The sequence below is a fragment of the Erigeron canadensis genome, chromosome 2 (assembly GCF_010389155.1).
Source record: "Erigeron canadensis isolate Cc75 chromosome 2, C_canadensis_v1, whole genome shotgun sequence".
NCBI classification, from domain to species: domain Eukaryota; kingdom Viridiplantae; phylum Streptophyta; class Magnoliopsida; order Asterales; family Asteraceae; genus Erigeron; species Erigeron canadensis.
Genome location: NC_057762.1, coordinates 41693717 through 41745203, shown reverse-complemented (window position 1 = coordinate 41745203; position 51487 = coordinate 41693717). Strand labels below are relative to the sequence as shown.

At 34.0% G+C, this 51487-nt stretch overlaps 8 protein-coding genes across 9 annotated transcripts; 1 reads left to right on the top strand and 7 right to left on the bottom strand.

The window, feature by feature from the left end:
* Positions 1-310: 310 nt before the first annotated feature.
* Positions 311-3079, bottom strand: LOC122589892. Its single transcript, XM_043762221.1, has 2 exons — positions 2262-3079; positions 311-972 (listed from the first exon to the last, which is right to left on the bottom strand). The coding sequence occupies exons 1-2, from the start codon at positions 2982-2984 to the stop codon at positions 817-819; spliced, it is 879 nt and encodes a 292-aa protein (XP_043618156.1). The 5' UTR covers positions 2985-3079; the 3' UTR covers positions 311-816.
* A 5779-nt stretch (positions 3080-8858) lies between these two features.
* LOC122589703 (hydroxyproline O-galactosyltransferase GALT6-like) lies at positions 8859-12763 on the top strand. Its single transcript, XM_043762025.1, has 6 exons — positions 8859-10128; positions 10527-10759; positions 10854-11144; positions 11239-11367; positions 11463-11636; positions 12175-12763. Exons 1-6 carry the CDS (start codon positions 9243-9245, stop codon positions 12490-12492), a joined length of 2031 nt encoding a protein of 676 aa, XP_043617960.1. The 5' UTR covers positions 8859-9242; the 3' UTR covers positions 12493-12763.
* A 63-nt stretch (positions 12764-12826) lies between these two features.
* Positions 12827-17932, bottom strand: LOC122589702 (HIPL1 protein-like). The gene is made up of 7 exons (XM_043762023.1): positions 17728-17932; positions 17484-17641; positions 16004-16780; positions 15415-15628; positions 15161-15339; positions 14838-15079; positions 12827-13401 (listed from the first exon to the last, which is right to left on the bottom strand). The coding sequence occupies exons 1-7, from the start codon at positions 17840-17842 to the stop codon at positions 13008-13010; spliced, it is 2079 nt and encodes a 692-aa protein (XP_043617958.1). The 5' UTR covers positions 17843-17932; the 3' UTR covers positions 12827-13007.
* Positions 17933-21056: 3124 nt separating this feature from the next.
* LOC122588638 (40S ribosomal protein S7-like) lies at positions 21057-22886 on the bottom strand. The gene is made up of 6 exons (XM_043760793.1): positions 22784-22886; positions 22079-22162; positions 21912-21985; positions 21691-21814; positions 21388-21570; positions 21057-21297 (listed from the first exon to the last, which is right to left on the bottom strand). The coding sequence occupies exons 2-6, from the start codon at positions 22151-22153 to the stop codon at positions 21178-21180; spliced, it is 576 nt and encodes a 191-aa protein (XP_043616728.1). The 5' UTR covers positions 22154-22162; positions 22784-22886; the 3' UTR covers positions 21057-21177.
* An 813-nt stretch (positions 22887-23699) lies between these two features.
* Positions 23700-28051, bottom strand: LOC122586906 (protein EARLY FLOWERING 5). The gene is made up of 8 exons (XM_043758929.1): positions 28001-28051; positions 27793-27894; positions 27246-27339; positions 25871-25956; positions 25628-25677; positions 25451-25520; positions 24434-25360; positions 23700-24320 (listed from the first exon to the last, which is right to left on the bottom strand). The coding sequence occupies exons 2-8, from the start codon at positions 27886-27888 to the stop codon at positions 24093-24095; spliced, it is 1551 nt and encodes a 516-aa protein (XP_043614864.1). The 5' UTR covers positions 27889-27894; positions 28001-28051; the 3' UTR covers positions 23700-24092.
* Positions 28052-29534: 1483 nt separating this feature from the next.
* Positions 29535-31743, bottom strand: LOC122589024 (uncharacterized membrane protein YMR155W-like). The gene is made up of 2 exons (XM_043761258.1): positions 31137-31743; positions 29535-30714 (listed from the first exon to the last, which is right to left on the bottom strand). The coding sequence occupies exons 1-2, from the start codon at positions 31596-31598 to the stop codon at positions 29617-29619; spliced, it is 1560 nt and encodes a 519-aa protein (XP_043617193.1). The 5' UTR covers positions 31599-31743; the 3' UTR covers positions 29535-29616.
* Positions 31744-32514: 771 nt separating this feature from the next.
* Positions 32515-34930, bottom strand: LOC122589183 (protein NUCLEAR FUSION DEFECTIVE 4-like). Its single transcript, XM_043761433.1, has 2 exons — positions 34372-34930; positions 32515-33732 (listed from the first exon to the last, which is right to left on the bottom strand). The coding sequence occupies exons 1-2, from the start codon at positions 34840-34842 to the stop codon at positions 32641-32643; spliced, it is 1563 nt and encodes a 520-aa protein (XP_043617368.1). The 5' UTR covers positions 34843-34930; the 3' UTR covers positions 32515-32640.
* A 7841-nt stretch (positions 34931-42771) lies between these two features.
* Positions 42772-44989, bottom strand: LOC122587361 (protein NUCLEAR FUSION DEFECTIVE 4-like). Of its 2 annotated transcripts, XM_043759509.1 has the most exons (3): positions 44375-44989; positions 43112-44089; positions 42772-43036 (listed from the first exon to the last, which is right to left on the bottom strand). In XM_043759509.1, the coding sequence occupies exons 1-3, from the start codon at positions 44831-44833 to the stop codon at positions 43010-43012; spliced, it is 1464 nt and encodes a 487-aa protein (XP_043615444.1). In that variant the 5' UTR covers positions 44834-44989; the 3' UTR covers positions 42772-43009. The 2 variants fall into 2 exon arrangements, with proteins under 2 accessions (XP_043615444.1, XP_043615443.1); XM_043759508.1 differs by having other exon boundaries at positions 42772-44089; positions 44375-44987.
* Positions 44990-51487: the final 6498 nt, after the last annotated feature.

Sequence of the window (51487 nt, the reverse complement as noted above, 5' to 3'; positions counted from 1 at the left end):
ATCATATTGTGTTGGAGTTCGATTGCAAACATATTTCATATATGCTTTATATTCAACGTTAACCGTTTTGTGATAACTAATGACTCGTTATAATCAAATTTTTTGTTCAAATATATTCAACTTATCTTTTTTCCCTTATTAAAACTAGTCTCTTTCTGTTGAAAAGTTACTCATTTCAAATGAAAGATTTGTAGAATTACCACAATGTATATTATTTATCCCCTAATTCCTAAAAATATATGCACAAACCTCTTTACATTAATTACTTACACTACTCGCCAAACCGTCGCCTACCGTCGCCACTGCATTGCACGGGTATTGTACAATTACTATATAAACAAAAAAGATACACTCTGATTCTTTTACCTAAGTTAACAAGTTGTACTGTTATGGCATAAAAAATCATTTCCCAACCCTAAAATTTTAAAATTCAACTCATGAAGTACAACTTTTTAAACTATTTTATGAACAGATTCTGCATTTGAATGGGCCTTGGATATGAGACCATCATACAGAAATCTTGAGGCCCACTACTCTTCAATAACAAAGTAACAAACTAAAAGTTTTGGATCTTGATCTACAAGGTACAATACAACTCTTTGTAAACAAAGCTAGCAGCCTAGCAGCATATCTTTGTCTTTGAGTTGAGTCGAATGTTTGCAAGGAGAATGATTGTACAGGGAAGGGGCTCTTTTCCTACTTTGATCTAATTGTGAGGTGGCCGCTAAAATATGGATTAGGTGAAAAGGGTGTGAGCCAACATTCTAACGGGTTAGGCTTATATTATTATCATTACGTACTGGGCGGGTCTTGTGGTCAATGTGCCTTGCGGACGCTAGTCTTGAACAAGAGAACAAATAGCTTCTGGTCCATAGAGAAATACAAGAATCCACCCACAGAATGTGTCACAAATGACCCGAAACTCAACCCCACAATGCAATGCCATGATGGTCCATAAGTTCCATCAAATTCCTGCAAAAAAGATATTAAAAATTAAGCCAATTCAATACCGCAAAATCATTACAACATAATTGGGATTACAAAAATGGACGCTCTTCCAACACCCTTGAATACCACTTACAGGTTAGAATGTAGAAGTGTAATTACTAATTAGGCTATTATGTTAAGTGATTAAAAGACCAAAATAAGCTTATTAGAAGAACTATTGTTAAGGTACCTATATGAAGTTGAACACATAAATTAACCATCTATAAAAAGTGTGAACCATCCAGTTTCAAACAGAAGCATTTTCAAGTTTCAACCAACATGTGCTTGACCCCAACCATTATGATTTGATTTTCGTTATTAAACCTGTCTATTGGAGAAAAAAATTATTTATATACTCTATTTTGGTTCTAAATATATGCCACCAACGAAAAATTCAACACCATGAAGATAAACATCAAAAGAGACTTAAAATAACAGTGTTACTAAAACACATGTGATGCCTTTCCAAGGAAGATCACCCATGTGCTAATGTGCTTTACATTTTAAAACTGCTGGTTTAAACATATGGTACCTACCATAATCTCTCAGATGTCCTTATATACTGCCTTTGTCACAAGTTTAAACCCGTAAAAATTTTGTTTAAAGACCACGATATCCGATACCAACTAATATATATTGTGTTCCAGTCCATCACTATAATATGCATCAATTGAACAAAATTTCATATCAAAAGAATCCGTGTAACCCACAACAGAGATGTTAGTATCCAACTGACTAACCAGGCCAAACTAAGATTCTTCCGATGATTGCTGATATGTGGCTCAACCAATGTGTTCCCAAAACAACCCTTAGGATTAACCTATATAATGTTGTTTACGGTAATTGGTATTGTACATTTGATTACCTTAATAAGGTCACTATCATAACTAGGCAATAATTATTTACCTCAAAAATCAAACAGTAAGCATATCCAAGCATTTACTTGTCATTGCACTAACTTCTCTATCCATGTCAGTAACCAATGTTAAGTCCTTTTCAAACTGGGTTGGTACAATTTTTATTGCAAGGTGTAATCATCAAAATAATGACTCTATTGTTTCTATCCATTAATGATGATTGCTAGCAATCTTATTTACGAGTATTAATTACCCTTACTTAATTTCATAAAGATTACATGTACATCTTGATTTCATTATATATTCTTTATATGCAACAAAAGAAACACCAAATCATGGTCAAGAACAACAATATTTATGCATAATCAATCAAAGACAAACTAAAGGTCAACAAAACTTTAAGAAAAAAGCTTATACCTTTTTGAGAGTCAAAGCAAGGGTTTTAGCAGTAAACTTTTCAAGACTATCATAAGTCTTTCTAGTCACATCCACAGCATGAATTTGCATGAATGAAGGCATATCAGTAGACACTACTTTCACACCATTATAAGCCAAGAAATCAGCCATTTCTACATACCCACATGACCTTCTTATCCCCTTATTTATCCCACTTGATACCAAAGTTTGCATTTTTACCTCAAGCCCATGCTGTAATTTCCTCATTTCTTGGTTTTCTGGAATAAACTTACCACACCCATTAACATTCATGGCTGGTTTTTTACTGTTATTAATTACAATGGTTTCCTTGATACTTTCTTCTTGTTCTTTAGGCTCATTGTTAAGATAACCAGCTGTGTAATGGTATCCTCTGTTTCTAGCTCCTCCACTAGTTCTTTGACTTTGTGATTTAGTCAAGATTATAGAAGTGGGTCCACTAGTTCTTTGACTTTGTGATTTGGTCAAGACCATTGAAGTGGGTGTTTCATTAAAAGGGCGTGTGGTGGTGGGTTGTAAAATGGACAATTTATCCATTATTGAAGATGGTTGTAACAAGGTACAAGCTTTATGGTTTTGATACAATCTTGAAAAATGGGTTGAGATTTCTTGGATAGTGGTGCCTGAGGGGTGTGGGTTGTGGTGGTTGTTTACGGGTGTGTTTGGGGCTGAGAGGTTTCTCCGGTGGGTGGGGTTGTATGGCATTGTAGCGGTGTGGTTGTGATTTGGAGTGTGTTTTTAGGTGGTTTAGTGAGAATCTAGTGTGTGTGTGTGTTTGAGAGCATTGGAAGTTGGATAACTATATCATACCGTTGAACGGTCAATTCGTGGAAGTATGTGTTTGATGTTCATTAGTTTTAGTGAACAACGCCTAAGCCGCTAGGTGATTCATTACTAAATTTGTATTGTGCTAGGTGAATATAATTACTCGTATTATTCTATCAATACCAATTTAAATGTTCAAATTTTACTTATTCAAGTTTTTTTCTTTAATTTTAATCGTAAGTATTTTTGTTTATATAATATAATATCAAATTAAAGTTATATTAATGAAAAATACATTTAAAGTTCAATCTATCAATATATTTTACATCAACTATTTTATAACATGCACAAACAATTTAAGGTGAAAGTTGTGGAAAAAAAAAACTTTCAAAGTCAAAATAAGACATTTAAAATGGAACGCAGGAGAAAATCAAACCCAAATTAAACACTAAAGCTGGTTAGAGCCACTTTCAAGTTTTACCCAATATTTCCAGTTCGACTCTTAGGGAAGACAAGTTTTGGGGTTTTCCTCTGAATACTTGTAACGGCCTATAGTCAACATCTCACTATGTAAGGTATGTAAAAGGTTTCACCATTATAGTCATATCCTAAATCAAAGAAAAAATATACTCAGTAATAATAATGAACACTAAAGTCTAAAATCAATATATTTTCAAAATCGGAACGATTTATTGGTTTGTTTAAGGTTCAACCGGTGGGGAAAAAAAATGAGGCCCTTTTATAATTTTTCTAAAGAGTAAAAATGGCTAAAACAGAATAACATTAGGGCAGGGATGGTTTTCTCAAAATCTATGAGGTCCAGCCCGTATAAAAGTGGAATCCAATTATTTCTAGAGCCCAAATGAAATGTGGTTTTGACTTTTGAGTTTTAACTTCTAGGTTCTAGGTAACTCTTCCATCTTTTAATATTTTCTCATGAACTTCTTTAGTATTTTCTTATGAAGCCCAACCCAATAAGTGATAATCGTACCACAATATTTGATATACTTATCATATTGTACATGTTTCGTAACACATTGTACAAATATGCAATACACAAAGGTGGTAGATATATTAAATTATGTGCTACTAATATCACTTCCCATACATAAGCTTCTTAGGTCTTCTTGTAGATCTCATTTTTATTAGGGCTAGTGATATATTCACAAAGCATTTTCTTTATCCATAGCAATTTTTTCTACCAAATTATATGGCTACCTTGTGTCTTGATAAATAAGCTAACCGTTTCCTTTTGATATGAAAGTCTCTTTTCTAGTTTCATATTAATACTTCGGTGGTTTCTTGTTTAAGATAATAAAATAAATAATAGCTGTGAATATATTTTTCAAAAAATGATTAATCTTTTTAAACATTAGCCCAATTTTTTTTTAAAAAAAAACTCTATAAATATGACACTAGCTAATCAACCCGGGTTTAACCCGAGACGCTTAATTAAAATTTTAAAACTTTGATACGGAGATAGCAACATACTTGTAAAGATTAACATTAATACATAAAACCGATTAGGGTGATGAAAAATTAAAAAGTAACTATCATAAATCAATAGTAGATATGAAACTAAAGTTAAGGAGTTGGGATATTATCTTTCAATATTAATTAAAAATAATTAAGGTTAAAAAAATAATATGAAAAAAAAAATTGGCATATTGCCTAATATAAAAAATAGTTTTTAAAATAAAAGAAAATCTATTATGATATCATATATTTTTAAAAATAGTTTAGGAAAAAATAGTGGCATGCCACATAAGTAAAAAGTTTCCAGAAACAATCTTCTTTTATTTATATAAGAGATATGGATTTCGCTAAAACCATTCCTTAATCTTATCTCTTAAGTTTCTCTAATATCACCATATTATTATTATGAGAATTTTTAGCCTAATGAGTTAAAAGATATATCATCTCCCAGTTTAAAACTTTATGGGTTATGTAAATATCTTGGGATTTGTCACGAAATTTGTCAGAAATGATTCTACGAGTAATATTTAGGTTTGTAACTAAAAATAGTTATAATCTCTAGACAATTTAAACAAAAAAGACATCATTCGTTTATCTCATGCTAGTTATCTTAAATAAATATAATATTGTTGAAAACCACAAATAGTATATTAGTATAGTAATTGCAAATTATAAGTACTTTATAACTCTATTTATAAATTATACGAGTAATATATAACTATAAATGAAGATATAACTACGAATATGAAGATATATGTGACATTACATTTCAACTTCCATTTCAGATATCATTAAAATATTATTTAACTATAAATAATTGTTAAGAGATCATTCTATAGGTAATGGCATGGTATAAGATATAGATTACAGATTTATCTATATCAACTTGTATGAATGTTTTTATGTATTTTAATACACTAGATGACTAAGTGATGCCAAATTGGTTGACTGGTTTCCATGTGAGATGATCTTTACAATTAGTATATGTACATGAATATGTAAAACATTATTATGTCCCAATCAACTTACCATCCAACTCCTCTAACGCCAAATGCCGGTAGATATGATAGGGATAGACATAATATAATAATAACCACTGGCTTAAACTCCATTGGACAGAGATATCTTCTAAATCGACTATGTGGGTCTCGGGGGTAAGTTTATCTAAGGTCTCAAGTTCGATTCTTGGGGTTCTCATCTCAAAAGAATTTTCCATGAGGAGGGGGTTGGAAATCCAGAAAATTTCTGGTTAAAATTGTCTCTAACATGTCTGAATCGAATCTCACTTTAAAAAAAAGACATATCTTTATATATAATAAAAAAGGATTGTTTTTTAAACTATTTTTAGAAATAATTATGATGTGGCATGTCTACAAAATTTTTTAAAATGTTTTTATTTTATTTATGATGTCATATTTAATAAAATTTTAAAGTTAAATAGCCAATTAAATATTTTTAAAATGTTTTATTTTATTCATGATGTCTACAGATTTATTTTTTAATTAGAAAACAAAATAAATAGTTTTTTTATATAATATCATAAATGTTTTTTTATGTTTTATTAATGCAATAGGTAGTAATATATATAATTATTGTGTTAATTAATTTAATATCTTCAAGCCGAGTTATAGTATATCAATAACAAAAATTATATAAATTTTTTTAGATTTTTATTGCTTTTAAAGTTTTATTATAAATGTCCGGGTTGAAGCCGGACTGATTAACTAGTTATAATAATAAAAAAAAACTCTTTTGTTTAAAATAACTTTTAAATTGAGAAGTTTTGGTTGATCACCAAAGTTGTGATATACTTTTAGAAGCAATGAATCTTTTTATAGTAAGTAGTAGTTTAAGTTCACCGTGGATATTAAACAAAACCATATACCCCATAGTGGTTTTAATCCCGTTAATTACAATTTACGAAGAAGTAAAGTTTACAACTATCACGGACATCTTCATCTTCATTGAACTATACTAGCATGCTATTCACGCGTTTGCAACGGATACCATTGATAGTGCGTTCGATGTCGTGATTACCGAAAATAGTATAAGTCGACAATCAATTAAACGAGATATCACGATAATAACGTAACTTCAATAGCAGCCAACATTAACAAATAATACATGTATTAACAGTATAAGTGGGCAATTAATTGAGATGACAGTGTTAGAGTTGTCATGCATTTGAATTGAAACAAAGGAGGGTAATTTTGTACATTCGCATGATGACATTTTTAACACCATGTGAGAGAATGCTATTCAGTTGTCGACTCGTAAATCTCGACTCGACTCGAAATCTGATTTTTTGACTCATGACTCGAATCGTAAGAGTCATAATATTTGAAAATGTATATTTTTATAATTATGTGCAAGTATTTATTGTAGACATGTTGTATTGTATTAATACATTAAGCTAAGATTAGAAATACTATTAAAATCAAATTAAATTTAAAAGCATATAAAGGAGTTATGTTTTAAAAAAATTAAATTTTTTTTTTTTTTTTTGACTCGTTACTCAACTCGTGACTCGGACTGACTCGCACCACAAAAACACGAGTCATGTTACGAGTCTGGAATAAAACGAGTCATTCTATTGAGTCGCCTCATTTTTCTTTTGTTTTGACTCGACTCGTACGAGTCGACTCGTAACTCGTACGAATTTGACATGATATAGAAGTATAGATATTTTAGTAAGGAAATTGTTATCTCTAAATAACTTACATTAAAAAACCTAATCGATTACTTGTATTTTTTAAATAATTTTAACCAAAATTAGTTTGGTTATATTTTTGCAAAAGAGAATCTAAATGACATGAAGAATCAAACATGTGTTGGCCCGCTTGGACCCTATCTATAGTTGATGACTTTACAAAATGTTAAGAAAATGTCACCGTGAGTTTCAAAAGCGGTCCTTAAGCACTTATGGGTTCAGAATGAGTCTAGTCTAAACGTAACAAACTAATTTATATAAAATATTTTTTCTAAAACAATGATAACTAATTTTTTTATATAGACAAAAACGGATAAATAACTTTTTTTTTATATAGGGCCGGGTATGAGGATGATTTTGAATTTTTTTACAGGTCCGGGTTGGGATATGGTTGAAAACTTGCATACCCGAACCCGTATACTCGACCCATATATATTATATTAGATATGTTTCTAATTAGTTTAAACAGTATGAAATGCTAACATAATAATAATACTGTTTCTTAACCAATCAACACTACATGATCTGAATGTCCTCGGATTAAAAGCTACCTTGCTCCATTTCTTCGTCGGGTGGTGGTAGTGATGGCGGAGGTGGTGGTAGCGACGGTGGTGAGGGCGGCAGTGGAGACGGTGATGGGGGCGACAATGGTGGTGAATGTAAAATTAGTTGATGTTAAAGGTGATATTGTAGTTATTTTAAGTGTTGGAGAATTTATACTTTAAATTATTTCATTAAGGGTATTAATGGTATATTAGATGGAGATGTTTAAATTAGTGAATAAAAGAGAATGATATTTTTGGTTTTAAAAGGTAGAAAGTTTAAAGAAAAAAAAAGGTGGTTTGTTTTATTAGATAGTTAGTAAAGGGTTTTAATTTTTTTTTAACAATAATGGGTCCCCGATTACCCATGAGAAAAACCGTGACCCGATGGTTAGTAAGTAAATAAAGACCCTTCGAGTTCGGGTCCGAGTCCGGGATTACTTAAACCCGGCCCATATCGGGACGTTGCCATACTTAAACAAAAAGTGATGGTTATGAGTTTTAAATCTTAAAAAAGTGAAGTGATAAAAAGCATTATAGATTGGTAGAGATTATATCCAAACAATTTTTTTTTTTTTGTTTTGTTTCATATTCATACGAAAGGACGGTTTGGGATATTTCTAGTCATGTAAGATTTAATTCACTCCATTAATGGAACCGGTTTTAATTGTCACCAAATAACTAAATAGAGTGACTTTAAAGTTCAATGACATAAGAAACTTACCATATATATAATATAAGGTTTTAAAGATTGTTGGTGCTGATTTCTAAATAAAGGCAACATTTTATTTTAGGACGTAACAAAATTTGAACAAGATCAGAAAATCCAAAACGCATATATGAAATTTCATCACCAACTTCAATAGTTATAAGTTATATTATAAAATAAATTTTAATTTTTAGAATGGCATGTTACAAATTAATAACTTAAAATAAATGGAATTACACCTCAAAAAAAGGTTGCAATAATGAAGAAAAAAAAGCAAAAAATTAAAAACGGTATCTTTTTGAACTAGATTTGAATTGAACATATATGGAGAATATATTTTCTTTTCCTTTTTTCAATTTTTGTTCCAGGCAGGCGACCGACTCACTGTTTAAAGCTTTTTATTTTCCACACAGACACCCACACTTTCTCTCTCTACAAGACTAGAACTTTAACGCGTCCGTGCCTCCGTGGGGTAACCTCTTTACTTTCTCTCTCTACAATACATACAATATTATTCTCTTTCTGGGTATGTTTCATCTTTCAATTTTAGAGACTGGGTCTGGTTTGTTATCATCGAAATCAGCCTAAATTCCCTAACTTTATGAATCCTTATATACACCCATATATATATATATTGATAGTGATAATATATATGTTTAACCGTTTTTAGGGCTTTTTGACTTGTGGGTGTTTATCAAGTTGTAATCTTTTTAAGCCTCTTGAAATACCCAGAAAGGAATTTTGTGTAAAAATTGTGGAAGATGAAAAGAAGTAAAGTTGATTTGTTGTTGATTTTGAAGCAAAAAAGATCTATACATGTGCTGATATTTTTAGGGATTATCTATTTGTTTATGGTTGGTTTAGAAGTGCCTTTTGTATCGAAAATAGTTAGTCAAGAAGAAGATAATGATAATAGGAGTGATTCTAGTGGTTTTTTCTTTAGTGATAAAATGACTAAAAAGCCTTTTGTTGCTTTAGATAGTGAAGAGGAGCTACAGGATAAGAAAGCCCCAATTAGACCTTTAGATTTCCCCCAAATAGTTGCAAAAACTCCTTCGAATTCCCGGCATTCGCGGAGAATTCGAGAGTTTAAGGTTTTGTCAAGTTTGAATTTTGATGTTAATAGTTTAAATGGTGAACCGAAAGAGGGGTTTGGTGGGATACAAAAGTCTGCAACTGAAGCATTTTCGGTTGGGAAGAAGTATTGGGAAGAACTTGAATCGGGTAAACTTAAGTTACCGTCTGAAAAGAGGAAGAATCAAACTCGGGAGAGTTGTCCGAATTCGATAATGTTATCGGGGAAGGTTTTCCGAGAGAAGGGAAATATTATTGTGCTTCCTTGTGGGATGACATTGGGATCACATATAACACTTGTTGGTAGGCCTAGAGAGGCACATGCAGAGCAGAACCCGAAGATTTCATTGTTGAAATCGGGTCAGTATTTGATGGTTTCACAGTTTATGATGGAGTTACAGGGTTTAAAAACTGTTGATGGGGAAGACCCACCAAGGATTTTGCATTTTAATCCCAGGTTGAAAGGTGATTGGAGCGGAAAGCCCATAATTGAGCAGAATACATGTTATAGGATGCAATGGGGATCTGCTCATAGATGCGAAGGATGGAAATCTAGGGCTGATGAAGAAACTGGTAAGTCCCTGTAGATTACGAGTGAATATGGATTTTAGTTTTCAATACATTTTTTCCAATTATTTTGCTGTGTACTTGAATATGATTTATGTGAAAGTTCACAATTCATATTGATTGATTATTTGAGATTGTTTGTCCTTATTTTGGTATTTAGAAAGGAACCACAACCTTTAAATTGCATATTTGCTTTATATCATTGTCAAATGTAGTTATCACTTCATTGGAAATCAATGAGAATTGACCAATGTACGTAATTTTGTTTTTGAAAACAACTTTTTATCTAGAAGTTAAGTTTGTTAGCTATCATCTCCAAGTATACAGCTATAACTAATTCTATGCAACGCAAGTAGACCAATTTCAACTTTTGTTCTTAACTAATTTTCTTAGGTTTTTTATAGTTGATGGTCAGGTGAAATGTGAGAAGTGGATCCGTGATGACGATGAACACACAGAAGAGTCAAAATCAAGCTGGTGGTTGAATCGGCTAATAGGTCGAACCAAAAAGGTTACTTTTGACTGGCCTTACCCTTTTGCAGAAGGGAAGCTATTTGTCCTGACTCTTAGTGCAGGATTAGAGGGGTATCATGTTAATGTTGATGGACGACATGTTACTTCGTTTCCTTATCGAACTGTAAGTGAACTTATTGATGCAGAATTTATTTCTTCAATTAGATAACGTCTTTTGTTAAAAGGTGCCAGAAATAAGAGTTTGTTAACATGTATAGGGCTTTGCGTTGGAGGATGCCACTGGACTGGCTTTAAATGGAGATATTGATGTGAACGCTGTATATGCTGCTTCCCTACCCTCAACACATCCTAGTTTCGCTCCTCAACGACACCTGGAAATGTCAATCAAGTGGAAGGCCCCACCTCTTCCAGATGGTCCCATTGATATGTTCATTGGCATTCTTTCAGCAGGAAATCATTTTGCTGAACGTATGGCTGTCAGGAAGTCCTGGATGCAGCATAACCTTATTAAGTCGTCACACGTTGTTGCTCGTTTCTTTGTTGCATTGGTAAGTGAAGATGCGAATTATATGTACTTTTTTACTTGTTATATCTTTATGCTCGAATCTTACAGTTAAGCATGTAATGTCATTGCTTCATTAGCATGCAAGAAAGGAAGTGAATATTGAGTTGAAGAAAGAAGCAGATTTCTTTGGCGATATCGTGATTGTGCCTTACATGGATAATTATGACCTTGTAGTGTTGAAAACTGTTGCAATATGTGAATACGGGGTAAGTTATAAGGTCTTATGGAAAAATAAAAAGTTGATATTTTTCTAATCATCTTAGGAGGGTATTTAATTAATTGATGTTGATTTTCAATTCAGGTTCATACCGCATCCGCCAAGTATATCATGAAATGTGATGACGACACATTTGTTAGAGTTGATGCTGTTCTTAATGAAGCAAATAAAATTGGTGATGGTAAAAGCCTGTATGTGGGAAATATCAATTATTACCATAAACCCCTACGATATGGTAAATGGTCTGTAACGTATGAGGTATTACTACTGCCCTCTTCTCTTTTTCATTAATTGCACATTCTTATCGTATACATGGATAGTTGGTACTGGGAACTTATGCATAAGCTGTAGTTATACTAGGTAATTTGCATCGTGTGATTGATCCACACCTCTATTATGTGAAATATGCTTTTGGACGCTTCTTCTGAAAAAGAAAAACAATTAATATTCCGTAAGGCACCTGTAACCACCTTATCTTAAATGAAACCTGAAAGTGCAGCCTCTTGGTTAATAGGTCACCCCAATGTCTCTAGGTCAATGCACCTTTGGTAAAGAATTAGCTAACCTTAAACATAAAGAAATCTTTGATCTCTTGCACCAAAATTAAACTTAACATTGACAGTCTTTAAATTATTAATTCGAACTTTCGAATCAGATTTAGCTGATAGGATGGGTGCTTGAAGTTAGGGATGGTCATATTACATTTATCTCCACAATCAATTTTACTTACAACTCCTTACCTGCTTTTCCAAATGCAATTAGCAAGTTAGAATTATGATCCCTTGTGCTCTGTTAGGAATGGCCGGAAGAAGATTATCCACCATATGCAAATGGTCCAGGCTACATATTATCATCAGATGTTGCCGAGTTCATTGCAATGAAGTTTGAGAAACATAAATTGAAGTTGTTCAAGATGGAAGATGTGAGTATGGGAATGTGGGTAGAACAATTCAACACCACAAAAAGCGTTGAATACGTTCACAGTTTGAAGTTTTGCCAGTTCGGATGTATAGAAGATTACTATACAGCACATTATCAGTCTCCAAGACAAATGCTTTGCATGTGGAACAAGTTACAGCTCCATGGCCGCCCCCAATGTTGCAACATGAGATGACACCCACTCACTTTTTTCTTGTAGATGATGATGATAAAGTAGCTTCAAGAAAAAATGTGGGCTGATCAAGAAAGGCCCTTTCTGGATGTTTTTTTATTATTTTGTTTCTTGTCCCCCCCTCTTTCTTAGATGGGTATTGTATACATGTGCTCCGGAGAAGTTTTGATACCACAAAATCTTGGGTCGTTGTAATTTACTGTAGAACTTAAATGAGATGGAAAGATTTTGTTGGGTTTTAATCTAAAAGGCACGTCTTTCCCTTTTCAGATCATCTTTATTGTGTTGCTGTCGTCTCCTTCACTAATATTTTGTTAGTATGAAACCTAATGAAGTGTTTTCTGCAAATAAAAGCACCTTATTGGACATTTATAGGCGTCTATCACCGAAAATAATGGCAACATTAACATTGTGTTCATAATATTACAGGAATATAGAATAGACGGGAAAAATGACATGTGTTACTTGATACAATAAGTGTAAGACTAGGCCTCAGATAGTGGAAGCTATTATGGAGTTTAGTAGTTCAGTCCAAGGAGAAATAATAGAAGCACTAGTATGCCCTTGGATGAACCGTTCAATATGTCTGCACTTGAATTAGGAGGCGATCCAGGACCCAAGTTTGAATCTGAGGTCGTGTTTTCATATGCACAGGTATACCCACAACGGCTTGGAGGAACAATCCTATACACACCACTACTGGACAACAAATATACATCTTTGCTGTTATCTTGCCCATATGAAAAGAGGTAACCCAATGCAGGAAGTTCACTTCCTGGGACAAGACTACATGGTTCAGGAGATTCCTTGGCACAGCCAAACGAAATACTGCTCGATGTGAAATTCCCGCTATTTTCAGGGGTCTCAACACCTGCCCACATATTGTGAGCGTATAGATCGCCATACAAATAACTGCAAGTCACAAAGATCCCGAGATTAGCAACTGCGTACTTGACTTAACACGTCAAAGCAGTTCATTAGGGAAAGCGGTATAGGGATACTCTATGTATGTCTTTGTGACATTGATGGCCTAAAAGCATTTCTTACTAAGGTCCCTAATAATTGTACACCCCCATGGAACAAGATATAGGTCGTGGACCACAAAACAAATTATTACTTTTCTTGCTAATAGTGACATATCTTTCCCTCTTCTCACTTTCCGGCCATTTTTTCCGGCCAGAATCCATCAGCTTTTCACCTCCAACCTTAACATCTTTCTCACCCTCATCATCTTTACCATACTTCCACCGGAGCAAGGGTGTCTCTGGCCGATACCTCTTTTTTTCGTGCCCCATCTCTTTTTACCCGGACCCACTGCCGGAGATCCGGGTTTTCCGGTTATTTTGTTTTTTCAAAATGGGTTTTGTAAAAGTAGATTGAAAAGAAGAGTCCTCTCTACTACTACTCTAACTGCATATCTTTCATTAAAAAATTTTGTTATCTTGTATATTTGTTAATTATAAAAATTATTATTCTTTTATGTGAAAATACTCTGATAGAATGATTTTGTATTTAAATAATTTTGAATGTTTTAAAAGAGAAAGATGAATGATGGATTGAAAAATTCATTTGGTTGTTGGAATCTGAGTAAGGAGATGAAAAAAAAGAAGAAAAATTTAGTGTTGTTAGAAATTAATAAACTCCAAAAGTAGTGTGTGTTTGTGTGCTGGTGATGATGGGGAATGGGGCAGAGAAAGTGACAAAAAAATAAGTCAGATAAAGAATGAAGGACCACCATAGGAGGGGTGCAAATAAATTCAGACTAAAGTAACGGGTCTAAACAATTTTTGGTCAATTTGGGTAACTTTTAGCTACGGGTCAAAACAGTCTGGGTCACATGGGACAACTCACAATCACCGATTATTTTGTCCTTTTCATGAATTTTAGTGATATTTAATAATTTAATTGGAATATATTTGGTATTATTAATAGCAATCAGTGTAATTTAAAAAAAATTAAAAAAAATAGCATGGCAATCAGTGTATTGAAAAAACATTTTCTATGAGGTTCTAATTCTTATTAAATATACTTTGGTGATTCAGGCATGTTCAATACATCTTCATCTTTACCAATATTTCTAAGTTTGCCAGATAAAATCATTATTGCAAACTATATATAACCCAAATTGATCCTTACCTATCTAGGTTGAAATAATCACCTCTCTAATGTTTTACCAAAGGTTTCTAGCCTGACTGTATGTAAGTTGCCCACCACACCAACTATGAGGTTATGGGTTTAAGTCCCGTAAAAGAAAAATGCGTGAATAATCGTCTTTCAAAAACTCTTTTTTAAAATAACCTCTACTGTTTAGACTTGTTAAAAGAAATAAGAATTTGACTAGTTTTTACCTTCCGTGCAAGCACGGGTCAGTTGTAGACCGATAGAAGAACCCTCCAGCGATAGAAGCGGAACCTTCATTCTTGTTTACATCCGAGTGTTTGTATCCCATTACCGGGAAAATAGGATTTATGGAGCTTATAGATGTGTTTCCACCAGGACTTTGTTCAGGGGTGTAAATGGAGCTTCCTTCAAAAACTCGCCACCCGTAGTTCCCATTTTTAGTGATCACATCCACCTCTTCATAGTCGTTCTTGTTGACAAATGAGATAATTTTAATATCTTGTCAAGAAATGAAATCTAATTATAAGCTTAAGGACAAATCTATCTATACCTGGCCTACGTCTGCACACATGAAATAAGATGGTCTTTCTGAGTCAAAGCTGCAACGCCACGGGTTACTAAATCCCAAGGCCCATATTTCGGGCTGCAAATCTTTATCTTGGATGTACGGATTATCCCTTGGGATAGAATAGTTTCCCCATAGCCCAAGACGCGTAATATCTTCTTCACCTGGATTTAAAGTTGAAATTCAGTACAGTTGACATTAGATATGGAAACTGTGACTCAGCTTACTGTTTCACTTACTGGGAATGTTGTCAACGTCGAATCTCATAATCTTGCCAAGCAATGACTTCTTGTTCTGTGCAAAATTGTAAGGATCGCCAGCACCACCATCCCCCATCATGAAATACAAGTAGCCATCATTCGGTCCAAAAATAATCTGTCCGGCATGGTGAGACGTGGAAGGAAGACCCATTGTGAATATCCTCCTCACTTCCACTGGTGAAGCATTTGGAATCTGGACAAAGTCAAACATAAGAATTTCATATATTAATAACCCGTGGCATTTGGCCTACCAGAACCCAGGGAGTCCACATAGGCACATAGCAAAGGTTTCAGGTTCATAGGTTCATAGGTTCATAGGTATAGGTGTGGACAAGACAAGTCTTTCTCATCCAATTTTTTAAAAAATGACACAACTATATAAGAAAACGAGTTATTTTCTTCCCCCCCCCCCCCCCAAAAAAAAACTAGATAAGAAAGCAATGAGTTCTTTTATGTTCTTCTTTAAGGATTTTAGTGATATCAAGTAGCCCGCCTACCAAGAGGTCATGAGGTCACGTCCCAACAAGTACAAGCGTGTCTGAGTATTGTAATTAAGAAGAAAACATACTACGGATGCCCGAGAGGTTGCTGTCCCATTAACAGTGTATTCTGCCACCACAGTTTGATATTGGCAGGGTTGAGCCGCACTATCAGAATTTAGCTTAGAAGGATCACAATTCACATCAGAATTACAAGCACACCTTCCGGCACAATTTGGTGATTTGGACTTATCACAGTTAAACGAAGCAAAGATCCGCCCATTTTGTGCAAAGTTAGGGTGCAAAGCTATTGACATCAACCCAAACTGAGTATCAAAATGAACCTCATCAGTCAAATCAAGAAACGGGTTGGACTCATCTATATCCAACACGCGCCCAGACCCAATGTCTGGAATTGTAGCCAACCAAATTTGGCCTTTTTGGTTGGAAAAGAACGCACGGTTTGAACCATCGGTGTGAGGCACCATATCCAGGTAGGAACCATTGGCAATCTTCTCCAAACACATACCACCTGGTGATGATTTGGTGCTATTTGTAGTTATGTTCAGGCTTACTTTTTCTCCGTCAAAACAAACAGAATCTTTGGCTGAAGGCGCACCATTTACATTGCAAAAATCTGATTTGGATTGCCAGATATCAGTAATTTTGTTGGTTGTATTTGAAGGAGTTGGAGTTTGGCCTTGTAGTATTGGTGAAAATGGTGAGTTTGTTATAGATACATCTTGACATGTATCCCATACTGTTTCACAAAAGTTGTTATTGGCAGCAGTAGAGTTGCAAAGCACAGGAACTTGTCTAGCAACAGTGTTGATTGTAAAGAGTTCTGCTGAAAATGGATCACATCTCTGAAAATTGAAAACATTGAAGATTAAAACTTAAGTCTTATTTATATACTACTCGTATATTATATAGCTGGAAACAACTTCATTAAAAATCTTTGATACATCAAAGCAAAAATTGATTAAATTCTATATAAGCTTAATGAAATTAATTATGGGTATAATCAAACTTCAAAGACTTTCAAGAAATTACATACGTGCTCCCAAATTGTTGTCCGGTAGACATAAAGTTTAAGAAATGTGTGCGCAGTCTCTCTACCCGATTGTAGATGTATGACTGTCTATATCTCACCTCCCCATACCTTGCATGTGACAGGATTGGGTATTGTTATTGTAGATAATATTTAAGAAACGTGTAATTATCTGAGCTTACTTTTTACAAAAAATGGTGGTTTTACGCTTTATCTCTAACCTGATATTTCCTGATTTATGTAATACTTTGTAGTATGGGCACTTGACCTTTATTCTTATCAATTTTCAGTAGTCGATAACTATTTTGGGACAACTCAGTGTAAGTTGGACAAAATATTTGGGACAAGTTGGGTAAGTTATAGTACTATATATATAGCATGGGAAATAGATAAGGAAAGAGTTTGTATAGCATGGGAATCAGTTTTATTCAAAATCTTAATACATCGTTAAGCAAAAATTAGTGTACAGAAATTGAAAGGAATCTTGGTTATGATGAAGAGAATATATAAATGCATACCGAACAAAGGATAGATTTGAGAAGTGAAGCACAAGCAGGTTGAGACACATTCATGGATTCAAACTGCTTCTTTAAATTGGCATCTTGGGCAGAGTCACAGCATGAACTGCCATTGTATCTACAGAAAGTCAAAGGAGTCTTGGGTGGAAGTGGGGCTCCTGTTACATGATACAATTCAAGATACATTATAACATAAGTAAAAAAGATACATAAAATTTTTACCAAAAAGTAGAAAGAAACTTACTAGAATCTGTACACAATGGAAGTGAAAGAACATGATGACTGAAAAGAAGCAAAGTTGCCAAGAAGAAGATGATGTTCTTCATGATCATCATCATCATCATCATCATCATCATCATGTGAGCAAATAGAGTAATAGTGAGAATAGAAAGCTTCTCACTGGTTTATGTTCTTCATGGAGCACTAATGAGTCTTTTGACTTATGGTTTGTCAAAAAATTATTGTATAGATAGAGATGGGATTGTGATGGCATCATGTATTGAATCATGTTGAGAGTGTTCATAGTTGACTTTGGCAATTAATTCTTGGTTCAAAAGTTTATCTGGTAGTTGGTTAGTATTATGGTAGCAAGATTTCTTCATGAATATTTTATTTAGTAGCAGTTGGTTTGTTTTGCTACAAATGAAACCATAGTTTATTTTTCTTTTTAACATCTTAGATAAAAGATTTAGTTTTTTTCGATAACTTTTAACATGAAAAATCTTGATATTCGTAAATCCATATGATTTTAAAAGATAATCCTAACGAGAAATGTTCATTGAAAGTGAAGGAAACAAAGGATTAGAGGGATCTTGGTTGGTTTGTTATGTCGTGTGACCACATTGATAGATGTGATGTACTCAAGGTTTCAACCTTTTACAAAAATAGAGGCAACTTGCAATCTATTATTCTTATTATTTTATGATATCGATTATATAATAGGAAGATAGTATTATCTATATCTATATCTATGCTTATATAATTATATTATAAAGCAGATTCCTTATGTCTAACATTTTAAGTTTTAACATTTACTTTTTCAAAATGTCTCTTCTATCAATTCTATGTTACCAAGCACCCTTTCTCTTCCCCTAAATCTCAACCAATCATCTTTATTTTTCTCTCCTTCATAAATATGTTATTCCTCTAATTCATTCAAAATCTTTTATGTCACAAACAATACATCGATAAATTATAAAAATTATATAGGTGTTCTTAAAATTTTATGCTCTTTCATTAGAGATGTCATTCGATATACTTTCGACGAATTTTTAAATCCAAGGGCGGAACTCGTACGGTTAAGGCATTTAGCTATCACACTTTATGACCTATCACCACACCATTTCACTGCCGCAACGTGCGGATACTTATTCTCGTATATTAAAAATACCGGCAATATTCAACTTGTTGAAAGAGACATGAAAGATAAAGAAAATATGGTTGGTTATGAACATGCAATAATTTATAGAAGACTTTATGACTATCTTATGCAAAATATTGAATTATTTGGAGAAATCTTCATTTAAAATAATTCTTTTCTCGTAAAATAAAAAACATTTCATTTCTAGTTTGTTTTTAAGAATAAAGTATAATTCAACTTTTAGTTCGAATATCGGATGTTTTACGTTATTCATGGTTTTGGCCTAAATTTATAGGCGTTGATCTTGGGTTTTAAAAGGACTACTGAGTCAAGAGTTCTCAGTTAATTTTATAAAAAACTTTGACTTTTTAATTTCATGAAGAATAAGATATATGTCATAGGAATAAGGATTGGTGTGGCGATGTTTTGTTCCGCTAGATATCGATTTTGTATGATGATATGTGGTAACTCTAAAAAAATAGAGTTACAATGATATTACACAAAAAATAGTTGGTCTTTAATTTAATATTATTTACTTTTATTTATATGTAGACTTTATAACTGATTTAAATCTAATATTATTTGTAACTAATTGATAGTACATTAATTGTTATAAATATATTGAAAATATCTAGTTATGTTAAAGTATTAAACACAGAAATACGAGTATAAGAAATTTTATATACTTGAAACTTTAACCTGTCGAATGTTTTTGTTTTATGATGTAGATTAGTATGTTAAATGGGTTACTGACTTGATAGAATTATTCATTTAAAATATTAAATCCGGTCGTCTAGCTAAGAAGGCTTAAACGTGAAAGGCTAAATATAAGTCCACCCACTACCTAGAAAAATTATGTTTAAACTTCTCACTAAGAACAGTCAATGATCCGTTGGGTACAACTAACTGCCAACTAAGAAGAATTACTTTGTCAAGACTAAGTTTCTTGAAAATATATAATCATTGATCATTAAAAGATAAGAAGAAATACTCATCTTATAGTGCAATAACAAAGTACTGGTATGACATTTGGTAATAATTCAAATCACTTTGTTAAGTAACATAACAAGTTTCTTGTTCCTCTTTACAGCCCAATCCCTATTTGAAACCAAACACGGGTTACATAGAAATCTTGGATCGCTTTTTTCTAGAAACATTCCAACCCAGAGGTGTTTGGAATTGCTTATTTATATACACTTCTCTGCTTATAAAAACCACTTACTCGTTATAAAACAGATAATCAATTTCTAACAGGTGTTTGTTACTACTTATATGTTTAAAAAATAAAAATAACAATAAACATACGAATAAGCAGATCCCAAACACCCACTAAAAGCATATGGTGTGGTCCGTGTGGATGACGGCATCACATTTCATTACGCCACATCCTTAACGAGGATGAGACAATGATATATTATTTTAAACTTACTCCTGAATCTTACTAGTTTATGACTTGTGGCATGATTACTAGGAAAGAAGGAATTTTTGTAAACAAGTAAATGAAAGAGGTTTTCTCTCTTCAGACTTTTTGAGATAACACATCATAACACCAAGACGTACGTGGTCTAACATAATGACGTAGAACTCCTAACTACCAAATTACCTTGATGACGATTCATCTTGTTCTTGCAAGTGAACGAATCTGATTCAAATACTATTGTCAGAAGATTATTAGGATGAAGATTATGACTACCATATTACGGGGTGGGGGTGGATCGCTACCATACTATCATTACCATATTACAGGGCGGATCACACTCACATCACCAATCACCAGCCATATCGTCCTTCACCACTAACTGGTTAGTGATTACCATCACTTAACCACACGCCTAAATGTGTGATTTCTAAACCTGAGACGGCAAGGTTCAAATGACACATGCTCATGCAGTTGTGATTGCCATGTGACGACAGTTTTCTTCAAGAGCAACTGTGTATTTCTTACTGATACTGTTAGTTACACTCTACCTATAGCTAAAAATTTAATATTAGCACCCTGACAAACAAATATGTTTTCATTAGTCAATATATAAAAAAACTGGTTCAGTCAGATTTCCATTGCTTTCTTACACGCCAGAAAGAAGGGGATTACAAACAATCTAAAAAGTCAACAGATCGATATCAGTTGCTGGAAAAACAACTGACATAAAGAGACCAGGTTGAGAACAAGTAAATATCAACCCATCAAACAGCAGATATAAATGGGTACCAGAAACGATCAAAAGAGACTAATATTGTATAGTCAAAATTTCAAAAGCAAAAATAAACAATTCTCAACTTCTCAACATAAAATATAAGGCAAAGGATTCGAAAGCCTAGCTAGTTAAACACATCTCATGCATCGGTCATGGGGTACTCAAAGACAACGTCTTTACCAGAAAGCTTCCTGTAGACTCCACTGAATGTCTCCAGCTTGTACTCAGTGTCATTGCGTGCCTTTGGGTCCAAGTAGACCTACACAAGTTTCAAGTCAAGCAAATCAGATAAAAGCACATGAAGTCTTCAAAACAACATTTTTCAAAGTTGAGAAGTACTGCATTTCACCTTGATGATTTTGGACCCATCAATTCTGTATCGGATACGTTTGCCGACAATCTCAGCAGGGTGCACAACATCCTCAAGCATGGCATCATGCACAGCTGTAAGGGTGCGGGAACGAGGTCTTTGAGCTGCAGACCCTTTCTTTGGTGGCCTCACTATTCTTCTAGTGGCGATGAAAACAACATCCTATATAATCAATATAAACTCACTTACTGTTTCCATTTCCAAAAGGCACACATACAATAGTTTCCAGAATCACTCGTCTTGAATTTTAGAAAAGGCTGTAAAAAAAAAAACAACAAGTACCATGCCACTGAACTTCTTCTCAAGCTCTCTAACAAGCTTAGTATGGATCTTGCGGAAGGGTTTCCTCAATCGGTAAGGAACATTAACCACAATAGCCTTTTTGTTTGCAAAAACGTCAACTTGTCTGTCAAAAGACCATACAATACGGACGTTATTCATAATGAACTAAAAAAGAATTGATACATATGACATATCCAAATGAAGGCATCATAAATTCTTACTTTGCGGAATTGATGTACAAGTCTTTCAAGTCACTCTTGAGCTCTGAGTGAGTGTTCTCCAAATCAAACAAAGCCTGCAAAGATATGATTATATAGAAATCATCAAACATTTCAAAAAATAAACTAAGCTAAAAAAAAAAACTCAAAAAGAAAGAAAAGGCATTGACCTGAGCAACAGTCTGCTCAAACTCGGTGGGTTCAACATCCTTGTCCTTTTGGATCTTCTTCATTGAGGTATACATCTTGAAGGCCTAGTTCATTAAAACCCATAAATTAATAACAAATAAACGCTAGTATACTAATATTCATTTTGGATACATGAACACAGCCACATTTTCACTCACACACAACAACTAATATACTAATGTTATATGCAAAATAAATATATACTTGAAACGATTTAAGCTAACAAAAAAACATCGGTTTTTAGGTGATTATATATCATGTAATGTACAGTTTCTTATCTGATTATCATATATCGTAAGATATAATTCAAGTCTTCACTAAAATATACGCCTCAAAAACAACCCAATGAAAACAAAACTATAGACAAAGTTTTCGTATGCGGTAAAGGCAAATAAATATGCGGAGCGCTATGAGAAGAACTAAGCTTTACGGCTCACCCGTTCTTCACTCGAGGCTCCATAACTACACAACAGCCCTTTTTCTTAATCTTATTTTATTATATTCTAAATAATTAGAAATTATGGTCTAAGTAACGATAAATAATAATAATCTAGTAAAATGTAGTAGAGCATCCAAACAATAACTAATCAAAAACTCACACATTACATATATTCTATTGTATGATTTCAGGCATGAATATATATATATATATATATATTTAATAAAATAAGGAAAAGAGATCTTACGAGGAAAACCCTAGTAGAGCAGCTTGGAGTTCAGTTCGGGATGACGGAGACGAGGTTGATTTGATGCTGCTGCTATTGTTAAAAAGTTAAGGAGTATGCAACCAGGGGTGCGTTTTGTATATGTCCTGTCTAGGGTTATCCAATTGGGCCGAATCTCCATGACTTACATTATCTTTGGGCTCGCGTTCCAGCAAGCCCAAATTCGCAAACCATTTATTTTTTTAAACCCAGAGGAAAGGAATCGACTTTCCAGATTTATTATTATTATAAATAAATAAATGGAAAAGTCGATATGAACTTGGTAATAATGAGACAACGCTTTAGCAATTATATTTTCTAGTCGAGGTTCGAGATTCAATTAAAAAGCATGTCGAGCTTAGCATAAAATTTTCAAGTTGAGTCCAAGCCTTTCAAGCTCAGTTTGATTCTTACTTGTATGTTTACTAGAAATAGATGAGCCATAAAATCATACATATTCACAATTCTAAGTTGTATTTATTAAAAACAGTACTTATAAACCTTTGTTATTGACAACATTTTTCAGTTATTACATCAACGTCAAGGACTATTTGACTATTCCACATATAGCTTGACATATCTGATTAAATCCTTGGAAAAACTACTCTCGTCTTAAATCGCCTAGTCACCTTGCACGTTTGGAAATGAGCCGTCCAACAACATTAAACTTATTTATGCATAAGGTTTTTCAAATGTATTACATCATAACAGAAAACATGGACCAGCAATCTAAACAAATGGAGCTATCTCAACATCAGCACAGTTTCAGTTTTATATATCATCATCATGTTTGTTGGTTAAAACTTACATATTTCCACACACTAAATCTCGCTAACTGAAGTTCACATTTCACAATATCGGTATGGAACTTAAACCCCCATAATTAAAATAGTTGCAGTAAGAAAAATAAAGCGATAAATCAACAAATCTTCAGTCCAGTTGTTTGCATCAATCAAACCCGCAACCTGACAAGCCATCATGCTTTTACAAGCACTTGCTTACTAAATAGCTTTTCTTGGCGATGAAAAAAAAAAAAACTAAATTTGGAAGATCAATATAGATCCTTTTACAGTACATCTATCTGGCTTAACGTTCAGCCCATGACAACTAATGTTCAGAATGCTCCCATACAATCCAAAAACAAGGAACCCGTTAAGAGCCTTGAGCAAGACGGTTCCATTGCAGGGAAATCATAAAGGAATATTGAACTAAAAGGATGACAAGAAATGTATCTATGCACCAAATTACCCCACAGGACCACCATCACTACATCCTGTACAATTCCCTTCCATTAGTTGTCAAGAGCACCAAGAGCTTTCATATCCTCCAAAAACGCCATGTAAGAATCATCTACACTTGGAGGTTTGGCTGCTGATGAAGTCGACACTTTAACCGTTGGTTCTTTCGGAACAGTTAGAACTGGTGCAGGATGCGGAGATACTGATACTGATGAAACAGACGGCTTTGGTTTTGTTTTTGGTACAGCTGTCTCTCTCCTCACCCGAACCGATGCAGGGACCTGTAACACACACAAGTAACTTTTAAAAAAAAAAAAAATTTTTTAAGATAAACCAGAGTTCCGAGAACAAAATAAAGAACATCATAGAACAATAATCACCAAATGAAACTCACCATAGCTGTTAATTGTGGAGTATGCTGAGCTAAAGGTCTCTTAACAACAGTGGATGCAGCTGATTTGACATATGAGGGTTTTTGAGGTACAGTCGGTCTCATAAAATCGTCCATTGGAAGAGGAGGGGGGCCAGGTGGAAGTGGCGGCCTCATCATCGGGGGAGGCCCAAAAGGTGGCCTTGGCATCATTGGTGGCATCATTCCCGGAGGAAGAGGAGGTTGTTGCCCAGGAATTCCTAGAGCAGATAACGGTGGCCTCATATCTTGAGGTGGTGGTGGCGGTGGTGGAAATCGAGACATCCCTGGCTGCATAACTGGGACCATGCCAGGAGGAGGTTGTCTTGGAGGAGGTGGCAATGGAACCATTTTAGAAAAATCTTTGGCTTCTGAAGCACCTTCAGATTGATTTCCAGGCAACTTAGAGGGTAACCCTGGTGGTGGAGGCGGTGGAGGAAGCTTGGTTGATGCCTGACTAGCTTCCTGGGGAGAATCTTCTGATTTTATCGACTGAATTTTATCCCTTTCATTTCCGGCAGTGCCAGGTGGTGGTGGCTGATGTGGCGGAGGAGGAGGAAGCACAAGGTGACTTGAGGCGTGGTCTTTGGTTGAAGAGCCGGGAGGTGGTGGCAACATGGTATCCAACTCTAGCTTGACCGGTTTAAGTGGCATTGGAGGAGGAGGTGGTAAAGGCAGAGATGCGGGTAAAGAAACATCACCATTAGACTCGGTATCACCAACTGGCAAAGGAGGAGGAGGTGGTGGTGGTGGAATAGATAAATCAACGTCATCCGGTTCATCCTTCACAGCACCACTTGATGATCCTTCCACTAAAGGATTTATTGGTCCTACTGATGACTTGTACATGGGTGGCTTTCCAGGCGGAGGAGCACCAGTTGGATTCCACTGAGGATGATAGTAAACTGAATCCTGTTAAAAATTATAATTAATAAACTTGGGGCAACAGGTGGTAGATAATCTTATGATTTACTAACTTGGGCTCACAGTTGAAACATTTACCTCGGGTTGTGGGTGCGTAGCTCTCTCTTCTTCTTCTGAAGTTCTTCTACGAGGAGGTGGTCCCAGGTGACTGCAGGACATAACTTCACATTTAAAATTTTTTTTTAAAAAGGTATTCTGCGTCCTACATTTTAATATAATATTCTTATATAACTGGTCACATCTGAAAATACAAACCTGTACATAACTGTAGCTTCGCCTTTTTCCTTCAATTTCTCTTCATATTCCTGCCAAAAAATTGTAAAACCATGATCATCCATATTTATATCAGCATTTATATTTTCTAACCATACACGGTTATCATTATTTATGCTTTAGAATCAAAATCAAAGTATCAAACTCGCATATTCTACTGCCCCCGCTCTGGAGCTAGAAGAAAGAGTTTCGTATACAGTTTTTTATGATCACCTAAATCATTACCTTTCGTTTCTTCATAACGAGATTCAATGTATCCTCAAGTTGTCTTTTTTTGTGTTTTCTGGCTTTGTCCAACGCACCATCTGCCTCTGCAACATTTGTAGCAAGCAAACGTTAGTCTCAATCTAGTGACCAATAATATATCCTCAAAGGAAATAAGCATAAAAATAATTAATAAAAACTCCCAACAAGCTTTTCCAGGTATGGTTAGATACTTAGATTTTAACTAACTCAAATTTTAGGAAGTGTGGACTAGTTAGGCTTATCAGATATGTGCTGTGCATATTAGACTTTCCACGTGTTTTAAATGTTGAGGATGCACTCCAAAAACGTCTTGGCATAACCAGTAAATTATATGTAGAAGACATGGCGCCAAGATAGAACTATTGAAAAGTATTTTCCTACAGTATTATAACCTATTTTGTCATGCCCCTGATCATCTCGGATACAAGGATTACCCCCTCAACTGAGAAGCAGACTTCTTATGCACCAGGCAATGAACTAGTCCTAACTCCTAACTCCAATCTTGATACCACTCGTATACTCTTTCCCCATGAGACCACTTGTCCCATTTATGGCTGGTAATTAGCCCGGTCCCATTAGTTTACAGAGTACTGGTGGGCCTTGGGTATTTGCCCTTCAGATCACTTCTGCTTTTTTTATGAGATTCTCATGCTTACCAAAAGAAAAAGGTAATGACCCTGATTAAGTGGCTGAGTAAACACCTTTGTCACTTCTTATAACTTGCAAGTCTATCATTTTTTTGGGTATGAGAGGAACACCACCCACCACCGACCTGGTGTGTCAACCATGGATTCCACAGACCACCCTGCAAGACCTATGGAGAGAGGCAAGTCACCAAACCCACTACGATTCTGAATTATTAGATGAGGCGAGTACGGCCAAGGGGTTGTAGGTCACAGGATACAAACTTGGGACCTCATTTGGAGAACTCCAATACCTTATTGTTAGGCTACCTTGGGCTTTACTTAAAAGTATATCTGATTTCTACTTTCTCTCTATTCCTGTGCACATTCATCATTAAGACATTAACTTTTTCGTCTCTTTCTTTCTTCTATGAAGTATAAGAAATTTCTATCGTTGTTGTGTACTGTAAACAGAATAGTATATGCTTATCTTTTAAGATCCACAGATGTCAAGATCCTAGTCAGAACCTGTTATTAAATTCTAACCCTTTTGCAAAACACTCTTCACACAACTAAATTCTTGAGCTTATAAGAAGTTAAGAACTTGACTAGAGTTCCTGAGCTATATGCATCTTTGGAAGCTAAGAATATACTATCAAAAGCAACAGTGCTGCACACTACATTTGGACGAAAAATAAAAATAAAGATCATCGGGAAAGTAGAGAACTTACTCATGGCTTCCAACTTGTCGATTTGCTCCTTAAGGGTTTCGGGATCCTTCTTCAATATTCCTACCTCTCTCACCTTCTTCCTTTCCTTCTTGTTCTGTCCAAAAAACACAACTTTTCAAAACCATAAACGATGTTAACCATCTATCTAACCAAAAAAAAATCGCTTTGTCACACAACCCTACCCTTAGGCGTTAACCCGCCCCTTCCCCAAAGATCATTGCACATGAATAAAAAGCTGGCTCAATAACGATGCCGCCAGGACGAATCCTGTTGGCCAAGTTAGCTATCTATCAAGTTCATCGACATGAATAACACATCAATCAGTTTCATCCCATAATTCACCGAAAAAATATGCAAAACTGAATCAATCTAGAAAGAAAACCTAATGTGAATTATAAACCCTAATCAATAAGCATACTAGTTTAAATTAGGGCAACAATCAGGGAAACATGAATTAATTGATTACAATCAGTAATATAAATGGATATATAAAAACAAAAATTGAATTACATTTATAAGAATAAAGGAAAAAAGAATAAGAAATTACTCGTTTTAATTCCTTTTTACGAAGCTCCTTGCGATAGGCATCGGTAGGGTTCATGACTTTGCCTCCCTTTGTCTTCTTCATATTTAGCTTTGTCATTAATAACTGTATGTATGGATTATTATAGATTATATATATAAATATAGATACATATGGAGCGAATGAAAGTGGAAGATGAAATGCGAATTTCTTTATTATATTTCTCAAAAACCTTGAAGACAAAGGGCGGATGGATGGATGGTGATACTGAACTCAACCTTTTGACTTTTATTTTCTTTTTGAAGCCTGTTTTCCTGTTTAATTTAAATTAAATATAAACCGGTCATGGGCCGGACTAGGCTTTTGGGCTGGATAACACGAGGTGATCGAAGACCCAAATGTGTTTTTCGTTTCGTTAAGAAGGATGGCCGAAAACCGGTTTCTAAAAAAAAAAAAACAAAAAAAGGTTCCAAACCGAAACCAGTTTTGGTCAACACGATCAAGAATCAGTTTTGCCAAACCAGGATCGGTTTGGTCAAAAGTTTGACCGGTTATTTTTCGGTTTTTTCTCCAAAAAAAACCCCGAAACCGAGCCGATATGGAACCGGTTAAAAATTGATTCTAGACTTTGGAACCGGAGGTTTTTCTAGAACTGGAATCGGTTTGGGAGAAACTTTTTTTTTTTTGTTCGCTTTCAGTTTTTCAAAACTGGTTTCTCTTAAAACCTTTTTTGGCATGTCGAGCACTCCAAAATCCAAATGTCCATGAATAATGACTCCTTTCAATTTATCCAACATATTGAATCGATCCAATCCATGATTCAACATAATTCTAAATAGATGAACCGTCAAAATCATTTAACTTTTTAATAAAATATGAGTAATACATTAATTCAGATATACCACACGCCTTCACGGCTCCATCTCAATAAAAAGACGAGAGATGCTAGATTTACAAACTAAATATAAACAAAAGTTTACAAACAAATCTTTCCATCAATCAAATCATTTTATTTTCATCATTCTTCTTTCTCTCTCTTTGTTCATTGGTCCATATCTTATGACACATGTTTTTGTGTAAAGTTTTGTTTGTATTTAGTCTGTAAGTCTAACATTTTTCTAATGTAAACATTACTACATTAGCAATTAACAAGTGATGGCAATATATGGCAACCGAATAAACCATGAGTTATGGTATGGGTTCCAAACACGCTTTGAAAGTTTACAACAACATATGTCACATAGATCAAAGATTCATCAAAACCATTGTTGCTCACCGAACCACCAAGATGGGGACAGTGTAAATATTAACAGTGAACAAAGAGATGTACACCCACATATACATCACAAGTTCACAACCCATAAACCAAGCAGCCGCTAGACCCCAATAGCCTGAGAACTTGCGCCGGACAGCCCCACTACGGACAGCCCCACTACCTGTTACATTTGCCGTCCAGATTATGTACAGTTAAGAGTTCCTGAATTCTCATAATTATCTAAGCATTTGTGTACTAAGTAACTTCATTATTTTATTTTTTTTATATTGACATAGTGGTTACTTGTGTTTGATGTATTATTATCTGACCCATGAGTTATAAAAGAAACGCATAACATAAACAGAAAATAAATAGATAATTATACTTTTTCATGTTAACCGGAGTGTAGTCTGGCTGTGTAGTATTAGTAGCTCCCTGTAACCATGTTCTTCATGGGTTCATACTTCATACCATCAGTTAGTAATTTGACTGTTGAAAAAAACATAAGACAAATTATTAAAGTAATCTTTCATTTCTTTATACACAGCCAACATTATTAATTAGCTGTATATACAATCTCTGACACGCTTATTTCAGTTACAACCTCGTTCTCCTCTTAGCACATATTGTTTATAAAACCTCTGTGTTCGTAAGAACAACCCCATAGCAACAATGAAGCCCAGGAATGTAGTAAAAGCCATTATAAGAAACGATAACCTAAAACAATGAGTCCCGATGCAATGCTCTGCACCTCCTTGAGCCGCTTCTCTGTCATAAAGATAACCAATCACCCTCACAGATATAATATAAGATCCAATGGGACCTGCAATCGTGATGGTGTTAAATATCGTCCCAAAATGTGAAACCCCAAAAATCTCTGAAGCAATTGTTGGCATTAATGACCATTGTGAACCATAAAAAACACCCACAAGAATAGACCCTACATAAAGAGCTCCAGGCATGCCGGAAGCAATCACACAATGGCCAATGCTCAGAAGTGCCAAAGTGATGGCTATAAACACCGGTCTAGCCCATTTCTTTGTATAGAGAAAGTGATCGGAGATGTATCCAGCACCAAACCGACCCACAAAGTTCCAAATGCTCCATAATGAGACTAGAGTACTGGTTTCATAACTGGCGTAACCAAGGGACTCGCCTACTTGAGCTAAGTTATTTACCGTGGCTAAGCCAGTCCCCATGCCAGCAGCAGTTGTAAGAAACAAACACCAAAAGTTAACCGTACAAATAGCCTGCACCAGATTCTTGTCATCTTCTTTTTCTTCTTCCAAGATATCTTGATTATTTGAAACGTTATGCAGTAACTGGTGTGAATCTGTGTCTGCAAAATTGACGGCTGAATGTGCTCTGATGGCAACAAAGAGAGGTGATGCTAGCAACATGACAAGAATACAGAAAACAGTGATGCGGGCTGGTAAGCTTAAAGTAACTAGTTGCTCTACAATTATAATGGAGAAGAGATATGCTGCTATGGTAACGGAAATAAGTGATAAACCATTGAGATGTCTCTTTTCGTCAACTTCATTTGTCTGAAAAGCTCTTACACTAAACATGAACAGCAAAGTGTTAAGCAACGGAAGCAAAGCTAACATCAGAATGTACGGGGTTGGTCCGGCATTAAATATCATGAGATATACTTGAAGTAGTATCGCTCCGCTCAAGCCAAGAAACCCCTATCCAATGAACAAAAATGAGGCACACAATTTTCTTTGACTTTTGAAGTCAAAATGTCAAATGGAGTCACTTACTAAATGTCTAAATATACCAAGATTGTAACAATATAATAATACTATGAAAATCAAGATTGTTTTTACAAACTAACTCTTATATTGAATATTGCATTTGAAAAACTACATGTTTGACCTGAAAGTCAAAATGGTGTCTAATATTTTAGGACAGAGGAAGTGATCAATGGTAAGTGTAGTCAGCTAGTATTTCATTTTTAGAAAGGGGAAACTTTGATTAATGCCTATACCTTTCAATGAATCAAACTATGTGCATTTAAAAGTATCAGCTGATAAAACTAATAGGCCTAACAACATACAAGTATGAAGCATCTAAAAAATTAGGTATATTTGTAAACAAAACAAAATACCTTCATAATACCAACAATAGTGCCACTATGATTAGGAAAGTTAATAACAGCGGTAACAACATTAGCCGTATTCAAAAACGTCACACCATGAGCAGCCAACAGCATAAACACACACATCACCGGCACAGGTGGCCGGTGAATCTTTCCTGTGACTGAAAGCCACATAAAAAAGTACCCCAGAAAGCACTGAACAGCCCCAACCAACAAAACCATCCACGGGCCACCTCGGAAACTGATGGGTGTTGATGGAGATGCGACAGCGGTGTAAAGTAGGCCGGAAAGAACGCCGGAATTGGCACCGAAGTCTTTGAATACAGAAACGGTGTCGAGAGTTGATTGGTCGTAGTGTTGAGAGGATTTGAGAGATGGTGAGTAGAATGAGAAAGTGTAGAGTGAGCCGCTGGTGGTTTGTATCCATATGCTGGCTATCGTTGATGTCCATTTGTTAAGGACCGCCGGCATCTTTTTTTTTTCCGGTGAGGGGGTAGATGGATTCTGCTAAATATTCAGTCAACTAGACATGTGTAAAACTAGTAAAAGGTTATTGTATTGTTTTGTTGGTATCGTATGTGATTGAAAATGACTGGTTATGTATTTGATTGCAAAAGAAAAATTTTGGATGAAAAGTGTTTTGATTCAACATGGTCTGTACCAAATTACCTTTTTGACCTGTTACCCAGCCCCCCTGCTCCACCCATCATGCCACCTCCATATAGATATTGAAACCTTGAAGTCATCTTTTTGCTTTGTAATCCAAGCAATGCAACCCTGCATACGGGTCTACTTCGTCGCAATATAAAAGTTCGTATGTGAAACTTTGTTCAATAGCATTTTGTTAACTAGTAGTGTAAATAAATCTTTTCTACAATGTTTATACAGTTGGAGCTTAGAAGGGACCAAATGGCCTGGTTTCTAAACAGGCTACTATAGCGACTTGGGAATAAGCTCTTCTTGACGACAGTGAAGATCTATTTGTTTCTGCAGCTTCTTTACTGGTATAATTGCTCTTATCTATTAAATAAATTGATGCATATCGCACGTGTTTAATATTGTGTTTTACTAGTCATTCATGTTTAATGGATGGACCAAGTCTTTAAGAGAGTCTATTGGCATTCTCAGTTAGTTGAAGTAGAGGCTCCGACTCTCTGAGTCAGGAATTTTTTCTTCTGTTTATAAGTTTAGTTGTAGCTCTTCATCTATAAAATAGATTGTGTCAGTTAGTAGTCCAATTTTTAATACAACACAACATTCAATTTTCAAGTCTTGTTGTCTTTCTCATTTTGTGCCACTTCGTAACATTATCACCCTGAGTTGCAATACCAGTACAGTAAGTAATACAGAATGATTATTGATAATGTGTAGGTATGATGAAATTATGTAGTAAAGTACCCAACATAATTGAGTTTCTATTAAAAAAATGAATGTATAAATTATAAAACAATAATACAATCCAATTTTTATATAATGACTTGCAACACAAAGGTCATTCTCTCTTGTGTTTTGGCTAAAACTGAAGTTGCTTTGAGCGTCTTTGCAAGATTGATGCGTAAAATTCCCTTGTGCGGAAAAACAACACCAATGAAACAAGAAACCCAAACATACAAACACCGGCAAATATAAAATAAGAAAGCATAAAACAATGAATGCCATAGCACGAACCCCCTCCTGCTTGTGTTTCCTTGTCGTAAATGCTTCCAATCACTTGCACAGAAAGCAAATATGAACCGATGGGGTTAGCTGCCGCGATAGTGTTGAAAATAGTCCCCATATGCTTCACTCCAAATATGTCCGAAGTGATTGTAGGCATCAATGACCATTGTGATCCATAGCAAATGCCCACTATTACAGAACCAATGTACAGATTCCCACCCAAGCCAATGATTAAATGGCCAATGACCATTGTTGCTTGTGTAATCGAGATGAACACTGGCCGGCCCCATCCATATCTGTGTAGGAAAATATCAGATACAAATCCACCACCAAACCGGCCTAGAAAGTTCCATATACTCCATAGAGAAACCATTGCATTGATTTCAGCCGTAGAGTAGTCAAGAGACTGGCCTATCTGAGATATATTGTTGATTGTTGCCAACCCTGACCCCATCCCAAAAACCATAGGTACAAACAACAACCAGAAGTTAATAGTTCCCATGGCTTGTAATAGATTCATTTCTACTTGTACATCATTTGGTACACCCTCATTAGTCTCTGAAGTTATGATCAGCGGAGCCATGATGGGCGGTGGTGTTTGTTGTTCACCTTTTTGGGCTGCCAATGCTACTTTGAGAGGGGACGAAAGCAAAATGAAAAGAATGGTGGTGGCGAGGATGTGAGCCCATGATGGGAAAGTGAAGATGTTTTCAAAGATGATTATGATCATTAGATATGCAGCCACAATGAGCGCGATCAATGAGAAATCATTCAAATGATGTTTGTCGTTGGTGGTGTCCCCGGGATTTATATGAACGAAAAACATGAGTAAGAGAGACACGAGTGTTGGAAAAAAAGCAAGCATAAGTAAGAAGCTTGTAGGATTGCCATCAAATAGTGTCGAGTAGACTTGTATTAATATTGCTCCACTTAGACCAAGAAATCCCTGAGAAATGTCAACAAAATGACTTTAGTTCCATAGAAACTTTGATAAACTTATAATCCGAATCTAATTTAAATTTTTCCATCAATCGGTGCCAAATTTAAAAAGTGAGTAATAGGTAATTACATTTTTAAGTATACAATTGAGGGGATGATATTTGTACCACTATTTTTAATTTTCTTACCACTATGTACAAGTATCATTACAGACTGTACAAGTATTAACTGCACCGACGTGGTAAAATAATCAAATAATTTGGTACTAATATCAATTCTCATACAATTGTTCACAACACCTAACAATAATAACCAAGGTAATACTACACTCAAAAGGAATTTATGATAATATTCAAGCGATATTATTTTCGATTTCATCTAACAAAATCTATCTCTAACTTGATATCTGTTGTTAAAAGAAAAAAAAAAAAAAAATCTCTAACTTGACGCCACTTGAGAGACTACTTATTTGTAAGATCAAATGTACATACGAATTGAATGCTGATCTTAATCAATTACTCAGCTCGTAGTAAAGTTTATTTAGGAAACTAATGATATACAAACACAATTAATTACACAACCAAATCGATCATCAATACAATACAATTAAATTGATTGAATATGTATTACGTAGGTACATATATACCTTCATAACGCCAACAGTTGTTCCGCTATAATCAGGGAAGTTCTGAACCGCAACAACAATATTTGCGGTGTTAAAAAAGGTTTGGGCGTGTGCACCCATGAACATGAACAAACACATGACCAATACAGGAGGCTTGTTAATGACTCCCGTAACAGACAACCACATCAGAAAGTAGCCTGCAAAGAACTGAACCGCTCCAGCCAAGTAAACCAAGGGTAAACCCGCCGACCCCCCAAAACGAGAGGTTGAATTGGTTCTGTTATTATATGTGACCGCATGGTAAAGCAGACCAGATAGAATTCCAATATTAGCCCCGATGTCTTTGAAAACTGAGACGGTGTCGAGAGTGGATTGATCGTAATCTTGGCTGGATTTCAGTACAGCTGAGTAGATTCCGAAAGCGTAGGATGGACCGCAGCTGCACTGGATCCATATGCTTGCAACCGTGGCTATCCATTTGCTCTTTTGCATTATTGCTAATACAATTCTTTAAAATTAAATGAAATGAATTTAGCAGTTGGGTTACGGCCGTTTGGTCGAGTTTTGTACGGAGTACTAATTTAAAACGTGAAGCATCGTCAGAATGTTAAATAAATACGAGTACGTGTTTGTAAAGTTGATAAAGGTTGACTACACCTGTCCATATCATCCACTATTGGGATGATTAATTATGAGTTGTATTTTCTAAAAGCAGATGTAGTTGTATTTATATTAATATTTAGTAATTTAATTATTAATATCCCACAAAAAATTCTATTTAATTAAATTTAACAAAAATATATATATATATATATATATATATATATATATCAAATATCTACAAATCTACCAATCTACCAATAACAAAATCCTAAATTCATTTTTAAACAAATAAGAACCATTGGATGGATTTCATCCTTTATTTAAAGCCATTAGATCAAATTTAATTATTTCATCTTTAATTAATGACACTAATAATACTTATACTTTGTGTGTTTTGTCAAAATATAACATTTTTAATTATTAATATACCATAAATCGATACTATATTATAAAGCAGATTCTCCCTAGATTTTCAACATTGAACTTGAAATTTTCAATATTGATTTTAAGTACTTTCCCAAAATGTTCCTCCTATCTATTCTATATTTATCTAACATAACTATAATACCCTTTCTCTCTCCTCAAATCTCAACCAATCATCTTTTTTCTCTCTCCTCCATAAATCATTTATTCCTCCAATTCATTCAAAATCTTTTATCTCAAAAACCGTACATCGATAAATTATAAAAATTGTATGGGTGTTCTTAAAATTTCATGCTCTTTCATTAGAGATGTCATTCGATATACTTTCGACAAATTTTTAAATCCAAGGGCGGAGTCCGTACGGCTAAGACATTTGACTATCATACTCTATGACATATCAACTCCTATAACCTATCATACTCTATGGCCTAGGTATCACCCACCATCTTACCGCCGCAACGCGCGAGTACTTGCTCTCATAAATAATAACATCACAATAATAATATTATTAAAAGATTACATGAAGCCATAGATCGATCTGTATTATATAACTTATTTAAGTTATCAAAATCATTTACAATTATATTATATACATTAAAGTCTTATAGATTATTTAATTATTATTTAACTAATACGAGGGCTTAAAACCCGTCCGTTGGACAGCAGGGATGAAGCAAAGTTATTTTCATGATAGAATTGTTTGGTTTTGTTTAAGAGTTAAATTATACCGAGTATATGTTTAGTTTGTCTACTAACAGGAGATGGTCGTCCAAAAACACAGTTTCACTATGCTTCCCTCAGATTTTGTTACCTTTCTCATTGATGAGGTTAGTTTTTTCAAGAGTAAGATGCTATAAAAATTGCAAGGTCGTGGTGGTGAAAGATTTGGTGCTTTGGCCTATTTATAGACTCTATCAAATATGCAAACCTTAGGATGTACAACTGAAAGCATCTCAAAACTACCATGATCATCAGTTTTCATTAATAAGTTATTTTATATCATCAATAATCCACTCACATTCCTTCCAACGATTAAGCAACCTAAACACTTTCTCTATTAATGATTTTCAACTAATTAAAAATATAATATGCACACACACATTATAATATATCTGATAATAAATAAAGTACAGAATAACATGACCTACCGAATCCAAAAAATAAAAAAAGAATTATATAACAATTTATATATATTCATATATCGATATAGATACAAATGCATGATAATATGAAATAACTATAAATATATTTAATTTAATTTATTTTTTTGGTATTTATAGTCCCATTATACATGGACTAATTAACAAAATCTATTTAACAGATAAATTGTGTATATGTGGAATTAGGAAAAAAGATTTTGGAATAAAGATTTATTTATGAACAACAGTGGTGATTAGACTTAGCAAAATTGCATCTTCATTATCGGTAGAGATCGACCACATCACCAACATAGTCAATCTGAGGGCATGACTGACGGTGGAAGTCCCACTACCGTTCTTGAAGAAACCAGCTAAATGCTAAAGAAAACTCTCATGCCCATCTTATTGGCAAATACTTCCCAATATGCTAAAGATTAATACTCTTGATTTTCCAAAACATCTTTTGCATGTCATTAACTTTTCTACACACATAATTTCCCTTCGAATTAACTTCCATGTGTATAAGCAATTAGTTAACTTCCTTTCACACATAATTGACTCTTGAAACTCATGTTACATCAGAGATTGCAACTAATTAGTTTTTTTAGAGTTTTAAGACTCTTTTAACATGAGTAGTTTTTACATTACAATTTAGTAAGAGAAATGATGTAGTTTTAGAATTGATTTCAAAACTCAACTTCTATATTTGTCTATTTATACACGGACTAATTATCGACATTTGTTTAACAAATAAATTGTTTATATGTGTAATTAGGAAGAAAGATTTAGTAATAAAGATTAATACTCTTGGTTTTCTAAAACATTTTTTGCAAGTCATTAACTTTCCTACACACATAATTTTCCTTTGCATTGTAAGTAATTAACTTCGATGCATGTAGATAATTAAGTTTTCTACACATAATTGACTTTTACAACTTAGAAAGAAAGATTCTTACTTTTTGGTTTTCCAAAACAGAATTTTCCCTTTGAATTAATTTCCATGCGTAACCCTTTGAATTATCAACCGAAATGAATATGTGAAAGGTCCACTTTGATCATATAAAAGAATCATGCATATATATGTAGTAAATATATACATATTCTACAAACACAATGAACTACCATTAATTCATCATAGTAAATTCATCAAGTTTGGTTCATATAACCCAACTTTTATATATAAAAACTCACACATAGTTAACTTTTGCAAGTCATTTAATTTCTTACACACATAATAAGCTTTTGCTAGTAATTTAATATAAGTAGCTTTAAGTATTGAATTTATTAAGAAAGATGGTGTTGATTTAACATTGATTTCAAAACTCAACTTTTATATTATATATAGATAAATAACCATTTATTATTACTAAAAGAAAAACCATGCCATTCACTGTATTAGATATTAGATTAGATACTTGAAATGTAATTATAAAAACATAATGAGTTTTATTTTTAACCACAACCATTATATTTCTTATTAACTTAGTTAAAATTTTTACGCATATTTAAATTTGAATGCAAGAACAATTCCTTTCTATATTTTGAGAAAATATTACAAGAAAAAGGAAAAAAAAAAGTTATAAAATCTGAAAAATTAATTTAACAAACCACAAAAATATGGAAGTTACATTATCTAATTTGTTGTTGGAAGTTAGATTATTCAAACAAAACACATAAATAAATATGTTATTTTATTAAATAGATACATATTGTAGTTTAAGATTTATAATTGGGTATTTGATTATATATAAACGAGAGAGGTACCCGCGCAATTCAGCGGCGGTGGCGGCGACGAGTGGTGGTAGTGACGGTGGTGGCGATAACGGTGTAATTATTAATGTAAAGTAATTGATGTAAAAGAGGTAGTTTAGTTATTTGAGGGTTAAAGGATGTATGTTGTAAATAATTTCATTAATAATATGATAAGTATATTAGGTGAAAATATTTAAATTAGTAAATAAATAAAAGTGATAGTTTGAATAGATAGACTTGAAAAATATTTTTAAGGATATTTTAGGTAGATGTAGTATGTGAGTTGATAATTGGTTGATGTGAAGGGTTTGGATTTTTCAATGATAGAAAGTTTAAAAGAGGAGAAAGGTAATTTGTTTTATAAAGCAGTAAAGATAAGAAGATAATATGTTTTTTAAAAATTCATTTAAAGAAAAAAGGTAGATTGATGTGAACCATTTGATCCCATGTACGGAATTGGTACCTACGAAACCTCAATGCTGAGTTTCTTGCATTGATGATTAGCTACCATTATCAGTCTTATCTATGACAAGAATTGAATATGCGTCCCTAAGACAACAAGCCCTCAATGGTGTTATGGTGACCAACCCATCTAAGTGAGTTGGTTTGAAATTTTATCATTACACTAAATAAAATGTTTTGTCTATAATTTAATTTTATATCGTCATTACACAAATATATAATAAAAGTATTATGCACACCAACAACACTAAAAAGAAATTTTGAATAGTAATAGATATATTTAACATTACATTCTCATTATACAAAAAAATATATATCTTATTAGCCAGTTTAAATAGTAATATAATTATATTTCAACATGTCTTATACATAACTAATAATTATGTTATTTTGAAAATTTATTATGTTTATTTCCCGTATTACGCGGGGAAAAAATCCAGTATATATATAAGAAGGTACTAAATTCTTTTATAAAGAAACAAGAATCATTAGATGAGTTTAAACTTTTGATCACAACCCTTAAATCAAAAAAAATTTGTTGTTACCAAATGTATTTTTAAGTAAACACGATATTAGTCTTTCTACTTTAACAAAAATTCATTTTTTATAATGTCAATATATTATGATATTAAAGACAATTGTTTGTACACTATTCAAAATTCAAAAACTCTAAATTCAACCATTAACTTAATCGTTGAAAGATAATCCCCCATACATGAGGTATTGTGTTCAAGCCTTGGGGAGGACATAAGGAAATCCTTTTACGAGGGCTTGGCTTCGATTTTCCCAGGTTCAAGTTTGAAGGGGCATGTTTTACTTTAATCGTGCCTCCGGGCGGATTAGTAGGGGTTTTTCCCCATCGGGTATTTGAAATAGGCATTTCTACTTCGAGGGAGATCTCTAGCGCGGATCCGATTAAGACAACGTATAGTAGGGGTGAGCAAAAACCGAAATGGAAAACCAAAAACCGAAAAACCCAGAGAAAACCAAACCTAATAAATCGAAAACCGAATCCAACGGATTGGTTTGGTTTTTCAAAAACTGAACGGATCGATTCGGGTTTCGGTTTCATATGCAAAAACCAATTGTGAAAACCGAACCGAACCAAAACTTCCTATAAATGCACTTTTATACATATTAATCTAATGAGTACATGTAAAATGTTGATTCTATGTTACTGTATGTTTTATTCTTAATATAGATTAAAAAGTTAGTAGAATATGTCAAATGAACTAGTCTTAACGAGCATAGTACCCGTGCATTGCAGCGGCTAGAAGGTGAGGACAATATAAAATGAAGGCGGTGGTGGTGATCGAAGAATGCGAAGGAGAAGGATGTTGTGTGTTTTGTGGGTTTAAATTTTTGATAAGGGTACTTTCGATAGATACTTGAGGAGGTGTAAAAAACAATAGAAGTAAGAAGGGTATTATTGGAATGAAAAAGTTGCTTAATTTCTTAAAACCAATACCCTTTATAAGGGTTTATAGATATGATTCATGTACGGTGTAATTAAGTTCTTACAACTTTTGAATTTGTGTTAATCACAAAATAAGTTCTGCAGCTTATTCTTATATTTAGATGTCATATATATATTTTTTCTTTTATGCCTTATACATTTCCAATACAAATTCAAAATATTTCCATTATAAATAACTTAAAGCTATTATATTAATCAAGTATGCCATATTAAGTTATAATTATTTAAAAAAAAAAACAAACAAAAATCGAAAACTGATCCAAGCCGAACCGAACAAAAACCGAATCCATTGGTTTCTGGTTTACAAAAACCGAAAAGCTTAAGTTTCGGTTTTAGACTAAAACCGACCCAACCTCACCCCTAACGTATACTAGACCTCTCGCTGTCGAATCGCGACACGAAGTTTTCAGCGAAATTCAGCTTTCAAAAAAAAAAGTTAACTATAAATACATAATTTAAAGATCTGTAAAATTACTTTTAGAAATTCTTAAAAAAGTAACTATAAAAAAATACTAGACTTTTTTAGGCTAAATACTTAAGAAAGAAAATTTTAAAGTATATTTTTAAATAGAAGTGAAAAATATATATATAGTTCTAATAGGAATATTGATACGTTTACAACCTTTTAAAAAAATGGCATTAAATATGATATTCATTAGCTTGCTTGAGTGGTAATCAAATGAATAATAAATGTAAGTGTAGTGTCTAGATATATTATGATCCTTTGATATTTTATAAAAGATTATTCTTTATTTTGATAGTTTTTCTATATGTGTATTTATATAAGCATTAAGCTACGTGAAAGATTGTAAAAAATGATAAATATAGTTACACGACTTAAAAAGAAGTCAAATCTATATTTGATTCTTAATTATATTCAACTAAACAAATTTGGTTACCTTAAATTTCAAATTATCACTTGATACATTATTTTAAGTTTTACTATAGAAACATAAAATCTTATGTTTATATCTTAACTTTAATTGTAAATGCAATAGTCTTTAATAAAACTTTGTTTATATGTAAACTAGAGTAAGTACTTACGCGTTGCGGCGGTGCGATAGTAGGGTGATAGCTAGGTCATAGAGGATGATAGTCAAATGCCTTAGCCGTACGGCCTTCACCTTCGGATTTAAAATTTCGTCGAAAATATATCGAATGACATCTCTAATGAAAGAGCATGAAATTTTAAGAACACCCATACAATTTTTATAATTTATCGATGTACGGTTTTTGAGATAAAAGATTTTGAATGAATTGGAGGAATAAATGATTTATGGATGAGAGAAAAAAAAAATGATTGGTTGAAATTTGAGGAGAGAGAAAGAATATTATTGTTATTTTAGGTAAATATAGAATAGATAGGAGAGACATTTTAGGAAAATATTTAAAATCAATATTGAAAATTTAAGTTCAATGTTGAAAATTTAGATAAAATCTGCTTTATAATAGAATATAGATTAACTCATTATAGCAAAATATTAATTTACATGTTTTGTATCATGATACTAATTGATCCATTTTCAACAACTTCTATCTATGTTTACCAAATTATGATACTATAAAATGATAATATGTCATTAGTTAAATATGTTCTCTTACGTATTACGAGAGACAATAATCTAGGTCAAACTATAAAATGAGGGACAATAATCTAGGTCTAACTATAAAATGTCGCTATTTGATTAAGTTACAGTGTCCTGTAACTTGGAAAAGAGACAGAATCCAAAAATAATTCATTTATTTATCTTACGAGTAATATCTTTGTCCAAATGAAACGCAGTGCTTTAACCAGAAGAAACTTTCTTTTATTATTATTTTTAAGCATTACTTTTGACATGGCGGATAGACGGAATGGTATATGAACAAAATTTATTAATTACGGAGTATATTTTTGTGAGAATAATTTATTAAGCTATTTAAAGATTGAAAGAATGAATCAGAATATTTCTTTGGAATAATCCTATAATATGGTACATATCTGCCAATAATATCATTACAATGATATTAATACTATAGTAAATCATTTTAAGTGATCATTATCAAGATCAAACTATATAATAAGTTAAATGTTGTCTAAAAAGTTAAGTCGGTATCATGTATTTGATAGCTTCCTATATTTCACATTGTATGAACATATAAAATAACAAAAGATCGTGATTCTCTTATCAGCTTATTTTATTACCTGTATAAGCTTTACTAGTTCAATATTAATAACAAATTAATCGTTGTTTAACACGCTACTCTTATAATATCATCATGTGATACACACCAACATTTTTAAATAATATGGCACTTAAAACTTCCGGATTTACTTATTATATATGGTGAACTACTCGACTATCTCATGTGACTAGTTAACTTTGAGCAAAATAAAAGTACTAACTAGTAACGAAGCACATCAAATCATATAAATCATCCAAGACTTGTGGTCACGATAAGTTTTGCTTAAAACTAGAAGCCCAAGTTTGGTCCAGATTTGAAATTTCACAAAGTTTGACCTGAAAATCAAAGGGTAGTTTTGGAGATGGAAATAACTCAAGGAGTGATCACCAGATATGGGACTTGAACAAATGTCACATATCTGTGAATTCATATATGTAAATCTCAAAGTGAACAATGATCTTCACCATTTTTGTTTACAAATGAACCCCGCTTATGAGTTATGAGACAAACAAATAATCATAATCACCGGCATTAAAAAGAATCAAACAATTTGGTATGCCTCAAATGGTCACGAATTATTCGCAACTTTTTTTCTTTAATGGCTCGGGGGAGTGTTTCATACTCTCCAGCATTCTCGTTATCCCTGCAACTGCTTCGGCCGTCTCTGCAAAATCAATGCATAAAATCCTCTTGTGCGAAAAAACAACACTAAGGAAACAAAAACACCAAATATACAAACCCCGGCAAATATAAAATACGAAAGCATAAAGCAATGAATCCCATGGCACGAACCCCCTCCTGCTTCAGATTCCCTGTCATAAATACGGCCAATCACTTGAACAGAAAACAAATATGAACCAAGAGGATTAGCTGCCGCTATAGTGTTAAAAATAGTCCCCATATGCTTCACTCCAAAGATTTCTGAAGTAATTGTAGGCATTAAAGACCACTGTGATCCATAGCAAACACCCACAATCATTGAACCAATGTACAAATTCCCACCTGAGGCAAAGATCAAATAGCCCCCAACCATAGTTAACTGAGTGATTGAGATAAACACCGGCCGGCCCCATCCATACTTGTGTAGGAAGAAATCAGATACAAACCCACCACCAAACCGGCCAAGAAAGTTCCATATACTGTATAAAGAAACCATCGCATTGATCTCAAACGTTGAGTAGTCAAGAGACTCGCCATTTTGAGTTATGTTGTTGATTGTTGCTAACCCCGACCCCAATGCACAAATCATGGCTAGAAACAACAGCCAGAAATTAACGGTGCACATGGCTTGTATCAGGTTCATTTCAACAGGTGCACCCTCTTGAGCCTCAGGGGCCATGATCAACGGATCCATTACAGGGGACGGTCCTTGTTGTGTACTTTTTTGAGCTGTTAATGCAATTTGAAGAGGCGATAACACTAGTATCAAAAGAACAGTAGTTGCAATGATGTGAGCCCATGATGGGAATGTGAAGATGCTTTCTAAGATGATTATGATCATCAAATAGGCAGCAATGGTTAGTGCAATCCAAGACAAGAGGTTCAAATGAGGCTTGTCGTTGGTTGTATCCGAAGGGTTTGCGTGAACCAACGACATGAGCACGAGTGGGACGACTGTCGGAAACACGGCAAGCATCAATAAGAAGGTGGTTGGTTTTCCATCAAATAGTGTCTGATAGATTTGTATTAGTATTGCTCCACTTAGACCAAAAAAACCCTGAATATTTTTAGAGCAAAATTCATTATCATGTTACTATTATATATATAGAATAATATCAAAAATAAACTCATTTTATGGGCTTCAAAAACATTAAAAAACATATTTAACTAAAACTAAATTCACAGGTCATCACATAAAATCTTTCTTATAGATATGCATCTATTGATCCAACATATTATCAATTCACATCAAATAAAATCAAACCGCTACACTGAATTACTACCTGTGTCTATAGTTGTATAATTTACAAAATTAGAGAAGTTGAGGACTATAATAAGTTACCTTCATGATACCAACGCCGGTTCCACTATAATCGGGGAAATTCCGTACAGCAACAACAACATTTCCGGTATTAAAAAAGGTCTGGGCGTGTGCAGCCATAAACATAAACAAGCACATAAAAAACACATGAGGCCTATCAATAATTCCGGTAACAGACAACCACATAAAAAAGTATCCGACAAAACACTGGACAGCACCGGCCAAATAAACCAACCACAATCGGCCGCCGTTGTTGTTGCGAGTAGGAGTAGTAACAAAATGGTAGAGGAGACCGGATAAAATGCCGATATTAGCTCCGATATCTTTGAAAACGGAAACGGTGTTGAGAGTGGATTGATCGTAGCCTTGGCTGGATTTAAGTGCGGCTGAGTATATTCCGAAACAATAAGATGCGCCTGAGCTGCACTGGATCCATATACTTGCTACTGTGGCTATCCATTTGCTGCTGCTGTTTTCCATTTCCTTTCGGATTATTAATTAGATTAAATTGTTTATTCTAAACAATCAGCTGGAAATGTTGTTTTGGGATTATAATTGCATTACTCTCATTTTCATTGACACGTGTTTGTGCTGATGGCCAGGGAATATGGTTTGTTTTGTTTTACGAGTAATATTTTTTTTAAATAATTACTCGTATTAAATAGTGGATAACGGCGGGTGATAAGCACGCCCCGCTTTATTACTTAAAAGAAATGCGGCCGGGTTGTGGATCAATATCTGTCAATATCTTTTATTGGATTGGATGGCTCGGTTGAGTTTGCGTGATAAAGACTCTCAAAGTTTGAAGAGGTTGAATGGTGCTTGGGATTATCGGATTATTAGGTTGTAACAGAAACCCATTTTTTAAATATTAGGTTGCGGGTTACATACGGATCAAATAAATATTAACAAAAGTTTTATTAGGAATGCTTGAATCCGGATTGATTAGCTAGTATTTAAATACAGTAAGAATTACTGTAGTAATCACACAAAAATGAAAATGTGTGATGAACACGGGATATGTTCGTAGTCAACTATAAGCAAGGTTGAGAAACTCGTGACTCGGGATCGGATCGGCGAGTGCAAGAGTCACGAGTTTTTAAAAACTCGGATCGGAATCAAGGAGAACCCGGATCAGGTTTTTTTATAGAAATATTATATTTTTTAAAAATTATATGGAATAAACTTTAAAATTAAAACATAATTGTTCAAAAACTTTAATATAATTCTTTAAATTCAAATTTCATTCATTAGAATCATAAACTTAAACCTATTTAAGATTTTTTTTTATTTAAAAAAAACAAAAAAGCTTTGACCAAAGTTGACCCGAGTTTTGACCCGATCCGGCCGATTCTTGACCGATCCACCCGATTTTTGACCGATCCAAGCGAGTTTGACCGAGTTTTACAAGCGACTAAGCCTTTGACCAAGTTTTGACCCGATTCCAGCCAACTCGACCCGTTTAACCCCCGATTCCGATTGGCCGAGTTTTACAATACTGCCTATAAGTGCATCTTGAAATGTCTCGTGGGCTTGTGGCTAATCCTTATATTTAGCTTAGTCCAAACCAGAAGTGTGGCTAGCCCAACTACAGGTGTGGTAATGTAATGGAAATGGTAATGTGTTTCCACTTTGCAAAACCAAAGGTCCAAAACCATCATTTAATCCCCTGTGCTCCTGATATTTTGTTTTCTTCTTTTCGACCTTTATAATTACTCTAAAATGTTTGTTTTGGAAAGTGGTCTTTGGGACAATTTCATATATTTTGAAAAGGAGTAACAATGTGAATGTAGTGGAGGTGTAGTGGTGAATGTAAAATTAGTTGATATAAAATGGGTTAGTATGATTATTTAAGGGTTGGAAGATCTATATTGTAAATTATTTCATAAACGGTATTATATGTAATATGGTTATTTTCAAGTCTGAATTGACGATTGATTACACAAAAGTAAAGAATATTATAACGATTACTGAATGGGCGGATCACTTTTCCATCTCCATTGAGTGTAATATTTACATCGAAGTACTCCAGATATCCAATGTTGCAATATGTTTGAATTACGATGGTACTCCACAAAAGTGAATATTTGCTTACAAAGTTACAATGTTGATTTGTATCTTGTCCCTGCATATACGCACCTACCGCCACATAGGCACATAGTGTACTAGCCAATAGGAATTGGATATGTATAGAAAACATTCCTCAATGAGGGAATATGAACGGTACCTCATATATACATTATACGTTTACAGTTGATCTCAATGTTAATCCTCATAGACTCATATTATGAAAAGTAGTTTGTAATATTTGTCATCTCACAATGTTTCTTTTTTCAATTTTCAACTTCGAGCAAACTAAACTGAATGCAACCTTCCATTGATATAGCTTAAAAATTTTAGCTTCTAAACACATGATTAAGTGACCAAACTAAACACAAATTAAGCTCAAAAATCCAAACTTAAGAACTTTTAAATACATTTAAATTTGAGACTCGGCGATTTTATTTCATAAAAATGTGATAACGCACATAACTTATAATCTATGAGAATGCAAGTAGGGTTGTAAACGAACTGAACAGTTCACGAACAGTTCATGAACCGTTCGGCGGGAATTTCGTTCGTGTTCGTTCGTTTAGTTAAATGAACGAACATGAACAAAGTTCTCGTTTGTTCATTTACGTTCGTGAACGTTCGTTCGTTTATGTTCATTAACCGTCGCTCGTGAACAATAGTTTGTTTATGTTCGTGAACATTTGTTCGTTATGTTCATTTACAAATATGAATATTTACTTTAAATAATAAATATATATATATATATATATATATATATATTATTAATACCTAACTATTTAAGAAAAAGTTTAAATAAAAATACAAAAATTATAAATATTTCATTCGTTTGTGTTCGTTCATTAGTGTTCGTTCGTTTATGTTCGTGAACAGTCATTCATGAACACAAACGAACGAACATGAACAAGGTCTCGTTCGTGTTCGTTCGGTTCGTTTACAGCCCTAAATGCAAGCCTTGCATTACACTACATAATACGACTAAGGGCTGTAAACGAATCGAACAAACACGAACCGGCCCTTGTTCATGTTCGTTCGTTTGTGTTCATGAACGAATGTTCACGAACACAAACGAACGAAATATCTATAAATTAAGCACTTTTATTTTAACTCTTTTTTAAATAATTAGATAGTGATAATATATATATCATCAATAAACTATTTTTTATACTATAGTTGATTATGCGTATATACATATATATATAAACGAACATAATGAACAAATGTTCACGAACATAAACAAACTATTGTTCACGAACGATGGTTCATGAACATACGTTCACGAACAGATTATTGAACATTCATGAACGTGAATAAACGAACGAGAGTTTTGTTCATGTTCGTTCATTTAACTAAACGAACGAACACGAACGAACTTCCCGCCGAATGGTTCATAAACTGTTCGTGAACTGTTCAGTTCGTTTACAGCCCCTAATCTCCGGTGAATAACCACTTAATGTAAATGAAGTTGACTTTTGATTTCGAAGAAAGTTGCTCGGAGTAAACCTTGACTTTTATTTTTAGATTATAAATAATCAAATCAATATCGATCATTGACGTTTCGGTTAACTAAAAAAACCCATCGTGATGGACTTGAATCATCTTAGCTTTTATTGATTATCTAACCCAAGATGGCTAGATCCTAGATGTATTGAAATTGACTTTTTCTTTATAAAAGGCAGAATATAAAAGAAAAAAAAATGGCGGAAATGAAACGGATCCAAAGTCCAAAAGTTAAGTTTAGATTTTCTACTTTTGTTTAAAAAAACCAACAAATATTGGTAGATATAACATGCATTGTTTTAAACTTTTAATCATGTTTGCGTTAGAGTTATCTCGCAGGATAGATTTCTAATTTAAACCACTAGCTAAAAAACCCTTTTAGTCAGGATTCGTGTATTATGAAAAAGGGGTGTTTGGGATCGTGACACCGATGATAGGGCAAAAAAAAGGGAATTAAAAAAAATAATTTATGGTGTCTTTAAAAAAGTGTTTCGATTCGGTGTTTATAATGACTTTTCAACCATTTTAGCTATTATGATCGAGCTAAATCTCTATAGATGGTCTATTTTATAGTTATTGAGTGTGCAAGTTGAGGTTAGCAATAAATGAGAATCTCTTATTATAACTTGTCTTAGTTCTCAATCCCACCATAAGTGACTAGATGTAAGTTAAATATATGTAATCATGCCTAAAATGTTTAGGACATGGATTAAACTTAAAAAACTTTTATGAGAAAATAAGTCTCCTTATCATTAGACTATATTTGGTGATAGTTAGTTAATTGTAGATACTTACAACATCTTTCTAAATAGAGTTACTGGTATACACGGTCGTAAATGGATTTTGGAGGTTTAGATTAGATATAAAAAATGTCCTATGTATACAATGAAAAAGCTCTATGATATACTTCGTAAAATTTGAATTATTTTTAAAAATAAATATTAAGGGGGCGTTTGGTTGGGGATATTATGAGGTAAGGAATGAGAAAGACAATGATTAATCATGTTTGGTTGTGGGTAAGTAACGTAATTATTAATCAATAATGGGTAATAAAGCATTACTTAGTAAATTAAAGGGATGCTAATGATAACTCACTTGCTTCCTCATTACCACCACCTATCACTACCACCAACATCCAGTCACCACCACCACATGCCGCCACCTCCTCCTCCACCACCACCCATTTCCACCACCACTTGTCACCGCTATCACCACTACCACATGCCGCCACCATCACCATCACTATCACGTATTGCCACCACCACCATCACCTGTCACCTTTTGTCACCGTCACCACCACCACCACCTGTTAGCACATGTTGTCACCATGAGCAACTGTCACCACTACTATTCCCACCACCTGCCACCACCCTCACCACCACTTGTGGCCTCCAGACCCGCCACCATTAGTACCACCTCTCAGTCTCTCTCCACCACCATTTTTGTGGAAATATGATGGAAAATACTTAAATCTTAATGAAACTTGATTGTATAGAACTTTAATGAAACTTGATTGTATAGAACTTGGAGACTAAAAATTTGGATAAAAGGTGATAGTATTACAAAGGAAGTAATACTTCAAAATATGGAAACTTTTGTTTACGTAGAAACTTGGCTGCAATTGTAACTTATTTCATGCATCTATTTATAGACTATGCATGACAATACAATGTTGACAAAATATAATCTAAACAACCATAGCCTGCAAAAGAATAGTGAATAATGTTGACAAAATGTAATTTGTCTACCACATGTAACATGTTTCAACTTGATGGAAAAATGTAACGTCGTCCATGAAGTAACTATTTATCCTCATGCTCTTTGACTAAATTTTGTAGTAGACAAATTCTCCTTTCTTTCTTGCATAGTAACACAATCTGGTAAAATCTTTGTTTGACAAAACACATTGGTTTACATTCTCCCCGTAATGTGTTTTGGTTGAACTCCCAGTTGTTTTCTGAGCTCCTGAAATTTTTCTCGCGGAAGTGCTTTTGTAAAAATGTCCGCTAACTGCTCATGTGTTCCACAAAACTTGAGATTCACTTCTCTGTCTTCAATTGCTTCTCTGATAAAATGATGTTTCAAAGCAATATGCTTTGTGCGACTGTGATGTACTGGATTCTTTGCGATTGCAATCGCTGACATACTATCACAAAAAATTGTTGTTGGCTCAATTTGCTTTTCACCAATGTCTTCAAAAATTCTTCTTGTCCAAATTGCTTGTGATGTGGCTAGAGCTGTTGCTACGTACTCTGCCTCTGCTGATGATTGTGCAACTGTTTGTTGCTTCTTTGAACACCAGCTGAATACACCTGAACCAAGTGAGAAAATATATCCGGATGTACTTTTCATGTCATCTGTACATCCACCCTAATCACTATCACAAAAACCATGTAAATTTAAAACTTTGTTTTTCTCGTACTTGATTCCAAAATCTTTTGTTCCTTGCAAATGTCTTAAAATTCTTTTACCAACTCCCATGTGAATATGACTTGGATTGTGCATAAACCTTGAGAGTAAACTTGTTGCAAACATGATGTCAGGTCTCGTTGCTGTGAGATACAACAATTTCCCGACCAAGCTTCGATAAAGTGTGGCGTCCACTTTATTTGAACCGTCTTCTTTCATGAGCTTTTCATTCACAACCAAAGGAGTGTCCTTCGGTTTGCATTCTGACATATCAAAAACTTTTAAAATCTTTTCGGCATATTTTTCTTGGCAAATAAAAACTCCGCTATCATCTTGATAGATTTCCATTCCAAGAAAATGATTTAGAAGGTCTATATCACTCATCTCGTATTTCTTCATCATTTCGTCCTTGAAATCTTCAATCATTTTTGCGTTGTTTCCTGTGAAAACAAGATCATCGACATATAGTGCCACAATAAGGATATCGTTTTTACCTTGATTCTTGACATACAAGGTTGGCTCACTCTTGCTTTGATCAAAACCTTTTTCTTTGAAATAACCATCAATTTGGCTATACCATGCTCGTGGTGCTTGTTTAAGCCCATAAAGAGCTTTCTTCAACTTGTAAACTTTTACTTCTTTTCCTTTAACCTCGAATCCTTGAGGTTGTTGCACATAAACTTCTTCTTTGAGTTCTCCATTCAAAAATGCTGACTTGACATCAAGTTGGTATAAAGACCAACCTTTCTGAGCCGCTAATGCAATGACTGCTCGGATTGTATCCATTCGAGCAACTAGAGCGAATGTTTCATCATAGTCAAATCCAGGCTGTTGTGAGTAGCCTTTTGCGACTAGTCTTGCCTTCTTTCTTTGCACCGTACCGTCTGCATTGAATTTGACCTTGTTCTTTTCGACTAGTCATCATAGATCCATTTGACACCAATGACATCTTTGTCTATCGGTTTGTCTGCGAGCTCCCATATCTTGTTCTTTTCAATGACTCTAATTTCTTCCTCCATGATTCATTTTGAATCGCTTCTTCAAAACTTTCTGGTTCTACCTGACAAAAATGACAAATAATCTCTTGTGTGTTGTCATATAAATCTGTTAGCCTACGAAATTTTGGTGGTGGACTTGAAGATGGTGAGGATGCTT

Coding starts and splice junctions, on each gene's coding strand:
- LOC122589892 (XM_043762221.1), bottom strand. CDS start 2,984: ATGCCATACAACCCCACCCACCGGAGAAACCTCTCAGCCCCAAACACA. Junction 973..2,261: donor TTGCTTTGACTCTCAAAAAG/GTATAAGCTTTT, acceptor TCTTTTTTGCAG/GAATTTGATGGAACTTATGG.
- LOC122589703 (XM_043762025.1), top strand. CDS start 9,243: ATGAAAAGAAGTAAAGTTGATTTGTTGTTGATTTTGAAGCAAAAAAGA. Junction 10,129..10,526: donor TAGGGCTGATGAAGAAACTG/GTAAGTCCCTGT, acceptor GGTTTTTTATAG/TTGATGGTCAGGTGAAATGT. Junction 10,760..10,853: donor CTTCGTTTCCTTATCGAACT/GTAAGTGAACTT, acceptor TAACATGTATAG/GGCTTTGCGTTGGAGGATGC.
- LOC122589702 (XM_043762023.1), bottom strand. CDS start 17,842: ATGATGATGATGATGATGATGATGATGATGATCATGAAGAACATCATC. Junction 17,642..17,727: donor TCCATTGTGTACAGATTCTA/GTAAGTTTCTTT, acceptor ATCATGTAACAG/GAGCCCCACTTCCACCCAAG. Junction 16,781..17,483: donor TCAAATCTATCCTTTGTTCG/GTATGCATTTAT, acceptor TTCAATTTTCAG/AGATGTGATCCATTTTCAGC.
- LOC122588638 (XM_043760793.1), bottom strand. CDS start 22,153: ATGTATACCTCAATGAAGAAGATCCAAAAGGACAAGGATGTTGAACCC. Junction 21,815..21,911: donor TTGTACATCAATTCCGCAAA/GTAAGAATTTAT, acceptor GTCTTTTGACAG/ACAAGTTGACGTTTTTGCAA. Junction 21,571..21,690: donor AGAAGAAGTTCAGTGGCATG/GTACTTGTTGTT, acceptor TTGATTATATAG/GATGTTGTTTTCATCGCCAC.
- LOC122586906 (XM_043758929.1), bottom strand. CDS start 27,888: ATGACAAAGCTAAATATGAAGAAGACAAAGGGAGGCAAAGTCATGAAC. Junction 25,678..25,870: donor TCGTTATGAAGAAACGAAAG/GTAATGATTTAG, acceptor ATTTTTTGGCAG/GAATATGAAGAGAAATTGAA. Junction 25,521..25,627: donor GAAGCTACAGTTATGTACAG/GTTTGTATTTTC, acceptor TATGTCCTGCAG/TCACCTGGGACCACCTCCTC.
- LOC122589024 (XM_043761258.1), bottom strand. CDS start 31,598: ATGCCGGCGGTCCTTAACAAATGGACATCAACGATAGCCAGCATATGG. Junction 30,715..31,136: donor CTATTGTTGGTATTATGAAG/GTATTTTGTTTT, acceptor TTCATTGGATAG/GGGTTTCTTGGCTTGAGCGG.
- LOC122589183 (XM_043761433.1), bottom strand. CDS start 34,842: ATGCAAAAGAGCAAATGGATAGCCACGGTTGCAAGCATATGGATCCAG. Junction 33,733..34,371: donor CAACTGTTGGCGTTATGAAG/GTATATATGTAC, acceptor GACATTTCTCAG/GGATTTCTTGGTCTAAGTGG.
- LOC122587361 (XM_043759508.1), bottom strand. CDS start 44,833: ATGGAAAACAGCAGCAGCAAATGGATAGCCACAGTAGCAAGTATATGG. Junction 44,090..44,374: donor CCGGCGTTGGTATCATGAAG/GTAACTTATTAT, acceptor AAAAATATTCAG/GGTTTTTTTGGTCTAAGTGG.